At 44.8% G+C, this 72,089-nt stretch overlaps 2 protein-coding genes across 3 annotated transcripts; one reads left to right on the top strand and one right to left on the bottom strand.

Annotated features, from left to right (window-relative positions):
* Positions 1 to 12,654: 12,654 nt before the first annotated feature.
* Positions 12,655 to 54,782, bottom strand: LOC109903918 (teashirt homolog 1-like). 2 transcript variants are annotated; one of them, XM_031791993.1, is made up of 3 exons: positions 54,673 to 54,782; positions 52,326 to 52,904; positions 12,655 to 17,381 (listed from the first exon to the last, which is right to left on the bottom strand). In XM_031791993.1, the coding sequence occupies exons 2-3, from the start codon at positions 52,363 to 52,365 to the stop codon at positions 13,945 to 13,947; spliced, it is 3,477 nt and encodes a 1,158-aa protein (XP_031647853.1). In that variant the 5' UTR covers positions 52,366 to 52,904; positions 54,673 to 54,782; the 3' UTR covers positions 12,655 to 13,944. The 2 variants fall into 2 exon arrangements, with proteins under 2 accessions (XP_031647853.1, XP_031647848.1); XM_031791988.1 differs by lacking the exon at positions 54,673 to 54,782 and adding an exon at positions 53,058 to 53,558.
* On the top strand, positions 53,903 to 59,047 carry LOC109864442 (prostaglandin reductase 3). The gene is made up of 2 exons (XM_020452237.2): positions 53,903 to 54,513; positions 57,220 to 59,047. The coding sequence occupies exons 1-2, from the start codon at positions 54,230 to 54,232 to the stop codon at positions 58,145 to 58,147; spliced, it is 1,212 nt and encodes a 403-aa protein (XP_020307826.1). The 5' UTR covers positions 53,903 to 54,229; the 3' UTR covers positions 58,148 to 59,047.
* The last annotated feature ends 13,042 nt before the right edge of the window (positions 59,048 to 72,089 follow it).

Genomic DNA, 72,089 nt, shown 5'->3' with positions numbered 1-72,089 from the left:
AGAGGCATGTTTGTTCTACCTAGCATATTTCTATCTGTACGTTCCAAAACGTTGCATCCTGCTGAACGCACCTCAGGTTGTTAGCCGAGAAAGAAAAAAATGTAGCGCTGGTGTTACGGGTCACATCATTTGAATTAAGGGTTCAAATTAAGCCATTTTTTCTGAGAAAAAGAGGGAGATTTGACTACGTTGGCTACAACCTGGCTATGAAATCCATTGGGGAAAGTGGGCGGGAGAATACAAATTCAAAGACAGACTAATTTTTATACTCAAGGGAGAGAAAAACAGAGCTCGACTGTTATTTGACTATTACACTCAATGCTGTTGTTGTTTTTATTTCGTCAAGCAGCTTACGTTTCTTATCCAGGCAATGGGTAGTTCACTACTATAGAAGGCTGGTGATGACTGGTTAGCTACAGGTAAGCAAGAGAGTTGCCTGCGAGAAGGGTCGCTAACTAGAAGGCAGGCGGTGACTGGTTATCTACAGGGAAGAAAGAGAGTCCCCTGTGCAATCTGTACCATCGGAGGCTGAGCTGGAGCAGAGCCTTTCTGCACTCACTCATCTCTTGCTCCCCGAACCTCACCAGCTGATGTAGGCTGTATGTGACGGGTGTGGCGAGTCCTGCCCACTGCCGAGCACAACTGCACTGTGCATCTGTACTGCTAATATTAATTGTACTGTTATATTAATAATTTAATATAATTGTACTTTAATATGAATTGTACTCTCTACACTCTCCAAAAACTATTGTCTAGTCCATTTACTAGTCAGATTTTCGTCACAAGCAAGGTTTCCATCCAATTGGCAACAGATTTTCATGCGAATATTCTAATATTATATTCAATTCCTAACGGACTTGTTGCTGATAAAAATAATTGTGTGATGACATAGTGCACACAAAATGTACTTTTTTGCTTTGGTTTTCATGTACTGAATACAAATCTAAAGTTCAATGTGTTTCCATTGCATTTTCAACTTTGCGGATGAATACAAATGTGCCTACTCTGGTTTTGGCACGTGCGCTCTAGCCAGCAGTTCGCAGATACAGTACAGACGGGTAGTCTACATGATGAAATTATTATGGACAAGAGCCTGGCAGATACAGTACAGATGGGTAGTCTAGTCTACATGGTGAGATTATTATGGATAAGAATTGAGATTGATTGTATTTGTTAAACCGCAGTCAAGCGATGATCATCATGTCACCAGAATAAGACCCTCAATATTTGGATTGGAGCATCGATATCACCATGCACTTAAACCACCCTGTGAAGTTAAACCACCGATAGCCAAATAAACTGCATGGTTTCACACACCATATCATACCAATTCATTTTACCCACAGAAAAAGTTCCCACCGTGTTGAATGAATAAATTACAGTATCTGTCGGCATTTATAAAATTGTACGGAAGCTACCTGTTTCCATCACAGCTGTCATTATTTAATATTTGTATATAGGGTATGACTTCACTCATAAAGAGTGTGGATGGAAACGTGGTTCGTGAGATCATTTTGTCTCTTCTCGTTTTAGTCAACTGAAATTAAAAATCATTTTAGTTAATTTATAGGTTTTTTGGGGGGGTCTATTATTTAGTCAGTTAAGGCTCCTCAATTGTTTGCTGAATATTTGAGTCACTATTTTTGTTAATGAAATTAACACTGCATCTCTGCATTTCTGCAAAAGTCTAACAATTAGACAGTCCCCATTGCCTAGATATTTCCATATATTGTACATGGCAGGACCCTAGTGGAGGCATCTCAGAAAAGTCATCCTGCTCATTGAATTTCTGAAAAATAAAAATAGTTAAACATGAAAAAGTTATCCTTTTTAGATAAAACTATACTAAATGTATTCACGTCATCAAATAATTGATTGAAACACACTGTTTTTCAAAGGTCTACAGTAGTCTCAACAGCTCTATGTAGGGTAGCACCATGGTGTAGCCGGAGGATGGGTACATTGACTTCAATACAAAACCTAGGAGGCTCGTGGTTCTCACCCCCTTCCACAGACTTACACAGTAATTATGATAACTTCCAGAGGACATCCTCCAAGCTTTCAGAGCTCTTGCAGCATGAACTGACATATTGCCCAGCTAATCAAAGGATTAGGGAATGAATCTAGTACTGAAAGCCTGAGATAAGGCTATCTAGCAGTGCATAACATGTGATGAGTAGTTGACTCAAAGAGAAAGTTTTGAAAACAAACATTTATTTAAAAAGGAAGGAGAAGCGAGAGAGAGAGATTTTGTTGTATTTTTGTTTCCACTTTCACTTTCACTTTCACTTACTTAGCTAGCGAATGCAGCTAGCTAGTTTAGCCTACTCAAACACCAGGGTAAAACAGAAAGGGATGCTACGTTAGCTAGCTGGCTATGGCTAGCCAACACTTGAACTCTTCCAAGTCAAGGTAAGCTTTTGGTTTTATTAATTTATTGCCACCAGGGCCCGCCAGTGTAACGGCTAAACTGCTTATTGGATGTGGTGCATGATTGTAGCAGGTTTACTAATGCGTTGGTTCTAGTAGCTATGTTGACTAAGATGCTAGCTAATATGGTGACAACGATGTAGGCTGTGTGTAGCGGTTAGCGGTTATGATATGGTTTGGCTTGGAAAGTTTTTTTTGCCCGGTCACAGAATGCTGATGCACTGTGCACTGAAGTCCACAAGCGAAGGGAAAAGGTAAGAGGAGGAGAGCGTGAAAATGCAATAATTAATTATTCAATGGTCAAAGGGATCACGCTGTTTGTATGTGGTTGCTATGAAAGGGAACTGTTTTTGCGTGTGGGGTGTATTGCGTGTGGGGTGTATATCAGGGGTGTATTCCTTCCTCTGATTCTGTTGAAAAAGATTTCTTAAAACGGAAGCAAACGGAACGAAACATACAATACACGACCAAAAGTCATCGAACATCTCATTCCAAAACCGTGGGCATTAATATGGAGTTGGTCCCCTGTTTTCTGCTATAACAGCCTCCACTTTTCTGGGAAGGCTTTTCACTAGATGTCGGAACATTGCTGCGGGTACTTGCTTCCATTCAGCCACAAAAGCATTAGTGAGGTCTGGCACTGATGTTGGGCGATTAGTTGTTTGTAGGGGTTGAGGTCAGGGCTCTGTGCCGGCCAGTCAAGTTCTTCCACACCGATCTCGACAAACCATTTCTGTATGGACCTCACTTTGTGCACGGGGGCATTGTCATACTGAAACAGGAAAGGGCCTTCCAGAAACTGTTGCCACAAAGTTGGAAGCACAGAATTGTCTAGAATGTCATTGTATGCTGTAGCGTTAATATTTCTATTCACTGGAACTAAGGGGCCTAGACCGAACCCTGAAAAACAGCCCCAGACCATTATTCCTCCTCCACCAAACTTTACAGTTGGCACTATGCATTAGGGCAAGAAAGCATTTCCCTGGCATCCGTCAAACCCAGAATCGTCCGTTGAACTGCCAGATGGTGAAGCATGATTCATCACTCCAGAGAACGCGTTTCCACTACTCCAGAGTCCAATGGCAGCGAGCTTTACACCCCTCCAGCCGACACTTGGCATTGCGCATGGTGATCTTAGGCTTGTGTGTGGCTGCTCGGCCATGGCAACCCATTTCATGAAGCTCCCGACGAACAGTTCTTGTGCTGATGTTGCTTCCAGAGGCAGTTAGGAACTCCGTAGTGAGTGTTGCAACAGAGAACAGAAGTTTTTTACGTGCTACACTCTTCAGCACTTGCCGGTCTTATTCTGTGAGCTTCTGTGGTCTACCACTTCGCGGCGGAGCCACGATTTTCTACATCAACAGAGATTTTCTACTTCAACAGCACTTACAGTTGACCGGGGAAACTCTAGCAGGGCAGAAATGTAACCAAATTACTTGTTGGAAAGGTGGCATCCTATGACAGTGCCATATTGAAAGTCACTGAGCTCTTCAGTAAGGCCATTCTACGTTCAATGTTTGTCTATGGAGATTGCCTGGCTGTGTGCTCAATTTTCAAAACCTGTCAGCAACGGGTGTGGTGAAATAGCTGAATCCACTAATTTTAAGGGGTGTACACATACTTTTGTACCAGTCAAAGGTTTGGACACACCTTCTCATTCAAGGGTTTTCCTTTATTTTTACTATTTCCACATTGTAGAATAATAGTGAAAACGTCAAAACTATGAAATAACACATATGGAATCCTGTAGTAACCAAAAAAGTGTTATACAAATCTAAATATATTTTATATTTGCGATTTTTCAAAGTAGCCACCCTTTGCCTTGATGACAGCTTTGCACACTCTTGGCATTCTCTCAACTAGCTTTATGAGGTAGCCACCTGGAATGCATTTCAATTAACAGGTGTGCCTTGTTAAAAATGTATTTGTCTAATTTCTTTCCTCCTTAATGCATTTGTGTCATGTGTGCTCTCTCCGGCCTCTAGGTCACCAGGCTGGTTGTTCATGGCACACACCTGTCACCAGCATAACACGCATTTGCACATAATGCCACTCACCTGGACTCCATCACCTCCTTGATTACCTGCCCTTTATATGTCACTCCCTTTGGTTTCTTCCCCAGTCGTCATTGTTTCTGTTTCATGTCGGTGTGCTGTTTGTGTTTCTTGTTTTGTTCATTTATTAAATGTATTCACTCCCTGAACTAGCTTTCTGACTCTCAGCGTACATCATTACAATTTGAGCCAATCAGTTGTGTTGTGACAAGGTAGGGGTGGTACACAGAAGATAGCCCTATTTGGTAAAAGACTAAGTCCATATTATGGCAAAAACAGCTCAAATAAGGAAAGAGAAACCACAGTCCTTTTTTACTTTAAGACATGAAGGTCAGCCAATTCGGAAGATTTTCATAACTTTGAAAGTTTCTTCAAGTGCAGTCAGAAAAACTATATAGCGCTATGATGAAATTGTCTCTTACGAGGACCCCCACAGGAAAGGTAAATCCAGTGTTACCTCTGCTGAGGAGTTCATCAGAGTTACCAGCCTCAGTGCAGCCCTAATTAATGCGTCACAGAGTTCAAGTAACAGACACATCTCAACATCAACTGTTCAGATGAGACAGCGTGAATCAGACTTTCATGGTCAAATTGCTACAAAGAAACCACTACTAAAGGATACCAATAATAAGAAGAGACTTGCTTGGGCCAAGAAACATGAGCAATGGACATTAGACCGGTGGAAATCTGTCCTTTGGTCTGATGAGTCCAAATTTGAGATTTTTGGTTCCAACTGCCATGTCTTTGTGAGACACAGATTAGATGAACGGATGATCTCCGCATTTGTGTTTCCTACCGTGAAGCATGGAGGAGGAGGTGTGATGGTGTGGGGGTGCTTTGCTAGTGACACTGTCTGTGATTTATTTAGAATTCAAGGCACAGTTAACCAGCATGGCTACCACAGCATTCTGTGGAGATACGCCATCCCATCTGGTTTACGCTTAGTGGGCCTATCTGTTCTTCTACAGAATGACCCAACCCACCTCCAGGCTGTGTAAGGGCTATTTGACCAAGAATAAGAGTGATGGAGTGCTGCATCAGATGACCTGGCCTCCACAATCACCTGACCTCAACCAAATTGAGATGGCTTGGGATAAGTTGGACCCCAGAGTGAAGGAAAAGCAGGCAACAAGTGCTCAGCATATGTGGGAACTCCTTCAAGATTGTTGGAAAAGCATTCCAGGCAAAGCTGGTTGAGAGAATGCCAAGAGTGTGCAAAGCTGTCATCAAGGCAAATGGTGGCTAATTTGAAGAATCATTGAACTGGGTTACATTGAGCTGGATGAATGGAATGTGCAAGTCAGTCATTCAATATGCTGTACTAGAAATAAGTTAATGCTCATTAAAAACATGTTGTTCTCCCTTATCTTAATAAATGGCACCGACCACCACTGTATGACACTGATGGGGTGATTTAGAATTTTGTGCAGTAGTGTTTACTGATTGACGGAAAAAGTTAACACAATTGTGCACATTTCTCTTTGAAACAATGTGCAAATATTTTGTGAAACAAACACGTAACAGTGAATTTTGTATTCGCTGACGACATGTGTGTTCAAAGGGTTGCAAAAGGTGGTTTAAGGCAAGAAAATAGATCAGATGTATTTGAGCATTTGATCATTTACTGTTCTGCTATAGATACACTGTACGTTTCAACATAAAAAAAAATAGCTTTCCTCGATTGAGAAAAAAAACAACACAACAACCTCCCTTCTTTGGAGAAAGTAACCTGCAGTCGGGCAGTATGGAGAGATTTTAGAGGGGGGGAGGGTGTTCAATAAAACCACATCCCTCATCCCGAAGATGGAGAAGCATTTCATCTTCAGCATTTTGTCTGGGCATGTGATGGATGAAGGGGCTTGGCGGTATACACCTGCAGTCCTCATCCAGGCAGCCTAAGAGATCATAACTAAAGACGTGGCAGACAAAGATTATCTACAACATCCGTTATAGCCGCATGTGTCAGCCACCATCATTCTGCCAAGACAACTTTGTCACATCTCCCTCCTACGCCAACATAACCTTGCTTTGATAAAAAGGGCCCCTGGCCGGCCATCTAAAACAACTGCACTATTTCTGACACTAATATGGCATTTTACAAGGGCGCCTCAGTGGCAACCAGCAGATATCAATTACATCCAGCTGAAGGAAGCAGTGTGACTGCAACATGATGGACTCCATTGAGTTACAACACCATGAAACACCAGGGAGAGTGTTCAGGGTGAATCAATGATACAGCGGACTGATCAGCAGCATAGAAAACCTGGAAACTTAACTAGAGAGTGAAATTTCATATCCTAATCTCGAGCAAACTATTTCTGTGGAGCGCTGTATTCTAACTGAAGCAAATATCAGGTCAACATGAAAGTTGACAATGGAATGAGAAAAGGAAACAGCGTTGTTGAGCCACCTTTCACGTAACACAAACACACGTCGATAACCTCCAACGTTGACAATAGCTACTCATATCAGGAGACAAACAGATTCTCCCTGTGTTCGTTTCAGTTATGGTACAAAGTTGCCCTTTGTCTGCGTTGGTTTTGTTGTGCTGATACTGTCAGGCATTGTTTTGCTGGGAGCGTGTGGTATTTTGAGGGGGTATTAAAGCGTACGTTGGCGCGCACAGAGTTCAAGGCTTTAAGCGCCCAGTGGTGGTATCCTCTGCTGCCGCTTGTCTTTGTTTAAGGGGGAGTAACTCTGATCTATCTGCCTGCCGGTAACCACGACATATTTACAAGTAAGACAGTCCAGACACATGGACCTAAAAGGTACTTGAGGTGTGTGTGTGTGTGTGCACGCAATGTACAGAATACAAACCCAGAGGCAGAGCTTAGTTTTATAATACACCTTGAAGGGGATTTAATGCTCCTGTGAGGGATCAGATGCAAAGTCATAAAGGAAATGAAAACATGGCAACACACACACTTCCTCGAGCATTTGAACGATTGAGATCTGATCGAGCTTAGGAGTGGCTAATGTTACATACACCTTTCCATTTAGGGGACATTTCTCTATTATTTGTAGCAATTGTTGTTCTTTCATATTTTGTTACAGTAAGAGCGGCAGAGAAGTTGATATGTTCACCCCCACATACTGTTACAAGCCCAGGTAATATTTAGTTATTCTGTCTGTGGCCCTTCTCGACACCCACCTCTGTCTGCTGCTCCTGTACATAATGGTCCGATCCCTGGGAGGAAGTCGGCATTTACTAATACAAAAACCTCGAGGAAATCCCCACGAATCCTCAAGGCGCATGTATCTGCGCGCCCAAAACACAAAAGCTATGCAAATCTGCCCAGACTGTGTTTATCTACCCTCGGTTTCCGTTTGCACCACGGGAACCAGCATTGTGTCCTGCTTTGCGATTATCGCATGTAATTTACATAGAATACGCACAGGAATACGCACAGGAAACAGTGTGCTGATCTCTAACAAAGCAGGGAGAGAGTCTCTATCTGCTCAAAAGACAGCGATCTGACAGCAGAGCAAAATTACAGGTTTAACCGTAGGGTATTAAACCAACAAATCTACAAGGTTTTTTCCTTTTTTAAACGTATTGTGTACATTGAACAGTATCTCCTCAAAGTGTTCCTTGTTTATCTCCTCTGTTTGTTTTTTTTAACCCAACTCCCTAACACCCTTCCAGGAAAACTGCCTCCTCATTCCAGGTTAATCTTCACTCTCTCTGTGTTTCCTTTGTCACCGAATCCATGTAGCACATGCTAAGGTGCAGCTGGATCAAAAAAGGTCTGTCATTTTTCCCCACAAAGACTCTACTTACTAATGTGTGTGTGTGTGTGTGACAGTGATAGGCACAGCGCACTCTGCCAATACAACACGTTTTGAGAATGAGGACTGCAAGTCATTACACTGTTGTGCTCCTTTGCTGACACAAAGTCTAGTTAGTACCCAGTCTGAAATCTGAGACCTGAGGGAGAGATGAGCGATCCAGATTCTGGATGGTGCCATTTCTCTACAGCTGCTCGAGGAATGTATCTTATGTGAGACTGTTAAACTACAGCAAAGGTCAAACAAAGCTCACTTCCCACTGGGCACATTTCATTGAAATTACATGGAAACAATGTTGATTCAACCAGTGTCTGCCCGGTGGGTTAATACTAGGATTCATCTTTCTGTCCCTGATCTAATGCATTAACTCTTGTAAGAGTTGGCTGTGTGACATTATTAAGAGAAACTCATATTATAGTATTGTCTCAGGCCAAAATATTCATCTTAATTGTGTTATTTATTGAGTTGCTCAGTGACGACAGTCAGCAGTCTGTGTCAAATGGAACAGACACCCATCGGACTCGTTTCCAGGAAGACAGGCACAAGCACATTCATTCCCATCATGAAGACAACACTGATTCTTTCAGCGCAGAAAACTCCAAAGGCCAGTCACAAGCCTAGCATGGGGCTCACAGCACAATAAACACCCTTACAGCTTATCGTCACCCTCATCATCATCATTATATGATGATTCTCAGTCATTAGTCTGCTGTATGACACTAGGTTTTTTTATAGACATTCTTTTTTTAAATCAATGATGAAGGAAAGCTAATGTTCTTTTGTGTGCGCCCTACTACACGTAATATATCATTTTATGTAATTTGTTCTAATATAATGTTGCACCTTATATCGCAGAATGTAAACACAGAATGTTGTGCAAGGCAAGTATTTTGTTACAATATTTCATCTGAGCAACTATAAGAGTGTTATTTATTTTCTTAACCATAAAATAGTAACCAGGGAATTATCGAAGTTAGCCCCAGTCTTTTCACTGTGTCTACAGTTGAAGTCGGAAGTTTACATACACCTTAGGGAAATACATTTAAACTCAGTTTCACAATTCCTGACATTTAATCCTTGTAAAAAAAGTTACTGTTTTAGGTCAATTATGATCACCAATTTATTTGAAGAATGTGAAATGTAAGAATAATAGTAGAGAGAATAATTTATTTCAGCTTTTATTTCTTTCATCACATTCCCAGTGGGTCAGAAGTTTACATACATTCAATTAGTATTTGGTAGCATTGCCTTTAAATTGTTTAACTTGGGTCAAACGTTTCAGGTAGCCTTCCACAAGCTTCCCACAATAAGTTGGGTGAATTTTGGCCCATTCCTCCTGAGAGAGCTGGTGTAACTGAGTCAAGTTTGTAGGCCTCCTTGCTCACACACACCTTTTCAGTTTTGCCAACAAATTTTCAATGGGATTGAGGTCAGGGCTTTGTGATGGCCACTCCAATACCTTGACTTTGTTGTCCTCAAGCCATTTTGCCACAACTTTGGAAGTACAGTGGGGAGAACAAGTATTTGATACCCTGCCGATTTTGCAGGTTTTCCTACTTACAAAGCATGTAGAGGTCTGTAATACTTATCATAGGTTCACTTCAACTGTGAGAGACGGAATCTAAAACAAAAATCCAGAAAATCACATTGTATGATTTTTAAGTAATTAATTAGCATTTTATTGCATGACATACAGTGGGGCAAAAAAGTATTTAGTCAGCCACTTGTTATCATAGTTGAAGTGTATCTATGATGAAAATTACAGGCCTCTCTCATATTTTTAAGTGGGAGAACTTGCACAATTGGTGGCTGACTAAATACATTTTTTGCCCCACTGTAAGTATTTGATACATCAGAAAAGCAGAATTTAATATTTGGTACAGAAACCTTTGTTTGCAATTACTGAGATCATGTGTTTCCTGTCATTCTGGACCAGGTTTGCACACATTGCAGCAGAGATTTTGGCCCACTCCTCCATACAGACCTTCTCCAGATCCTTCAGGTTTCGGGGCTGTCGCTGGGCAATACAGACTTTCAGCTCCCTCCAAAGATTTTCTATTGGGTTCAGGTCTGGAGACTGGCTAGGCCACTCCAGGACCTTGAGATGCTTCTTACGGAGCCACTCCTTAATTTCCCTGGATGTGTGTTTCGGGTTGTTGTCATGCTGGAAGACCCAGCCACAACCCATTTTCAATGATCTTACTGAGGGAAGGAGGTTGTTGGCCAAGATCTCGCGATACATGGCCCCATCCATCCTCCCCTCAATACGGTGCAGTCATCCTGTCCCCTTTTCAGAAAAGCATCCCCAACGAATGATGTTTCCACCTCCATGCTTCATGGTTGGGATGGTGTTCTTGGGGTTGTACTCATCCTTCTTCTTCCTCCAAACACAGCGAGTGGAGTTTAGACTAAAAAGCTCTATTTTTGTCTCATCAGACCACATGACCTTCTCCCATTCCTCCTCTGGATCATCCAGATGGTCATTGGCAAACTTCAGACGGGCCTGGACATGCGCTGACTTGAGCAGGGGGACCTTGCATGCGCTGCAGGATTTTAATCCATGACGGCGTAGTGTGTTACTAATGGTTTTCTTTGAGACTGTGGTCCCAGCTCTCTTCAGGTCATTGACCAGGTCCTGCCGTGTAGTTCTGGGCTGATCCCTCACCTTCCTCATGGTCATTGATGCCCCACGAGGTGAGATCTTGCATGGCGCCCCAGACCGAGGGTGATTGACCGCCATCTTGAACTTCTTCCATTTTCTAATAATTGCGCCAACAGTTTGTTGCCTTCTCAACAAGCTGCTTGCCTATTGTCCTGTAGCCCATCCCAGCCTTGTGCAGGTCTACAATTTTATCCCTGATGTCCTTACACAGCTCTCTGGTCTTGGCCATTGTGGAGAAGTTGGAGTCTGTTTGATTGAGTGTGTGGACAGGTGTCTTTTATACAGGTAACGAGTTCAAACAGGTGCAGTTAATACAGGTAATGAGTGGAGAACAGGGGGGCTTCTTAAAGAAAAACTAACAGGTCTGTGAGAGACGGAATTCTTACTAGTTGGTAGGTGATCAAATACTTATGTCATGCAATAAAATGCTAATTAATTACTTAAAAATCATACAATGTGATTTTCTGGATTTTTGTTTTACATGCTTTGTAAGTAGGAAACACTGCCGATTTTGCAGGTTATCAAATACTCGTTCTCCCCACTGTATGCTTGAGGTCATTGTCCATTTGGAAGACCCATTTGCGACCAAGCTTTAACTTCCTGACTGACATCTTGAGACGTTGCTTCAATATATCCACATAATTTTCCAGCCTCATGATGCCATCTATTTTGTGAAGTGCACCAGTCCCTCCTGCAGCAAAGCACCCCCACAACATGATTCTGCCACCCCTGTGCTTCACAGTTGGGATGGTATTCTTCAGCTTGCAAGCCTCCCCCTTTTTCCTCCAAACATAACAATGGTCATTATGGCCAAACAGTTCTATTTTTGTTTCATCAGACCAGAGGACATGTCTTCAAAAAGTACAATCTTTGTCCCCATGTGCAGTTGCAAACCGTAGTCTGGCTTTTTATGGCGGTTTTGAAGCAGTGGCTTCTTCCTTGCTGAGTGGCCTTTCGATTATGTTGATATAGGACTCGTTTTACTGTGGATATAGATACTTTTGTACCTGGTTACTCCAGCATCTTCACAAGGTCCTTTGCTGTTGTTCTGGGATTGATTTGCACTTTTCGCACCAAAGTACATGAATCTCTAGGAGACAGAACGCGTCTCCTTCCTGGGCGGTAGGACGGCTGTGTGGTCCCATGGTGTTTATACTTGCATACTATTGTTTGTACAGATGAACGTACCTTCATGCGTTTGGAAATTGTCCGCAAGGATGAACCAGACTTGTGGAAGTCTACAATTTGTTTTCTGAGGTCTTGGCTGATTAATTTTATTTTCTTCCCATGATGTCAAGCAAAGAGGCAGCGAGTTTGAAGGTAGGTCTTGAAATACATCCACAGGTACACCTCCAATTGACTCAAAAGATGTCAGTTAGCCTATCAGAAGCTTCTAAAGCCATGACATCATTTTCTGGAATTTTCCAAGCTGTTTTAAAGGCACAGTCAACTTAGTGTATGTAAACTTCTGACCCACTGGAATTGTGATACAGTGAATTATAAGTGAAATAATCTGTCTGTAAACAATTGTTGGAAAAATTACTTGTGTCATGCACAAAGTAGATGTCCTAACCGACTTGCCAAAACTATAGTTTGTTAAAAAGAAATTTGTGGAGTGGTTGAAAAACAAGTTTTAATGACGCCAACCTAAGGGTACGTAAACTTCTGACTTCAACTGTATGTACTTCCATGCAAAATTAACACACAATCACAAATGCATGACTGTTAACAAGAACTGCTTTGAAATTTATTTTACAATTGAGAAAAAACAAAAATGAAACAAACTAATTGGTGCTAGAAATATTTTTTTTTTACAATATCATTGATAAAACATTGAAATGTATAGTCATTGTGCATCGCTTAATTCTTTTTCACACCATATCATGCATCAAACTGGATGCAAGTATAATTCAAATCATTTCTGTAAACCAAGCCAAAGAAGCTAAATTCTTATTTCTTAAAAAATGACATTTTTGTGGATCTACAGTATATATCTATATACACAATTTTTTAAAACATTTTTTTATTATTTTTTATTATATAAAATGATGATATAAAAGTTAAAGAATGCACACACCTTTAAGAACAAAGAATGTTGAGCTATTGCAAATGGCAAGATATGTCTTATGGAGTATGACATTTCACTGCGAGTCATTTACATGTAAAGGACTGCTCTTTTTATGGTTGAATTCAAAGCAGCAAAATTTTTAAGAGGAGTTGGTAACAAACCATACAATTGGAAAATTACTGTAAGTGATACTTCACATAAAAATGTTTTTTTTTAGCAAACTTGCATACTGTACGGCCATTCATTTTCACTGACTGATATGTAACCGAAAGCAGCATTTCAATTAATGTTTACATTATCTGTTTAGTTTTGTCATACACTGACGGATTTCGGAGCAGGCCATTCATTATCAAAGATGTTGCAGAGTGACAAGAACCGAGAGAAGAAAATAATTTATCTTTCAAATTAAAACATTTTGACAAATGCAGAATATCTTAAAACATGTTCTCTTTACAAATAAAATCTTAAAAATGTCTATAAGGTGCTACTTCAGCTTTTGAAGGGGTTCTTCCATTCTTTTGGTGTGTACAATGATTTTTCACCTTCTTCATATCAAGTATTGTACAGTTGTCTTTTCCCCTTAATTCGTTTTCACCACTTTAGTCACCATTGAAACAGTAGTTGTTTTTTTTTGTCATGAAAAGATACAAAAAAAACATGTGTTTAACCTTGGTTCACTAAAATACATGCACAGATCAGACAAATAGCATATAAATACATTACAAAATAAGTGTTAAAAAAGCTTGGCAAAAAAAATCTAATAAGACATGGTCCAGTCAGGCAGTATCACAACAAAAAAATAAGACTGATTCTGGCAGCTCAGTTTGGCCCAGTGCAGTAACTGTGAACAATGTTATCTTAGTGCAATGAAATTCTGGTCAGTTACACAGCCGTCTTTCTGTCTGTTTATCTGTCTCTTCCCTCAGCTCCAGACCCCTCTACTACTTCTCCAGTTTCTCAAGAGCAGTGACGAACACCAGGTGATCTTCTGGTGACTTGCCATGGGTCTTGCTGAGGTGCAGTTTGACCGCGTGCTTGCTGACGAATGTCCGATTGCAAAGCCTGCACTGGTAAACTGAGCCAGTGTCGTCGTCTGGTAAGGTCAGGGATGCCAGGGTGCTGCCAAAAGTCATTTTGTCTGTGATCACTTTGGAGGCAGCCTGCTGCTCCCGTAGGTGCTCATTGGACAGCTTGGACAGGTCCTTCAAGCTGAAGCCCAGGTGAGACTCCAGGTGGCCGATGTAGGCGGACGCAGTCCTGAACTGCGAGGCACAGTCACCGCAGAGGAACACAGGCTGGCAGGAGTCCATGTTCTTCAGGAACTTGGTCCCTCCAGTCCGCCGGAGCTGGTACTTGACGTTGGCCAGCCAGTGAGAGATGGTGGTCATGGAGAGGCCTGTGAACTTACAGATGTGAACCCGCTCTTGGGGGCCAAGGTCCGTCATGGCGTAGCGGCCCTCCGGGGTCTCCCGCAGGCTAGAGCAGAACTGAGCCTGGAGGATGAGGAGGTGCTGAGGGTTCCAGTTGGACTGCCGCCCTTTCCTCTTCTGGACCGGGGAGAGGTCATCCAGAGCATCCTCGAACGCACTGCCGTCTGCGTCCGACTTCTCGGAGATGGATGACGGGGCGGAGGACTTGGGTGTCAGCCTGCCTGTAAGGTTCTTCACCATGTCTGAGATGTCCATCAAAGCATTCTCTCTCAGAGGAGAAGAAATGTCAGACAGAGACAGGCTTGACATTATGGGTTTGTTACCATTTATGCTGCTGTTGCTGACAGTGCTGCTGTTGTTGTTGTTGCTGTTTTTGGACTTCCTCAGGTCCATAGGCTGGTCGTTGCTCTCATATTGATAGTAGCAGTTGATGGGCTCGGGTTGCTTGGCTTGAGTCTGGTTGAAGGCCGGTTTCTCCATCACGCTGTTGCTGATCTTGTAGAGCATGGCTAGCGGGTCGCCCGCGGGGCTGACGGGCTTGGAGGCCTTGCCCAGGTGGTTGTTCATGATTGACTGAAGTGCGCTGAGGGGGTTGATGAAAGGCCTCTCTGGTGAGTGATCGGTGATGATGCCCAAGCTGTTGGTGCCGTTGGTGATGGGTGACTGGCGAGTCTCTGGGCCGTTCTTTGAATGGCTGTGGTGGTTGTCTACCAGGCTCTCTTTGGGCTCCTTTTTGCAGACCAGCTCTGACTCTACATTTCCAGGGCTGCTGTTCCTCACGAGGGGCTTCCCGATGGTGAAGTCATTGGGTGCTGAGTGGTGGTCCCTCTGCTCTTTCAGTACAGGAGACGGCGACTTGAGGGAGGATGGATGACTGTGGCGGTCCAAGCTGACCATCTTCTCCTCTTTCTTCACAGCAGCAGCAACAGCTTTCCTTGTGACCTTCTCCACCAGCTCTTCCATGGCAGTAACATTGCTCCTGCGAGAGGGCGGAGATGCAGGGCTCCTGGGGGAGTGGATCACTGAGCTGGAGTCCTGGGTCACTAGCCCGCGGAGCCCGCTGTTGAACACCGGCTGGATCTGCACACTCTGGACCGAGGAGTGCAGTGCTGCATGCTTCATGTGGCCCTGGAGCTGGTAAGCAGCGTGGATGCTGGGGTAGCCACCACCCCACTGAGGCGTGCCCGTCTGGGCCTTGCTGATGGCACTGGACACAGTGTTCTCCAGGGACTTGAGGATGTCCAAACCTCCTTTAGGAGCCTCCTCCAGGTCCTCCTCTGTCAGATACTTATACGACCCAGCGTTCACCTCAATCTTCTCACCTGGCTCTTCCATCTCCTCTTTGATCTTTTTCTCCCCTGGTTCGCTCGCCTCCATCCTCTCGTCTTCCGGTTCTCTCTTTTCGTCAGAGCCGCAGGAGAGTGCAGGGGAGACAGGCTGAGATTTGACACTGGGGACGGGAAGCCTGTTGGTGGTGGGTGGCAGAGGGATGGATTGGATCTTCTCCTCCACCACTGGGTCAAACACTAGCTGCTTGCCCTTTTTTGAGGCAGAGTTGGTGACCTTGAGGAAGTGACCCGTGACCATCATGTGGGCAGTCAGCTGCTGCAGTGTATCGTGGGAGCTCCCGCACTCCATGCACTTAAGGATCTGTGCCTTGCGAGCCTCGAACTGCCAAGTGTAGCTGGCACCATTCTGATAGCCGTAGCGGTTGTTGGGTGTGACATAGGGGTTTGTCGTGGACTTGGGGTCTTTCCCAATGTCCCCTTGGGGCATGTGGCCACCGCTACCATGTACAGAGTCTGGGGAGCATGGGGATACCAGGGCGTCCTGGAGGGCTCTTTTTTTGGCAGAGGGCATCAGTTTAGTGGCCATGGCTGGCACCGGTTCTTTGAGAGGCACTTTCTGATAATGCTTGGTCTTGATCATGTGGACGCTCAGGTCCTGCAGAGACTCGAAGGAGTGGCCGCAGTACATGCACTTGAGCACCTTCTGAGCATCCTCTTTGCCCTCCATCTCCATCAGGGAGCGCTTGCGGGGCTTGGACCAGCGCTTGCCCCGCTCTTCCTCCTTGTCCTTGTTGTCGTCACGGTAGTGGCCCGACTCGTTCATGTGGACCGTGAGCCCCACCAGCGTGTCGTAGGCGCCGCTGCAGTCTTTGCAGCGGAACTTGCTGGCGCCGGTGAAGACTGAGCCGTAGAGCTTGTTGTTCTGGCGGTAGAGCTGCACCGTGCTGAACAGGCTGGGCTCAGGCAGCAGTTGGTAAGGGGTATGCTGGAGGGTCTTAGCCAAGGCTGCCTGGTGCCAGTCATAGGCCACAGCCCCACCGTTACTAGCACCGCCACCACCACTGCTGGTGCCACTGTTGCTACTGATGGAGTTAACCGCGGTGCCGTTAGAGCTGCCACTGCTTCTGTGGTGGTAGGCGGTGGCGGTACTTCTTCTCCCATTGTGGTGGTGGCTGCTAGCATTGCTGTTCTCACTGTGGTTGTTGTTGTGTGTGGTGGTAGCGGTGGGGCTGGTGGCAGTGGGGATGGCCCCAGCAGTAGCCGGTGTGGCTTTCATGATGTCCATGGCAATGCTGGACCAGGAAGCATCTGAGATGAGGTTTGCATAGACAGCTTTCATCTGAGCCAGGCTATCCCTCAGGGAAAGGCCATTGTTCAGTCCAGAGGGGAGGGGGGCTTCCTCCCTCTCATGGCCATCCCTGGAGGAGGTGCTCTTGAAGTCCGTGAGCCGGTCGCTGGCATCGCTGAGCGGGGAGCCGTAACCAGCGTCTGGGTTGGTGCCGTTGCTGAGTGGAGAGGCCCGGTAGCTGGGCGGCTGGCCTCCATCCTCTCCCTCGTTGCAAAGGTACGCAGTGTCCTCCCCGTTCAGTGACAGCCCGTCATCCTGCAGGTGTTCCTCGTCGACTGCTCCTGCCTTAAACTCATCCTCTGGCGAGTAAGCTGGAAGAGAGAGCGATAGAGAAAAGGGAAAACGGAGGTCAACAAAGTGAAATAAAAGATTTACAATGCACTAACACGACCACTGACAAACCCTAGTGATGAATAATCTGTTGCAGGAAATATGGGCTTTTATCTGTGTGTGTGTGTGTGTGTGTGTGTGTGTGCGTGTGCGCATGCGTATGTCTGAGTGTCCGTGGTGAAGAAATCTAGTTTTATAGAGAAGACAGACACTAAAGTGTTGACATTTTCTTTCTTTACTCCCTATTTCATTGCCCATGCCTCCTGTTCCCTAGGATATCGCTAAGTGTGTAGCCTTGTCAGCCAGCTACTTGACTCTCCTCCTTTCCTTCTCCCTCATGCCTTATCTCTACACCCAATCATACACACACACACACACACACACACACACACACACACAGTGGGGGAAAAAAGTATTTAGTTAGCCACCAATTGTGCAAGTTCTCCCACTTAAAAAGATGAGAGAGGCCTGTAATTTTTATCATAGGTACACTTCAACTATGACAGACAAAATGAGAAGAAAGAAAATCCAGAAAATCACATTGTAGGATTTTTAAGGAATCTATTTGCAAATTATGGTGGAAAATAAGTATTTGGTCACCTACAAACAAGCAAGATTTCTGGCTCTCACAGACCTGTAACTTCTTCTTTAAGAGGCTCCTCTGTCCTCCACTCGTTACCTGTATTAATGGCACCTGTTTGAACATGTTATCAGTATAAAAGACACCTGTCCACAAGCTCAAACAGTCACACTCCAAACTCCACTATGGCCAAGACCAAAGAGCTGTCAAAGGACACCAGAAACACAATTGTAGACCTGCACTAGGCTGGGAAGACTGAATCTGCAATAGGTAAGCAGCATTGTGTTTGGAGGACAAAGAATGCTGAGTTGCATCCAAAGAAGACCATTCCTACTGAGAAGCATGGGGGTGGAAACATGCATTGGGGCTGTTTTTCTGCAAAGGGACCAGGACGACTGATCCGTGTAAAGGAAAGAATGAATGGGGCCATGTATCGTGAGATTTTGAGTGAAAACCTCCTTCCATCAGCAAGGTCATTGAAGATGAAACGTGGCTGGGTCTTTCAGCATGACAATGATCCCAAACACACCGCCCGGGAAACGAAGGAGTGGCTTCGTAAGAAGCATTTCAAGGTCCTGGAGTGGCCTAGCCAGTCTCCAGATCTCAACCCCATAGAAAATCTTTGGAGGGAGTTGAAAGTCCGTGTTGCCCAGCAACAGCCCCAAAACATCACTGCTCTAGAGGAGATCTGCATGGAGGAATGGGCCAAAATACCAGCAACAGTGTGTGAAAACCTTGTGAAGACTTACAGAATACGTTTGACCTCTGTCATTGCCAACAAAGGGTATATAACAAAGTATTGAGAAACTTTTGTTATTGACCAAATACTTATTTTCCACCATAATTTGCTAATAAATTCATTAAAAATCCTACGATGTGATTTCCTGGATTTTTTTTCTCATTTTGTCTATCATCGTTGTAGTGTACCTATGATGAAAATTACAGGCCTCTCTCATCTTTTTAAGTGGGAGAACTTGCACAATTGGTGGCTGACTAAATACTTTTTTGCAGCACTGTACACACCACACACACACACACACACACACACACACACACAGTGAACTTCACTTTATTTAGTCATTCACATGGTGAGCTTACGCAACCAATCAGGAGGGAGGGAAACAAAACACTCATTCTGGGATGTTGCTGCATCTCCTTCAGGCCACTCTCACGGAGTTAACAAATACAATGATATTAAATACCAGGCAGCACTGTCAAGTCGTCTCTACAATGTCAAATAGGGGAGTGACACTCCTTGACTGTCTCTGTTATGTTTGAGAGGTAGACGTGGGTATGGGTCATACTATACATGGCGTTCTGTATTATTTTCCCTGACACATACAGCGTGTAAACAACTTATCATCAAAAAACACAGGGGATGAAACTACAACATAACAGGTACGAGAGAGAGAGAATAAGGGAAAATATTGTGAGGGTGTCTGCGAGCAAGTAGAACGTCAGGGAGGGGGGGGGGACAGAGTAAAAAGAGGTGGAGAGAGAGAGCAAGAGACGGAGCAAGGGAGGGAGACAGGAAAGACGGCCCCCTCAGTTCTCCCTTTATCTCCTTCCTCCGTGGTGAGATGTGTGTCCCAGATGCCAGCATCAGTCTCTCCTGATGAAACAGATGTGCTGTCAGCTTCAAACAGCACGCTAACCTGTCATATCATAATCTAAGTGGACATAATACCTGATATATGTACACTGGCACCATTTACTGCTGCCTGAGAGGAGATGGGAGGGAAAAAAGGCGAGCAGCTGCATATGGAAGTGTGTGTGAGTGAGTGTGTGTGTGTGTGTGTGTGTACACGTTTGTGTGTGTGTGTATGCCTGCATTGGTGTGTGCCATTCGCATGTTCTCATACGTGTAGATTTTAACACGGTAGCTTTCGAACATAAAAGGCCCTAACGTTGTCTATAGGTTTGTATTTTCTGTCTATGACTGATAGGCCCTTCTCTCCAAACGAGCCACATACTGCATTCTCCTCATTCTCTTGATTCCTGACAGGATTTGGAGGGAAACGAGCGCAGCACAGGAGAACCTGGCTGTGTTTCAATCCCACTGACAGACAGAAGCTGAGACAGTTCCCTACAACTCTGAAAATCCCTAACACAGCAGATTAGCATGAGCTGTATACTGTACAAGCTCGAACTGTAAAACATGTCCCAGTTATTATGCCAGCCTTCCCCTCGCCAACGGCCAACCTGCGCTTGAAAAGAAAGAGGACTATGAAATACAGTAAAATGGCTATTCAGTCGTCACTAGCCTCTGATCAGTTCCAGTGAACTCATGTGAATTACCCATGTGAATAACTATGTCCACATCATCGGTGCCAAAAAAACGGCATTTTGGCAGCCCCACAAATCTACGGAATGAAAGGGTGAAATGGAACGGGGAGAAAAATGTCTGAGTGAATGACAAAATACAGACAGGGAGGGGAGGGGGCAGGGAATGGGGAACGACAGGACGTGAAGGAAACCCTTTGACGATAGCTGTCAATCAATGCTTATCCCCTCATGTTGTCATGGAAACAACAAAGAGAGCCTGCAGACAAAAGAACGACCTAAAACATCTGTAAAAATCACAGGTTGGAAAGTGGAAGGCTTCAGAAACCATGAATATGGGATCTTATGATGAAACACATCAAAAAATTAAGCCTAGGTAGAGAATTGTGAAACATAAAATCTATATATTTTGACACTGTGATTAAATTGCAAGCAGATGACAATGTCCCCCCCCCAAAAAAAATCTAATGAACAGAAATAGGACAGCTTTATCAGTTCAGCCATTCATGAAACCCAATCGAACACAACGACTCAAAATCAGACTGGTGACCGAATCCCGCCTCCTCAATGTGTCCTAGACCTAGATGCACTTATGAGGAGAGACGGGAGCGAGGGGAGGGGTTTGGCGTGCCGTCCCCGGTGGTTTAGCTTGCCGAGCGGGTGATGGCTGTGAGCGGGGCCATCTGCACGGGCGTAAAGGCGCCTGTCACTTCTGCTCCGGGACGCCTCGACGTCAAGGGGACAGGTGGTGGCGCGGCCAGGATGTGTCCGAGGCCTGTGCTGTCACAAACGGCCCGGATCGAGCCACGCCATGTCACCGCAACGCACACACACACTAAACGTCACGCCATTTCTCGGGCACCGCACACACGTACACATAATAAACATCATCAACCCCACGGAAGATCTGCATTGTTCTGAAAAAAGTGGTTAGTGGACAGTCCATCTATATTATGTGCATCAAACTACACTATCAGTAACAGGCCGACTGCACGTCTGTGGACATGTAACAGGGAAGCCTTGACTGTTACCAAACAAAGTAAACCATAGCTTCGGCTCACGTCAGGGGGTTTCCAGATGTGTGTCGTCTTGTAGGAGAGGAGACCGACAGACAGAGAGACAGAGACAGAGAGACACGGGTTTAGACGGTGTTATGATTAATGAGGATGACTGTGTTCCTTTTCACTCTGTACTGTCTCAACACAATGTTAGGGCTGGAGGTGACACACACACACACACACACACACACACACACACACACACACACACACTAGTCTGTTTCATTTGACTTGGGGAATGATAACAAATTAAATGTAATCACATGCACATCAGCGTTTTAGCAGAGAGTAGCTCGGCGTCATATCACTTCTTCTCAAACTTTGGCATCTCGGTCTGGCCCTTCCATTTTGTGTTTTTGTTGTCTTTCCGAATTCTGCTAGTTGTTAAATCAATAAATCTCTGTCAGGCTGGCGGTGCCTCGCCATTTGGCCACAGTCAAACCCAAACAAAACAGATAAGAAAAGCAGAAAGGCGATGAAACGAGAGAGAGAGAGAGAGGGAGGGAGAGAACGGGGGATGAGACCAGTCAGTTACTCCCCCATTTCCTGTCCCCAACACCCCTCCTATTTCCTTACACACATCTCTCTATTTATCTGATGTGATTTTGGGAAGAGGGGTGCAATCACCGCAGTCATTTGCGCCACTAATGTCCAATCCCGGCCCCCTTCACTCATGTGATTTAGGCTGGTGTTGGAGTGGGCTAGTGGGGGTATGGGGAGCTGGGAGGGAGGTGGGGGCCAGGGGCCATTTATCCCACGCTCTAATGGGAAACTGGCAGTCTTATTCCTTCCCCTACATTCTGTTTGTCACCCTGCTCCTCCATTACAGTCCTCTCAGCCCTGATGGCTTTGGACAGGAGCTGATCAAAAAGCCATCGCTTGACCTACGCGCCGTGGCAGCCCGACGAGAACGACTCGCGCCAGCCAGAGAGAGAGAGGGATGAGATAGAGAGGAGGAGGGGGAGGTGGGTAGGATGAGTGTATGTGAAGGGGATGAGGAGGACGGGTGGGGGGGGGGGTGATAGCTCCTCGGACCAGGACAAGAGGGGAGGGTGTTGTAAATAAAATGACATTATTACTTATTCTGTCCCGTCATGTAGAAAACCCAATTATGGTAATGTCTGCTGCCGGACCCGCCGTGTCAGAGAGAGGGAGAGCAGACAGAGAGCATGCTGGGTTGTGGATTCCTCTGGAGCGGCTAACGTGAGAGAGCAGTGGGCTGCCTGCAGGTCGGTCTGCCCACCGAGGCCCTCCTCTCCCTCCCCTGACGGTACACACTTCGAAAAAGGGTTCCAAATGGGTTCTGTGGCTGTCCCCATTTTTGGTTCAAGGTAGAACTATTTTGGGCTCCATGTAGAATTTTCTGGGGAAAGGGTTCTATATGGAACCCAATATTTTTATTTCACCTTTATTTAACCAGGTAGGCTAGTTGAGAACAAGTTCTCATTTACAACTGCGACTTCGCCAAGAAAAAGCAAAGCAGTGTGACACAAACATCAACACAGATGGAATAAACAAACATACAGTCAATAACACAATATATATATATATATATATATATTAAAGTCTATATACAGTGTGTGCAAATGAGGTAAGATAAGGGAGGTAAGGCAATAAATAGGCCATAGTGGCGAAATAATGGCATTGAAGCTCATCTCGTGTCCAAAGAAGGGCCAGAAGTATACAGAATGGTGTCGTCTGCATCAGAGAATCAGAGAATCACCAACAGCAAGAGCGACATCGTTGATGTATACAGAGAAAAGAGTCGGCCCGAGAATTTATCCCTGTGGCACCCCCATAGAGACTAACAGAGGTCCGGACAACAGGCCCTCCGATTTGACACACTGAACTCTATCTGAGAAGTAGTTGGTGAGCCAGGTGAGGCAGTCATTTGAGAAACCAAGGCTGTTGAGTCTGCCGATAAGAATATGGTGATTGACAGAGTCGAAAGCCTTGGCCAGGTTGATGAATACAGCTGCACAGTACTGTCTTTTATCAATGGTGGTTATGATGTCGTTTAGGACCTTGAGCGTGGCTGAGGTGCACCCATGACCAGCTCGGAAACCAGATTGCATAGCGGAGAAGGTACGGTGGGATTCGAAATGGTCGGTGATCTGTTTTTTAACTTGGCTTTCAAAGACCTTAGAAAGGCAGGGTAGGATAGATATAGGTCTGTAGCAGTTTGGGTCTAGAGTGACTCCCCCTTTGAAGAGGAGGATGACCGCGGCAGCTTTCCAATCTTTGGGGATCTCAGACGATACAAAAGTGAGGTTGAACAGGCTAGTAATAGGGGTTGCAACTATTTCGGCTGATCATTTTAGAAAGAGAGGGTCCAGATTGTCTAACCCTGCTGATTTGTAGGAGTCCAGATTTTGCAGATCTTTCAGAGCATCAGCTATCTGGATTTGGGTGAAGTAGAAATGGGGGAGGCTTGGGCAAGTTGCTGTGGGGGGTGCAGGGCTGTTGACCAGGGTAGGGGTGGGCCAGGTGGAAAGCATGGACAGCTGTAGAAAAATGCTTTTGAAATTCTCAATTATTGTGGATTTATCGGTGGTGACAGCATTTCCTATCCCCAGTGCAGTGGGCAGCTGGGAGGAGGTGCTCTTATTCTCCATGGACTTTACAGTGTCCCAGAACGGTTTGGAGTTTGTGCTGCAGAATGAACATTCTGTTTGAAAAAGCTAGCCTTAGCTTTCCTAACTGCCTGTGTGTATTGGTTCCTAACTTCCCTAAAAAGTTGCAAATCGCGGGGGCTATTCGATGCGAATGCCGTTCGCCACATGATGTTTTTGTGCTGGTCAAGGGCAGTCAGATCTGGAGTGAACCACGGGCTATATCTGTTCCTGGTTCTACATTTTTTGAATGGGGCATGCTTATTTAAGATTGTGAGGAAATCGCTTTTAAATAACGACCAGTCATCTTCTACTGACGGAATGAGGTCAATATCCTCCCAGGATACCCGGGCCAGGTCGATTAGAAAGGCCTACTCGCTGAAGTTTTTTGGGAGCGTTTGACAGTGATAGGGTTCTAGGGTTCTACATGGAACCAAAAGGGTTCTTCCTGGAAACCTTCTTCAAAGGGTTCTCCTATGGGGACGGCCGAATAACCGTTTTAGGTTCTAGGATAGCACCTTTTTTTCTAAGATTGTAGGCACAACAGCGGGCCAGCATTTGGGCCTGGCACCATCAACTCTGGGCCTGGCACCTTCCACTCCCCACCCCCCATGATACAGTTGGTTGCATACAGGACCGTATAGAGTAGGCTACATGTAGATGTGTAAGAAAGAACTAGAGGTCGACCGATTAATCCCAATTAATTAGGGCTGATTTCAAGTTTTCATTACAATCGATTTTGGACACCGATTAGGCCGTTTTTTTTTTTTTTAACACCTTTACTAAATCTTTATTTAACTAGGCAAGTCAGTTAAGAACACATTCTTATTTTCAATGACGGCCTAGGAGCGGTGGGTTAACTGCCTCATTCAGGGGCAGAACGACAGAGTTTCACCTTGTCAGCTCGGGGGACCCAATCTTGCAACCTTATAGTTAACTCGTCCAATGCTATAACCACCTGCCTCTTGTTGCACTCCACAAGGAGACTGACTGCCTGTTACGTGAATGCAGTAAGCCAAGGTAAGTTGCTAGCTAGCATTAAGCTAGCATTAAACTTATCTTATAAAAAACAATCAATCATAATCACTAGTTAATTACACATGGTTGATGATATTACTAGTTTATCTAGCGTGTCCTGCGTTGCATATAATCTGACTGAGCATACAAGCATACAAGTATCTGACTGAGCAGTGGTAGGCAGAAGCAGGCTCGTAAGCATTCATTCAAACAGCACTTTCGCGCGTTTTGCCAGCAGCTCTTAGTTGTGCCTCAAGCATTGCGCTGTTTATGACTTCAAGTCTATCATCTCCCGAGATGAGGCTGGTGTAACCGATGTGAAATGGCTAGCTAGTTAGCGGGGTGCGCGCTAATAGCGTTTCAAACGTCACTTGCTCTGAGACTTGGAGTTGTTGTTTCCCTTGCTCTGCATGGGTAACGCTGCTTCGAGGGTGGCTGTTGTCATTGTGTTCCTGGTTCGAGCCCAGGGAAGAACGAGGAGAGGGACGGAAGCTATACTGTTACACTGGCAATACTAAAGTGCCTATAAGAACATCCAATAGTCAAAGGTTAATGAAATACAAATGGTATAGAGGGAAATAGTCCTACAATTCTTATAATAACTACAACCTAAAACTTCTTACCTGGGAATATTGAAGACTCATGTTAAAAGGAACCACCAGCTTTCATATGTTCTCATGTTCTGAGCAAGGAACTTAAACGTTAGCTTTCTTACATGGCAAATATTGCACTTTTACTTTCTTCTCCAACACTTTTTTTTGCATTATTTAAACCAAATTGAACATGTTTCATTATTTATTTGAGGCTAAATTGATTTTATTGATGTATTATATTAAAATAAGTGTTCATTCAGTATTGTTGTAACTGTCATTATTGCAAATTGTAAAAAAAGAAAAGAAAAAAGGCCGATTAATCGGTATCGGCTTTTTTTGGTCCTCCAATAATTGGCATCGGTATCGGCGTTGAAAAATCATAATCGGTCGACCTCTAGAAAGAACGAATGGATATCTACTGTAAGTGTCTGGAGTTTAGCACCACTGGAGGGACCATCTTACCTAACAAGGTAAAAAGTATTTGTAAAATACAGGGAAATCAAAAGATAAGATAATTTTCCATTTCTGCAATACGTTATTTGTTTCCCTTGCATCGTCTTCCTAAGTCCTAATATCGAGTCGGGAGATGTGCGTGATATAGGTTCTCCAGAAATAATTCCCCTCCACTGCCACCCACACCTCTTTCCACCTCCACGTCCTCATTTCCATCCTCCCCTGCTTTTCTCTCTCTTGTCCTCCACATTGGTCCAACCACCGGACGTCAGCCCCTCCCGAGTAGAAGAATAGAGCATATGGCGAAGCACCTACAGAGCCTTAAATAACTGCTGCGCCATTCCACCTCATCGTACCGATTCATCTACACTCATTTGAGAAAACTGCCAGCCGGAGCAGAGTGGAGCGCGCGTGTGTGTGTGTGTGTAGACATGTTTAACAATACTTGTGGGGACCAGAAGAACAGTAAACAAACCAACATTTGACCAACTGGGGACATTTTGCCAGTCCCCACAAGGAAAAAGGCTATTTCTAAGGGATTTAGGGTTGGGTTAGAATTAAGTGTTGGGGTTAGGGAAAGGTGATACCTAGTCAGTTGTACAAATGAAAGCGTTCAACCGAAATGTGTCTTCTGCATTTAATCCAACCCCTCTGAATCAGAGAGGTGCGGAGAGCAGTTGTTCGAATTAGGCTGAGGGGTTAAAGGTTAGGTTTAAGGTTAAGGTTAGGGGTTAATGAAAATAGGATTTTGAATGGGTATCAATTGTGTGTCCCCACAAGGTTGAGGGTTGAAAGCTGATGTATACACAACTCGCGAGGCATAGTTACAGTTGCTGTAATGTGGCCTCATAACCTTGAATATTTTTGTCAGCTTAAGTGTTAGCCAAGGGGTGAAGAGTGAGACGATGAAGTCATGTCAACAGAATTCCTTCCAGATTGCTCTATTCCCTTATTCCCTTCTGGGTTCATACAGTAGTACCACAGCTTAGTGATGGCACAAAACACCATTATTATTTGTGAGATTCAAATGTGAGATTATGATGGGAAACACACACACATACTGAACACTGCAGTGTTGTGTGGTAACAGCTCTTACATGACACATCTCGAGGGCATAGAGAGGAAAACTCCTGCCTGGCAGACAGGTAGCACTGTTCTGTGTGTAGGTTTAGACATATTGAATGAGAGGGAGGGGAGGTGTGAGATGTACATGTACAGCATGTGTGTGTAGATACAAGAGGTATGGTGTGTGTGTGTGCATTAATAGACCTGGCTCTAAAAATAAAACAGAAGCACCGCACGCACCATACCTCTTGTATCTACACACACACACACACACACACACAATTTCTGCACCATGTATTCTTGTACACTATCCCACACACCCACATATATATTTAGCAACATGATTGTTGGTTCTCCTGTCTGATTGTAAAGAGGGGGATGTAAAAACGAGTGGCTGTTTTCAGAGGGTGTTGAATGAGTACAGCTGGGTTGAATGTGCTGTGTGATCAATAGAGTCGACCAGCAGGGATCGATCGCAATTCATCTCACTTTTTTTATTTTCATTCTCACCCACACACGCACGTTACTAGCTTGTTAGGGGAGGGGCAAAATACGTGTTCACGCACGTATAGGCGTGCATGTGAACACACACACACACACACACATGCAAACACACACAGACACATTCAAACACACGCACACAAACAGTCAGAGGTTCAATAAAACAATATGCAATGTATTTATTGGGCATATCAGCTCACCCCCGTCGTCTCCTCTGCATAACAAGCCCTGTATAATTAAACCATCAATTTCAACACGTCCGTTTAATTACCAGAGACAATGTCGGGAGGCAGGAGAGTAAACAAGTGCCTTTGAAGTGAGGAGTTAAAAACCGCTCCAACACAGATGCTGTTCATTTAGGTGGGATGTTGTTTTATATGAAGATGTAATGTTAAAAAGAATGTGTATGTGTGTGTGTGTGCGTGTGTGTGCGCGCGTGTGTGTTTTGTCGTTTTTTGGTACTTCTTCTCCAGGAATGCTTGGAAAGTAGTAGGCTGGTGAGGTAGTGGGTACAGGTACTAGGGGAGTGGGTGTGTGTGCATGTGTGTCCGTACATGCCCGGTGTGTGTGTGTGTGTGTGTGTGTGTGTGTGTGTGTGTGTGTGTGTGTGTGTGTGTGTGTATATATATAACACAGCAGTTTATGCATTATGTGTGTGTGTTCCCTGAACAAACATAACGGGCTGAGGGTATAATAATTGATTGAAGGCCACCTCCTTGTCCAGGGTGACCGTGACAGCAGACACGACAGTGGCTGGGACGGTCGAGTGGACGCTTCAGGTCAATGTCAACACACACTCGTCGCTTCCAGCAGCTTAGCTAATTACACAACGGCCCTTAAGGCCACTTACAACAGGTTAGCTAATTAACAAACAGCTGATTACACATTAACAGAGAGGTGTTCTTAATCTCCCACCCAAACAACGTGATGACAAACACTAACCGCTTGTAATTAGTTCTGGGTAAAGGGAGGGGTGGAGAGGGCAGGTGTGTGTGTGTGTGTGTGTGTGTGTGTGTGTGTGTTGTTTTGGTAAAGGGACCGCATCTATGTGTCAGACTAACAACGGCACTGTCATAATGAAGTTGCCACTTCGTGAAAAGTTCACCGGTCCAGCCACAGTTAACCCAGTCTACGTACCTTCCTATTAGCATAGTGAGAGTCATCAAAATAATATAGAGGTTGAGGGCTAACAACTCACAGGCCCAGATGGCCATAAGGCTCCGAGTCGCACCTGCCGACAGTTAAAAAAATCCTTTCTCTCTCCTTCCACCCTAATTTTCACGGCCTCTAAAACATCGGCTCTCTCGAAAGGCACCAAACGTCCATCTGCCCATATAAATCCCTTTTTAAAACGTACCCCACCACCAGAAAAACACACACACACACCTGTGCCTTTTAAGCTGCCGCCCCCCGGTCCCTCCCTCCCCCCAAACACTTCCTTTGATTTCCACCTGCCCCATTTCAACATCCATACCCCTTCCTCTCTCCTTCCTTCCCCCTCTCTCGCTATAAAGGCACCTGTGACTTTAAATCTCTGTGTCAGGCCCTGTGCAGGCCCAACAATCCAGCAAGCCCAACTTCACCTGAGCACCCCCACCCACCTCGACAAGACAACAGTGCAGCCTAGAAAACGGCCCGGCCAGCCGCAGCTGTCTCCATCGCCTAGCAACCGCGAGCCTGATAGATGACCCCAACGATGGATAATTACCGTAAATCACAAGAGCTCAGACACTAAGGGGGAGAGCAGGGGAGAGAGAGAAAGAAAAATACAAAAGATAGAGAGAGCTAAAGAGGGTGAGAGAGAGAGAGAGAGCAAAATAGAGGGTGAGAGAGAGCGAGATCAAAAATAAAGGAGGGGTGGAACTGGTCATGCATGCACTAATGCACCTTGATGAGCTCAGACCCCCTCCCCTCCTCCACCCTTGACTCAAACACACACACACAAAAACACAGGAGCACACAAAAACACAGGAGCACACAAAAACACAGGAGCACACAAAAACACAGGAGCACACAAAAACACAGGAGCACACAAAAACACAGGAGCACACAAAAACACAGGAACACACAAAAACACAGGAACACAGATGCAGCAGCCTTGTCGCTGTAATCCGACACCCCATTCCCCGCCTCACTGCAGAGGCGCTTGTCTGTCAGAGATACACCTCTTTCCACAGAGGCGCCAATCAAAGGCCAGACAGAGCAGCCCAAAACATTGAGAAGGCAGGGGAGAGCAGACCGGTCCAAAAGCCAGAGGGGGGGGGGTGCACTGCACTGTACAGCATACCAGTATAAAACAAAGACACACTTGGATTGAGGAGGAATGGTGACAAAAAGTCCAAAACAAGTTTAAATAACCTAAGGATCTCATGTAGAACTGTCCAAAGCAGTTTACTCACTCGCAAAGGTTCAAACTTTTTTTACTAGTCTTACAAACTGTCCCTTCTCTCTGCCTCCTACTTCACTCCTCCCTCCCTCCCTCTCACTGCCTACACACCTCCCCCCCCCCCCCTTCCCGTTCCAGATGTTTGATCTGGTTCTGCGTGTGATAGATTGACAGGTAATGGGGGAAGTTGAAGGGGCGATGGAGGCAGGAGCAGGTGTTCAGCACAGTCTTTCTGGCCGGCGTGAAGCTGCCTTGTCCTTCAATACATCTACACCGCCTGTCTACTTCCTTTCTCGCTCTCTTTCTCTCTCCCCCATGGCTCAATCTCTCTCTCTCTCTCTCTCTCTCTCTCTCTCTCTCTCTCTCTCCCCCCATGGCTCAATCTCTCTCTCTCTCCCCCCTCTCTTTTGGTCTCTGTTTGAGAGATGTAATCCGTCAGTATAGTGAAAGGGTTGGACATGTAGGCCTACTGTCGTTCATGGGGAAACACATGTGCAGTGTGTGTGTGTGTGGGGGGAGGGGAATAACATAAGAGCCCAGAGTCCAAGCCACAAAACTACAGTGTAATTGTGTCACACTGAGCAAAAGAGGTTATTACTGAGTAACTCGCTCAACTTCATGTCACGTCTACATCGCAAACTCCATTATTACAGGAGGAGGGGGAGAGAAGAGAGTGAAGACCAAAGGGAAAGAAAAATGAAGAGGAGTGTGATGAGTAGGGAGAGAGAGAGAGACAGAGAGAGAGAGACAGAGAGAGAGAGACACAGAGAGAGACACACAGAGAGAGACACACAGAGAGAGACACACAGAGAGAGACACCGAGAGAGAGACACAGAGAGAGAGACACAGAGAGAGAGACACAGAGAGAGAGACACAGAGAGAGAGAGAGACCACAGAGAGAGAGAGAGAGACACAGAGAGAGAGAGAGACACAGAGAGAGAGAGAGAGCGGAGACAGAAGAGACAGAGACAGGACAAGGGTGGGGGAGGGAGGGAGGAGGAGAGAGACAGAGACGAAGAGAAGGAGAGAGACAGAGAGAATGGGGGGAGTTGGGGAGCAGAGGAAGATGAGCGACAGAGAGAAGCGAGGGCAGCGAGAGAGAGAGAGAGAGGAGAGAACGAGGGACAGCCGACAGAGCGAGACAGAGAGATGACAATCACGAGACAGAGCCGAGGAAGAGAGCGCCGAGAGAGCGAGAGCGAGCGAGAGGAGCGCGAGAGCGGAGAGAGAGCGAGGAGAGAGCAGAGAGAGCTGAGAGAGCGCGAGAGAGACAGAAGTGGGATACAAGCCATTAAATCAAAGTGTGGTGACGGTAAATAACTGCAGCGAGGCTGTAACTACCTGCCATAATGTGACCCCAGGAGAGCGCGTTCAGCGCGAGGGAAACAGGGGTCTCGCTGATAAATCCCCTCCAATTTTTACTGCACTAACATTAAAGGACATGTCACCGTCGCAAATCACTCCGGCTCTGCGAAAGTAGGGAGTTCAAAACAGGCTGTATTTGCATGTTGGGGCTCCAACATTCCGGAGGAGTGGATATCGGATAAGAAAATCCCTCACTGACTGGGGTGTATTAACTTGAAAGTACAAACACTTAAAGACATGCTCCAGAATTTTGGCGAGTAGTAAATATTTTTCAAACGTAGTCCATGCAGTACATGCAGTACATGCATAATCTATGAGCAGAATTACGGTTTTACCTCAATTAGCCACGAAATCCCTAGTTTGAAAGTGACTATTCACTGACTATTCACATTTTCCCCCCCCATGTGGACCGGACCCCTAGCAATTCGAGTTCCAGCCAATGAGCTTCAGCCCCTCGCCCTTTTCAGCGACAGCTAGCAAGATGCACACACAGCAAAGTGAGAGAGCAATGACGTGCGGCACATATCTGCACATACACTAGGTGACATAGTAGACAACTTTTTTTTGGGGGGGGGGCTCGTGAGCGTTTGAATCCCACTGTGACTGCATTGCAAACATTCAAATTCAGCACTTGTTCACAAAGCATCAGCTTGAAGCCGACGGACCTGAAACAGGGAGGGACCACCTTGACCTTTCCAATAAGGACGGCTCATTTTCACTTTATGTAGCAAAACAATGTCTGTTGAGTGCTCTGCTGAACAGGGCCCGGCTAATGCAAATGCAGCACCGGCTCTCTCTTCCAGTTCTTACCTTGTCCAAGTCTGTGTCCCAAATGCCCTACATAGTGCACTGCTTTATAGGGAATAGGGTGCCCTTTCGCCTGAACTGACTCACAGGAAAACTTGATAAACAACATCGGTCTGTATTTATTTCCTTATTGCCCATCATATAAGACTTACACAAGTTAACAATATCACCAGGAGAAAGATACAGAGGTTCAAACTGGTCACTCCTTGGCAGTTATCTAGAGACAAACAATCACTTTGAAACACACATGCTTTCTGTCATTTGATAACTCGCTCTTTCCCTCGCACACACACACACACACACACACACACACACACACACACACACACTTTGCAAGCAGTGTGCCGGGCATCTGCTGTCACACGACCGGTCTCAGTGAACTAAGCAGAGACAGACACTGTCAACTTAAGAGTGCCTCAAATGCCCACCTACGAACAGGCGAGGCAGGAACCAAGGCCGTCTCCCTGTATAATTTGAGCTTAATCCACAATAGGAGATAGTCAAGTTTATGGCATATCTGGCTAACAGCGTCAGTCACCGGCAGCTTTTAATCTCATATTTGGACCCGTTTCCATCACGCGCCGACGACAAAAGCAGCCGCACAAAGTGTGATTACCTCGCCTATTTTTACATTTCTGCATGACTTCTGATAATGGCGAGGATTTGAAACAGGAGAAAGAATACACTTAAATTCTCTTCTTAGTGAAGGAAAGCAGGTAAGTTATGGCAGGCGGCTGGCTATAGGAGAGGAGTGAAAAAGGAATGTTTTAAATGTGAGCCATACACTGAGTGGACAAAACATTAGGAACACCTTCCTAATATTGAGCTGCCACCCCTTTTGCCCTCAGAACAAACTCAATTCGTTGGGGGCGTGGATTCTACAAGGTGTTGAAAGCATTCCATGGAGATGCTGGCCCATGTTGACTCCAACGCTTCCCACAGTTGTGTTAAGTTGGCTGAATGTCATTTGGGTGGTGGACCATTCTTGATACACACGGGAAACTATTGAGTGTGAAAAAAAACCAGCAGTGTCGCAGTTTTTGATACACACAAACCGGTGCGCCTTGCACCTCCTACCATACCCTGTTCAAAAGCACTTAAAAGTGTTTGTCTTGCCCATTCACCCTCTGAATGGCACACATACAGTCCATGTCTCAAGGGTTTAAAAATACATCATTAACTTCTTTGGGGTAGGGAGCAGTAATTTTCACGTCCGGATGAAAAGCATGCCCAGAGTAAATGGCCTGCTACAAAGCCATAAAAGCTAGAATATGCATATTATTAGTAGATTTCTAAAACTGTTTGAATGATGTCTGAGTATAGCAGAACTCATATGGCAGGCAAAAACCTGAGAAAAAATTAAACCAGGAAGTGGGAAATCTGAGTTTGGCCACTCCTATTGAAGATACAGTGGGATATTGGTAATGTTGCACTCCCTAAGGCTTCCACTAGATGTCAACAGTCTTTAGAACTTTGTCTGATGCTTCTACTGTTAGGTGGGGCCGAAGGAGAAGGGAATGAGTAAGGTCTGCCATGAGCTGACCATGCTCGTTCACATGAGGGAGCTCTGTTCCATCGCACATCTGAAAACAATGGAATTCTCCGGTTGGAATATTATTGAAGATTTATGTTCAAAACATCCTAAAGATTGATTCAATATATCATTTGACATGTTTCTGACTGTTACGGAAGTTTTTGACATTTCATCTGCTTTTAGTGAACGCGCTTCGTGACTTTGGATTTGTTTTACCAAACGCGCTAACAAAAGTAACTATTTGGACATAAATGATGGACATTACCGAACAAAACAAACATTTATTGTGGAAGTGGGAGTCCTGGGAGTGCATTCCGACGAAGATCAGCAAAGGTAAGTGAAGATTTATAATGCTATTTATGACTTTTGTTGACTGCATAATATGGCGGATATATTTGTGTCTTGATTGGGCTCTGAGCGCCAACTAAGATTATTGCATGGTTTGCTTTTTCCGTAAAGCTTTTTTGAAATCTGACACAGCGGTTGCATTAGGAGAAGTGGATCTAAAATTCCATGCATAACAGTTATATCTTTTAGCAATGTTTATTATGAGTATTTCTGTAAATTGATGTGGCTCTCTGCAAAATCACTGGATGTTTTGGAACTACGTTCGTAACGCGACAATGTAAACTCTGATTTTTGGATATAAATATGAACTTTACCGAACAAAACATACATGTATTGTGTAACATGAAGTCCTATGAGTGTCATCTGATGAAGATCATCAAAGGTTAGTGATTCATTTGATCTATATTTCTGCTTTTTGTGAATCCTCTCTTTGGCTGGAAAAATGGCTGTGTTATTCTGTGAATAGGCACTCACCTAACATAATCGTTTGGTTTGCTTTTGTCGTAAAGCCTTTTTGAAATCGGACACTGTGGCTGGATTTACAACAAGTGTATCTTTAAAATGGTGTAAAATACATGTATGTTTGAGGAATTGTAATTATGGGATTTCTGTTGTTTTGAATTTGGCGCCCTGCAGTTTCACTGGCTGTTGAAGAGGTGGGACGCTACAGTCTCACATACCTTAGAGGGGTTAACTGGCTCCTCCCCTTCATCTACACTGATTGAAGTGGACTTAACAAGAGACATCAATAAGGAATCATAACTTTCACCTGGTTCGCCTGGTTCACTATTTCATGGAAAGAGCAGGTGTTCCCATTGTTTTGTACTCAAAAAGTGGAGATTAACACACACAAATACACACACACACGCACAAGAGCAAACAAACACACTCGTACACATGCACACACCCACTTCCTTTTCAGTGCCAAGGTTTACACCCTGTGGTGTTTGTCCTGCACTGTTGGTCACATGATCGCATGCATTTGAATGTCGGTTGGAGTGCATCCCTCCTCTTCATCCAGAGAGAAGACAAGAACCATAGAAGACGACACACACAATGAAGGCTTTTACCCGAGAGGGGCTTAGAGGGGGGTGCTGAGGTGCAACTCTGGCAGGGTAGGTACTTTCAGGGCACAAGGCAGAAAACCACGAGAGAACCAACCTATGCACAACAAGAAAACACCTCCCAATTTGGGAGTGGGGTAAAGTTAACTCCGTAAAAAGAGTGGAGGTGCTTGATTTAGTTGACGAGTCCCTTTCTCCCGGTCTCCCCCACAGAGAGTGGTTTTGGTTTGGCTCTTCCATAGAGGAGTGACCTGGGAGAGAGGAAACAGACAAAGGGAAAAGGGGAGACAGCACACGGATCCTAATGAAGCCATAAATCAAACGTCCGGTGAGAAAAGACTCCGAAGGAGGATCACATCGCCGGGGATCAATGGAGACACATCTAAAGGAGGAGACAACAACAGCCGGCAAACACACACACACACACACACACACACACACACACAGCTAGGACACAAACAAGCGCACGGATATACACACAGGCTGAACAACAGCCTCATAAACACACACATATACACCCTTGAACATACACACACACACATACTCTCTCACAAAGGCGCAGAGTAACTGAGACACATGCTTGTCTTCAATCTATTAAACTTCCTCGTACATTGTCCCCCCTACCACCCAGGAGGGCTCTGAGTTACACCTCCACGCTCAATCCCTCTCGTCTAAATAATATCGGCCGTGATAAATGGCGCCATAACTCTGATATCCACAATCAATCTCTGCTTTAAAGACACATCCATCTTCAGTAATTCTGATGGGGGGGGGGGGGGGGTCCAGGGGAGTGTGAGAGGTGGGGAGGGGAGGGGGGAGCCGAGGGAAGACGTGACTGTTTTCCTGACCTCCTGGAGGGGGACTAGGGTGGGGGACAGGGGGGACCCGGTGGAGGCGGGCCACTGAGTGATGTCTGTCAGCTCACATCTGGCTGGGAAAATAAACTAGGCTTTATGAAGACAAATGAAAAGGGCTGTTCCTGCCGCCACCGCCGAGACACGGCGAGAGTGAGAGAGCGGGAGAGAGAGAGCGAGAGCAAGAGCGAGAGAGGAGACAAAGAGGCAGAGAGAGAGAGACTGAATAAAAAAGGGAGCGAGGGGGAGAGAAGCAAAGCAGCCATTAACGTAGTCACGCTGCAAAGACGCAGGGCTCACTTAGTCAAAACCTTGTCTTTCTCTCTTCTCTCTCTCTTTTTGTCCTCTCTTGTTATCAGTCGTTGAGTGGCACGCCAGGAACATTCTAGCTGGCAATATGGCCGCAGTATGAGGAAGACCAAAGACAAGACACTGTCTCCTTCCTTTATCCTCAGTGGTTGTGCTTTGTACACATAGGGTGGGGGGTGGGGGGGTTCTGAAGATGCATTGGGGGGAGGAGTGGGGGGTGGAGTGAACTAGGGCTGGGAATTGCCAGGGACCTCGCGGTACAATATTATCACGATACCTAGGTGCCAATATGATACAGTTGAAGTCAGGTTGGCGTCATTAAAACTCGTTTTTCAACCACTCCATACATTTCTTCTCAACAAACTACAGTTTTGGCAAGTCGGGTAGGACATCTACTTTGTGCATGACACAAGTAATGTTTCCAACAATTGTTTACAGACAGAATATTTCACTGTATCACAATTCCAGTGGGTCAGAAGTTTACATACACTAAGTTGACTGTGCCTTTAAACAGCTTGGAAAATTCCAGAAAATGATGTCATGGCTTTAAAAGCTTCTGATAGGCTAATTGACATCATTTGAGTCAATTGGAGGTGTACCTGTGGATGTATTTCAAAGCCTACCTTCAAACTCAGTACCTCTTTGCTTGACGTCATGGGAAAATCAAAAGAAAAAAAGATATAGAACTGTTTGGCCATAATGACCATCGTTATGTTTGGAGGAAAAAGGGTGAGGCAAGGAGCAAGGAGGCCTACAAACCTGACTCAGTTACACCAGCTCAGTCAGGAGGACTGGGCCAAAATTCACCCAAATTATTGTGGGAAGCGTGTGGAAGGCTACCCGAAACGTTTGACCCAAGTTAAACTATTTAAAGGCAATGCTACCAAATACTAATTGAGTGTATGTAAACTTCTGACCCACTGGGAATGTGATGAAAGAAATAAAAGCTGAAATTAATCATTCTTTCTACTATCTGACATCTTAAAATAAAGTATAAAGGGAATTTTTACTAGGATTAAATGTCAGGTATTGTGAAAAACTGAGTTTAAATGCATTTGGCTAAGGTGTATGTAAACTTCGACTTCAACTGTATGTATCGCGATTCTCACAGTTCTATATGTATTGCGATTCGATAATTAGATTTCATTGCAATTGGATGTTCCAAACATATTGCTGACATATGTCTGCTGCAGAGGAACAAGAGAGTGCCATGAGAAAGTTCTGATCAGTCATGGAAATGAAAGATGAGGGAAAAAATGATGGCGTTTTGGTGCAGGTACAGCCAACTATGCAAAAATAATATTGCGATATTGTCAAAACGATAAGCTACGATATATTGTAAAAAATAATATACACTGCTCAAAAAAATAAAGGGAACACTTAAACAACACAATGTAACACCAAGTCAATCACACTTCTGTGAAATCAAACTGTCCACTTAGGAAGCAACACTTGATTGACAAATTTCACATGCTGTTGTGCAAATGGAATAGACACCAGGTGGAAATTATAGGCAATTAGCAAGACACCCCCAATAAAGGAGTGGTTCTGCAGGTGATAACCACAGACCACTTCTCAGTTCCTATGCTTCCTGGCTGATGTTTTGTTCACTTTTGAATGCTGGCGGTGCTTTCACTCTAGTGGTAGCATGAGACGGAGTCTACAACCCACACAAGTGGCTCAGGTAGTGCAGCTCATCCAGGATGGCACATCAATGCGAGCTGTGACAAGAAGGTTTGCTGTGTCTGTCAGCGTAGTGTCCAGAGCATGGAGGCGCTACCAGGAGACAGGCCAGTACATCAGGAGATGTGGAGGAGGCCGTAGGAGGGCAACAACCCAGCAGCAGGACCGCTACCTCCGCCTTTGTGCAAGGAGGAGCAGGAGGAGCACTGCCAGAGCCCTGCAAAATGACCCCCAGCAGGCCAAAAATGTGCATGTGTCTGCTCAAACGGTCAGAAACCGACTCCATGAGGGTGGTATGAGGGCCCGACGTCCACAGGTGGGGGTTGAGCTTATAGCCCAACACCGTGCAGGACGTTTGGCATTTGCCAGAGAACACCAAGAATGGCAAATTCGCCACTGGTGCCCTGTGCTCTTCACAGATGAAAGCAGGTTCACACTGAGCACATGTGACAGACGTGACAGTCTGGAGACGCCGTGGAGAACGTTCTGCTGCCTGCAACATCCTCCAGCATGACCGGTTTGGCGGTGGGTCAGTCATGGTGTGGGGTGGCATTTCTTTGGGGGGGGGAGCACAGCCCTCCATGTGCTCCGTCTGGCCCTGTCTGTACTCAGATCTGTACGCACATCTGGGACACCATGTCTCACTCCATCCACCAACGCCACGTTGCACCACAGACTGTCCAGGAGTTGGCGGATGCTTTAGTTCAGGTCTGGGAGGAGATCCCTCAGGAGACCATCCGCCATCTAATCAGGAGCATGCCCAGGCGTTGTAGGGAGGTCATACAGGCACGTGGATGCCACACACACTACTGAGCCTCATTTTGACTTGTTTTAAGGACATTACATCAAAGTTGGATCAGCCTATAGTGTGGTTTTCCACTTTAATTTTGAGTGTGACTCCAAATCCAGAGCTCCATGGGTTGATCAATTTGATTTCCATTGATAATTTTTGTGTGATTTTGTTGTCAGCACATTCAACTATGTAAAGAAAAAAGTATTTAATAACAATATTTCATCCATTCAGATCTAGGATGTGTTATTTTAGTGTTCCCTTTATTTTTTGGAGCAGTGTATATAACTATATTGATCCCCCCCCCCCATCACGAGAGTGAACTCTCTCTGACCTGTCGGAGGTGTCGTCACTCAGCCATGTTCCCCCTCAATGATGAACCACGTCTTTTATCAGACGGACAAAAGCAAAGGAAAACAAACACCTCACAGCATCTCTTGCTTTTCTTCTCTCCCCTCCCACCTTTTCTTCTCTCCCCTCCCACCTTTTCTTCTCTCCCCTCCCACCTTTTCTTCTCTCCCCTCCCACCTTTTCTTCTCTCCCCTCCCACCTTTTCTTCTCTCCCCTCCCACCTTTTCTTCTCTCCCCTCCCACCTTTTCTTCTCTCCCCTCCCACCTTTTCTTCTCTCCCCTCCCACCTTTTCTTCTCTCCCCTCCCACCTTTTCTTCTCTCCCCTCCCACCATTTCTTCTTCGTTCTATCTAGCTGACCCCCCCCCCCTCTCTCTATTATTTTTTCTCTCTCTCTTTTTAAAAATGTTCTCTCTCTCTCTCTCTCTCTCTCTCTGTCTGTCTTGTCTGTTAGCCACCTAATGCTGCCCTGGGTCTGAACTTAATTATTAAAACAGAGATGTCCACACAGCCTTTTTAGCTCCCCCTTCCTCCTACAGCACCAGATAATATTATGCATCCACCACCCAGCCGCTGGTTCTGCTCCAGTCAAAATATCTTCCACTTTCTCTCCCCCCCCCCCCCCCCCCCCAAACAAATTAAAAGGTACACAAGTTACATTTACTCAAAGTTATAAGGTGCGCGACCTGAGGTTTTTAACCGAGCTTGGCCGTGGTGTGAGAGAAAACACTTCAATAAATACTGAACTAGGCTTTTGGGTTATTTGGCAGGGTTTACAGATTAGAAAAGGGCACTATCAAAGCTCTGAAATTTACACCAAACGAATGTGAGAACTTGGAAGATGTGGAACAGTGGCCGGTTTAAAGGCATTTCTACGTTCCGTTTAGGCGATGTCCAAGAGTTTGTCACATAATTGGACTAGCATGTGCTTCCTGTCGCCATACACGTCTATGGCATCACTCACAACAGAGGGTAGTGACTCAACAAGGTCAGATGTAGTACTAGCCCTACTGTAAACACTATCTGCTGTAGCTTAAGTTGCACTAACAAAGCATCAGAGAGAACCTAAGTAACGCTGTGATGTAGTGCAGCGTTTTGACAGGGGCCCTCCCACACACCCCAATCTGTCTCTACGATAGAGGAAATGAGAGAGAGAGGGAGAGAGAAAGAGGAGAGAGGGAAAGAGGAGAGGGAAAGAGGAGAGGGAAAGAGGAGAGAGGGAGAGGGAAAGAGGAGAGAGAGAGGGAGAGGGAAAGAGGAGAGAGAGAGAGAAAGAGAGAAAGAGGAGAGAGGGAAAGAGGAGAGGGGGAGAGGGAAAGAGGAGAGGGGGAGAGGGAAAGAGGAGAGGGGGAGAGGGAAAGAGGAGAGGGAGAGAGGGAAAGAGGAGAGGGAGAGAGGGAAAGAGGAGAGGGAGAGAGGGAAAGAGGAGGGGGAGAGAGGGAAAGAGGAGAGGGAGAGGGAAAGAGGAGAGGGAGAGGGAAAGAGGAGAGGGAGAGGGAAAGAGGAGAGGGAAAGAGGAGAGAGGGAGAGGGAAAGAGAAGAGGGAGAGGGAAAGAGGAGAGAGGGAGAGGGAAAGAGAGAGGAGAGAGAGAAAGAGAGAGAAAGAGAGAGGGAAAGAGGAGAGAGGGAAAGAGGAGAGAGAGAGAGGGAAAGAGAAAGAAAGAGAGAGAGAGAGGAGAGAGAGAAAGAAAGAGAGAGAAAGAGGAGAGCAGACACCTAAGCCTTGTCTGCTGCTCCGTGTCCCTGCTTCCCGGCCACGTCAAGGTGAGTTTGTTTATTGATTCTGGAGGCGTCTGGTGATGTGATGTTCTAACCGTTGGCGTGGCAGGTAGGGGTAGAGGGGGGTAGGGGTGAGGTGTTTGGTAGTGCTGCTAACCCCAAGGACCTCACTGGGCGATAGGAGCCTGGGTAGGAGATAATCACTCTGTCAAACAACTCCGGTAACAGCAGGTAACGAGTGATGCACACAAACACACACACAGACGTACACACACAGACACACACACACAAACGTAAACACACACACACACGGACATAAACAAACACACGCACAGGCGCACACACAAACCCTTACCAAAACGAGATACTGGGAGACGCGTTGTAGACCATAGCGAGAGACAAAAAACACGAAAGTAACATAAGTAGCTACTAGTATGTTAGTGACTACAGTGAAGAATGACGTGGGAGGAAGGGGGGCAGGCAGGGCCAAACCATGCTTAGCACTAGGCACTAGTAACAGTTCCCAGGAGGAGCTACAGTGAGCCACACACAAACACACCACAGCTGAGTACAGACAGGGCCCCTGTGTGTGTGTGTGTGCGTGCGAGTAGTGCAGCGTTGGTGTTGGGAAGACAGAAAACATTACAGGGCCTGTTTTTGGCACCAGGCGAAGCGAGGAGAGCGAAGGGGTGAGGAAAGAGAGAGAACGGTGGGGGCGGAGTGGAGACATGGGGGGGTTGAGCGTTGGACTGAACTCTCTCAGGCTTTGTGGTGCACGTTTCCCAAGGCCCCGGCCTGGCCCCTTTGATAAATGACACATGTCATTCTGTCAGCCCGTGACACTGCAGCTGGGAGGCCCTGTGATGTATAGCTCTGCTGAAAAAGGGAAATCAACTTTTTTCCCCCCTCCTCTCTCTCTCTCTCTACCTCTCTGTTGTCCTGGGCAGAGTGCATGTTCTTTTTTTATGAGGATTTAGGTTTTCTTTAGCCCAGTAAGCCCCCCCTCCCCCCTCCCTCGCTCTTCTCCCTTCTCTCTTTCCCTGACACAGGCATGCTCAGAGACAGCTAGGCTGTGGCCTGGTTTGGTTCTCACTCACACAATGACACAGCTTCTAATGACGTACTAACCTAGTAACTCGAGGAAGGACACTGCAACGTCTGAGGTGAATCGAAGATTTATCACAGTAAGGAAGTAAACAAGGTATGAACATAGCGGGGCCTTAGCACATTCCGGTTATTCAGGATGACTGTCTCCCTACTGGGTCATCTGTCATCCATCTGTCTATGAAAAGGACAATGCAGTAATAAACATGATCCCGCGGAATGAATATACACGAATAGCTCTGTATATCTGTTTGACTATCAGACTCCAAAATAGTTTGGCGGAACAAATGAGAGAGAAAGCGAGCATAGCCAATAAAGAGCTCCGTGAGACACGGCCGACCCTCCCTTCCTGCCAGATTAGCCTATCACAGCTCCCCACTGACCCTTCGACTGCGCACGCCGCCCACACAGCAGCATGTGAGGCAAACTCTCTCTCTCTCCCCCTCCCTCCCTCTGTCTCGCTCTCTCTAACGGCTGACCTGTTATCAGTTCTCTGGAGATTTGACAGCCAACAAACCCCATAGTGTGAATCAGCTGAGACAGAGGAAATGTTTGAGTGTCACCTCTCAATCGTCATGCGACCAAAAGCCAGTCCAGAAAATCAGAGAGGCCTTCAACAAAGCGGGTGGGAATAAGGATCAGTAGTTCAGTACATATCATCCAACCATGTGGTCGGCTGAAAGAAAGACAGCCAGATACTGCAGAGTGATCACTTGATATCATTCCTGAATGATGAGGGAGAGTGAGAAGCGACTGATACGAGATCAGTTCGGGTTCCGTCAGAAATGTCAGGAATGAGGAATAGGAGAGGGCCAGATACAGGCACCAACACAGGGTATTCATCAACACGGATTCCACACATTATTGGTCCACTGAACCACTACAACATTAAAAGAGTTCACAATGTGTTGCTATGGGGACCAGCTACTTTGACTGAGGGAGGGAGGGAGAGAGACAAGAGATAGTTAAAGCACATACAGAGAGAGAGAGACAGAGAGACAGAGAGAAAACAAAAACAAGAGTCGTCTAGTGAGAGAGCCCGGGCAGCCACCTGGGGGTCGTGACCCACGAACGACCCCGTCAGATGTGCACTCTGGCTGGGTGCTAGCAGGGAGAGGGGCGGGAAAACAAGGCATCATTAGGGCTGAGTGATGAGCCCCTTGCCATGTTTGACCTCCTCCTTCAGTGACTACAGGGCTGCAATGCTCCACCACATGACCGACACTGCATTTATAAATGCCAGAGGGCCTTCACACACACACACACACACACAGGCTCGTGGACACACACAGAGAGCGAGAGAAAGAGACACACACACACAGAGGGAGAGAGAGAAACAAACTACCTAAGCACACACACAAAGACACAATTCCTGAGGAACCCGCTACTGAGACTGACCCCACACACCCGTAGCAGCCCTGCGAACAGCATAGCATGCCTGTGTGACCCGCTGCATATTGGCTGTTTTTCACGAGGCGTCACCACTGACCGACCCAACAAGCGATGTTGCCTTTAGCTAGCAGAACGTCATTCATATACCCGGTGTGTTGTGCTTACAAACACACTGAGGCCATTGTTTACATTTCGGGGGGGGGGGGGGGGGGGGGTTCACATTTAATCACAGAAGAGGAAGTGGTGGGGAAAGGAAATAGGGGACAAAATGAAACAAAAAGGCCAGTGTATGGTAGTCGCACAGTTCAGAGTGCGTATATAAGCGACCGTACGGGGGCAGGTCGCTAAACGACACAGTCCACAGTGTTGGACTCTATGGTTGATCATGGGAGGCTAAACAGAACCCTAAATTCACATAATTGGCCCAGTGATGCTGAAAGTCCTGGGCATCGAAACATACGGATGTGAGTCAAAGTGCCTTAGTTTTGAGGGGCTTCATCCCGTCTAGTAATTCTATTTCTGCGGTTCCCGGTACCTCTGCTCCCTGAGCCTCGGTACACTGTGTGTTTGCCTCAATGAATCATCCCAGTGGTTATACTGTGGTAATAAGAAAACAATCTCCATGATCACACACACACACACACACAAACAACATTTCAAATTGCTATCATCCATCTCACCTACCCCTTTAAGAGCAGGGGGGTAACACCCCCCCCCCTTTGGAAAAGATGATGGTGGGGGGGGGGGGGGAATGTGCCGCGGCTGCCAAATGCATAAAGGCGCCGGGATCAATGCATTGCGGACCGCCGCGACGGGAGCTGCTATGTAAAACACTGCCTTAAGTCAGCGCACATCCGGTTAATATTTAATCCCTCCGTCCATCTCGGCGCGAAGCGCTGCTTCCCCTTTAGCTCTGCCGTTTACTTTGATTACACACAAACGTTTGGGGGGAGAAGGTGATAAGAGAAAGCACATCCGATTTGCATGGGGATGGAATATGGAATACGATGGAATAAAAAAAAACGCAAGTTTGATAATAGCTTGGAGCAGTCTGGGGCCAGTCTGAGACATTGAGGGAGAGATAGAAAGAGGGAGAGGGGAGAGAGAGAGAGAGTCCTGAGTAGGAAAAGGTGAATCAGAGGCTCTAAAAAGCTAGCATTTCACTTATTTAGAACAACAAGATATGCAAATACAACGGAATGGAAAAGTAACACAGATAGTATTGTCTCATTCCCAGTAAATGTTGTGTGGCAAATGATTTCTAGGGAGGAATTTCCAAAGAAACAATTCCCACGTGAGCATGTAAATCTCCATAACTGAATATTCCCAGAGTTCTCAGCTCTCCTCGGCTACTTCACTTCTGTTACAGATTCCATGAAGGCTGTTGATAAATGGTTTCAGAATATTCATATTCTATATCCCATACTAGGTGTTTAACTGGTTTGATAATACCTTGTAATATGGATGTGATACGTACTCACTCTCTCAACAACAGCGTACGAGACTGTGGTGTCATTAAATATATTATCTTTGGAAAAACAATCATTCAGAATGTAGAAGACGTGGTACAATACAAAATGATATTCGCACACCTACAGTCATAGTGCTCACACACACACACACCTCCAGCGAAGCTATCCCAAATGACAAAACCAACACACTTCTCTGCACCCCCTACTACAAGAGCTGAGCATAGTCAGTGAAAACAGCATTTTACCAGTCATGCCAATGACATCATTTCCTACAACTCCCAGCAGCGCCCTCTTCCCCAGTTCCCTGCTCGGGAGGACGCTGTTCCTCAGTAATGATGAGGTGGAAGCAGCATGGGCCTCAGAATGACTTCCTCCCTCCCTGTATTTCAAACATCCAACTGCACTCACACTCAACTAAACCCCTGCCAACAGTTGGGGAAAATCTGTTTCTTTGACTTTCTTGTACGTTCTATATACACACACACACACACACACACACACACACACACACACACACACACACGCCGACCATAGTGAAATGGATTGGTGACAAGCAGTGGTGTGTGTGTTAGATGTGAGTTAAAGTAACACTTAGGGAGGAAATAAGCCTTCAGGACTGCCAATGACAAGTGTTCATTTTCTCACTCACTGAACAGAGCTAGCCACTTTACAATGTGTGCGACCGTGAGATTAGCCTGTCCTGAAATAGAGAGAGGGGTTAGAGTGGGAGAGTGGGTCAGTGAAATAGATGGCGAGGAGATTTGGTCTCTCTGCCAGGGGGAAGGTTTGCCAGCCTGACTTTGGTCTCACAGGTACTCCACACAGGATAGAGTCCACCCGGCCCGACACACATCCCTCAACACACCCCTCTCCCAACTACCTCAGCGAGGCCTGGTGAAGAGGAGGATCATGGGAAGTCCTTATCTCTGGCTAGCAACACCCATCGGACGCCACAGCACTCCCCGGACCCGAAGGGCGCAATAATTACTAATACAGCACTTTATCGATTGGCACTCTCGCCGGCGCCCCTTCTTTTCGGGGGCCGATGGCTAGGGGGGGCTAACCAAAGTGACACGAGTAAAGTGTTATTTCTTTCACACGCCGACAGCTGGGTGAGAGAGGAGGAGTCGCCCTGGCTCACTCCACCCGGCAGTAATTCTTAATTGACACCTGTCAGGATAATGGCGGCAGTCACAGCTGCTGCAGGAGAATTTGTCCATCGCCCCGTTCCTCTGTCAGCTTTAATACCCGTCCTGTGGAACTGCCCCCCTCCAGCCCTGTTGCTGCCTGCCTAGCTAGTAGCTACCCCTTCTCACCCCCTTTTATTTTGCTCGCCTGCATTTTGCCGCCAATCTACATACTTGCTTTGTTTGAAAAAGTTTTTTTAAAAACAAAATGGCTATCCGCTGGTTACGGAGAGCTTGACCTAATCTCTGCAATGTTGGGAAAAGAGTAGAAGATACAATGAGAGGTCTTTGCACTAGTAAGAGAGGAGGGAGTGTGAGGGATACATGTTAGAAAGAGGGAAGGGGCAACAAAGATAGGGGGAGAGATGAGTTGGACGTGAGAAAAACAGAGAGAGAGAGGGAAAGGAGGACGATGAGTGCGAGGGTGTCCCTGGGTAGGGCTCGACTCCCCTGTAGTAGGCCCACCTCGTTTGTCTGTTTGTTTGTTGGCATCAAAGCGCTTGCCTCCCGTTCTCCGTGCTCATCCCCTGCTAACTGATGTAATGAGTGGGTAAGCTACATGTTTTTCTGTGCCGAGGAATTCAAATACTTATTAGACAAAATATTCTAATTGCTCATCTTTTATTGATGGCAGAAACATGTTCAATTTGGCTGGTACAGGCTTCCCATAGCACTGCCAAGCCTCTCGAGGAGGAACACTGCCGCTGATCAAGAGGACAAAACTAACTCTCTGCAAATAGAACACTTTAACTTAACATCATTTTGGAGATCTTAAAAAAAACATGTTCCCGTTACTGGACTCAAATTATGAACCAAATAAAGCGGCAAACAATTTGACAATAATTTGCTGTTAAACCACCTAGACCCTCTGCAACTATTATATGGCAAAGCAATAAGCCTACTCAGCATTCAATGCCATCTACGGAATAACATACGAAACAAAAAACAGGACTTTAACAACAAACAAACCCACATTTATTTAAATACATGTCACAGTTATTGTATTGCATTTACTCTTGTTCTCAATCTAATTCAAATTCCATACAAATAACATTACTAAAATACTTTCACTTAAAAAAATATTTTTTATTTATTTTTTTAATCACTTTAAAAAAAAAGTAAAAACTATAATAACGGTGACAAAGCAAACAGAGAGGACAGGGCTAGTGAATCCAATCCCACAGGGCTAGTGAATCCAATCCCACAGGGCTAGTGAATCCAATCCCACAGGGCTAGTGAATCCAATCCCACAGGGCTAGTGAATCCAATCCCACAGGGCTAGTGAATCCAATCCCACAGGGCTAGTGAATCCAATCCCACAGGGCTAGTGAATCCAATCCCACAGGGCTAGTGAATCCAATCCCACAGGGCTAGTGAATCCAATCCCACAGGGCTAGTGAATCCAATCCCACAGGGCTAGTGAATCCAATCCCACAGGGCTAGTGAATCCAATCCCACAGGGCTAGTGAATCCAATCCCACAGGGCTAGTGAATCCAATCCCACAGGGCGAGTGAATCCAATCCCACAGGGCGAGTGAATCCAATCCCACAGGGCTAGTGAATCCAATCCCACAGGGCTAGTGAATCCAATCCCACAGGGCTAGTGAATCCAATCCCACAGGGTTGCCTTCTATATGTTCGGCGTTGTTTTCTTTTCTGCCCCACTCAGAGATACATTTTTCTCCCGAGCAACAAAGCACATCTGGCTGCTTTAATGATATGATTTCCCATCATACTAAGCCACCCCCATTATGACCTCCCACTGTGCCTGTGTGTGTGTGTGTGTGTGTGTGTGTGTGTGTGTGTGTGTGTGTGTGTGTGTGTGTGTGTGTGTATGTGTGTGTGTGTGTTTGTGTCTACAGTGCAGAGAGGGCGACACTCTTCTGATGGTAGCTTCGTGCCCTGAGGGCAGCTTAGTGAAAGAATGAGAAAGATAAAGACAAGATGAGCTTAAACATGATATGAAATGTATCCTTAGCTTCACACATACAGTCCTGAATGCATAAAAAATATATATGTATGGTTGTATGGCTTAAACACTTACAAAAAATATTCCCAATGTCTACTACTCTCATGCCTTATATCTGGAATATGTGTCACTACTAAACACACACAACTCCAGCTAAGGCAGTAGAGGTTGGGCGACTGACTGGCTCAATTCCCAGATGCAAATTTAACTATTAGTCTCAGAGGGTGGCAGAAGAGCAAAACTGGCTATCGACGAAAGAAATCGATGCCACCTGCTAACGACACAGGCGCTCCAATTAAAGTAACCTCTAGTGAAGCAGAGAGAAGAGAGCCTGACCGCCAAACACACACTCAGGGAACTGTTACACACACACACACAGCACAGAAAAACACCCTACGGTATATCACTGTACATTAGTGATCCGTGTGTGACGCTTGTGTCCTAGTTAGCTTGGAGTCCTTGTGTTACTAATATGGTAAACAGAGTGTCAATGTACTGCCCTCTCACATACTAAGAGACGCAGGGCCCAACAGAAAGGAGACACTAGAGTGCTACAACGACTACTCTTGGTATCAGCATTTATTCCATCAAAACACACACACACACACACACACACACGTTCCTATCCAGAGGCCCATCTTTGCACTCACAAATGTCATATTCACATTTCCTTAGAATTGTTAGATGTACACAAAAACACACAACTCTAACGGTGACAAGCGTTGCTGTCTCAGTCGACGTCAGAGAGAGCGTGTGAAACATTTATCGCTTAACATTCCCTTGACCTTGACTAAATTGCCCACTACATTTGCACACACCTCCAAAAACAAATCTTTACGTTCTCCGGCTTCCAGATTATAATTTTTTCCCGGTGCTAATATCATTTTTCAGATTACTCCCCAAGATATTTTAGGCAGACGACTACAGGGATATAAAATGGGGGGGGGGGGGGAATACACCTTGTGGAAGATGGTCCTCCTCAGGCCGTTGATCTAAGAGTGGGCCACATAAATCTCGGCATTGCTGATTCTTTCGAGCGTAGAATATCATGTAACAGCATCGTCTAGTTAGAGCACAAAGGTCGCTGTGTAATCTTAGCTACCCCGGGCATGCTAAACCATTAATCCCAGGGCACTGGACTTCTTAACTCACTAGAAATACACTGGGAGATTTTTTTATACCAGGTTTCTAGAATGCCCCCTAAAAACACAAGAGGGGGAGAGATACATTTTCCCCACATTGAGACTAGGGCTATACGTGGTTAAGACGTGAAAAGGTGTGTGTGTGTGTGTGTGTGTTTGTCTCCCTCAATGTGCTGCTTCAAAACGTTGACAAAATGTACCATCAAATGAAAACGCCTAGCAAATAAAAGCTGTACTTTGTATGCTAGAATTATGTTGCATAAACATATCAACATATTATTATTATTTCATATTACACTGACCAGAATGTTGTGAGAAAAAGAAATAGGCCCGCCCCCCACAAAAAAAAATTATAATCTGGAAAAAGCAGCTACAACTCCCGCATTAAAAACATTTACAAAACCTCAAAGCTAGTTTGAGGTGTACAATTGTCTTCTTACGCACAGTAACGATTAAGAAAGACAATTGTGGTTATTATAATATATAAAAGGGAAATATAAACATTGCACATGCAGGAGTGTTACGACGCAGCTGATCGTGGTTCGGTGTGTCTGGCCTTTTATTATGTCGTTAAAGTCGAAGGATTAGGGAGGTCATTAAAGAGGCATCGTCTCCTCCGACATGATTAGTCAGGTAGCAAAGTCCATTTGTCACCTGCACGAGCAAATTGAGTCGACACTGCACTAGGGGCTACGGGGACTGTATAATATCAACTTGATTACATCAAGGCAGCTGCGGACTTGACACCTTACTGAATTTGTCAGCATTAATCGTCAGGGCCCGTCACAAATCCATCAGGTTTACAGATAATTAGGGGCTTTCTCTAATGAAGCCCAGAGAAGCAACCTTACCTTTTCTCTCGGATAATGAAGAAGCCTCTATCCCTGGGAAAGAGATGGTTTTTTTTCTCCCCAGACTACTAGGTCTGACTGGCTGAGACACACAGCCCCCAATTTAATGAAAGACAACGTCGCCCTTCTCTTTTCTTTTGTTTTTGTTTTTACATCGCTCCTGTCCTCATCACCCTCGACTGAAACTGATATTCAAGGACAAAATGAGGCCTGAAATGAAGCAACACACAGTGATGTGTAACACACACACACACTCTTACCAACTGCCTTAAATACAGTGCAGGAGATGAACCGTAGCTCGTCTTAACCGTAAATGACAGGATATCTGTAAGAAGAGGAGTAGGTATCATGGCTTTCCCATGACACTACGTATACTGTATATATGGGAAAGTCCTTTTGTATGGTTATGGCCCCATTATAACCGTTAAAATGTTCACACACACACAAACAAACAAGACACACACACACACACACACACAAACAACACGCACACACACAGAAAGTAAAAAGGCCCTATATTAAATGTTGCTCTATTCTACCTCCCTAAAACTAGTGAAAAATAAGGGTACCCAGCTCCAGTCCTGTACCCCTGGGGTTCCACATGTGTTTTGGTTGAACCTGGTTTACCCTCTCAGTGAAAATATAACTCACAACAACCTCTTTTCCCGATGGTCGCTCGAGTACTCATTCTCTAAACCTCTATTACCATGGCGATTTCCCCCTCGACTCTCCCTCTCTATTTCATCATAGGCTTCAGAGTACCAGGCATGGTTCAGTAGCTACTAGCTAGCATTGAAACACTGGACCATCATGCTTTAGCTGAGTGTGTGTCTGTATTTGTGTTAAAGGGGAGGGTTGGAGGGTGATGTTACTTCCAACAAACTGTCACGATCATGACAGAATGGTAACACTCCCGTCTGCCAAGTTGTGATTGACCATTAAAAAGGCCATGATGTATAAGCTGGTCAATGACAGTCAAGCGGATCGATAGGACCTTGTGGAGGGGTCAAGATGATGGCATGTTTTCATGTAAGATCTGCTCGGAACCATCCTATAGCCTGATACCCAGCTACTTTTTTTTTTGATGTGATACAACACAAGAGACGAATCAGACGCGACTCAAACAGTGAGTATAAAGCATAAGACGGCTATTCAACACTGTGCGTCAGAAGCGTATGAGCTGTCGAGAGAAGTACTAGTTGAATACTATTCACAGTCAATCCACACTGACTCCCCATCACTTGGCGCCTATTTAAAATGATAAACCTGCCGAGTTCAAAGTCTTCGCTGCCTGGCCCTCCTGTTCGGTCCGCTTTACACCTCATATTTCAGAATCTCTTTAAAATTCCATGACTGTCTTTTGTTCACTCCACTTGTTAATGCCTAACTTCAAAGGCTGCGCCTCATTAGCACAGAGGTAGAAATCCCTGTCACTCATTTACATTTGTTTTAAAAGTCGGCTTGAAAAAGAGAAGAGAGTCAAAAATCCAAACCACTAGACCTCCACCTCGACATGTGGTTTATCAGTGGTTGTCAGATAGTAAACACTACGGTCCTGTGGATGGTAGACATGGGCTGCATTGGTAAAGTGCTCTGTAGGAAGAGAGGAGAAGGTGTGTATTTGGATAAGAAGTGCAAATCTCTGGGTCTTTAACGGAGACCTAGGGGGCTACTGGTGGTAGGCTGGTTCAGGTGCCCGAATTAATTAGGATTTAGCCCTTTCTGTGATCCTCAAAACACTTCTACCTCCTCCCTCTTTCATTCTTCCCTCTAGTATTTTCTCTAGAAAATATTAAAGAAAGAAGGATTCCCCTCCTTTTAAAGACTTTTTTTTGTCTTTTTTATTTTTTTTAGACAACAGGGTTAGGGTTGTCCTTTGAGTGGCTAAATCCGGTAAGGAGCATGCGTGTCTCCATGGAGAGATATATTGATGTTTATCAGGGATGAATAGATCAAAGGCTGCCACATGACAGGCGATCAATCACGCATCAAATCAATGACGGCAATCCTCAAATAAAACCGAAAAGAAACAAAACCGGCTCTGGACAGTTTTTTTCTCTCCCTCTCTTCCGAAGTCAATTATTCATTATTACTCGCTCTTTAACACTGCAATGAACCCCACATGGAAACTCTCTCTAACGTTTCGTTTATCTAGTTCCCCAAGTAGTCGACTTTTCTGGCAAGTTAATAACAAATCAGGCCTATCGTTGACAGAAATCATATGGCAAAATAGAAAACAATAATGGTCAACAAACGAAGATGTGTTGAAAGTCAAACTTATTTTTAGGCTATTGCGTATGTATAACACGAGAAATGGAAAATGGAAATAAATAAAACGTTTTGTGAATTAAAATGAGAAGGGAAAAAAAAGTCCGACATTGTATCTCCATTTAGTAAGAGACGGTGAAAATGAACTTCTGTGTGCGCTGGTGCTTACCTGCTGATCGCCTGGGCTCTTGCTGCTTTCTCCTCGGCATAGTGACCGTCACGGTCCACGGTACTTTTCATGCAGGGATCAAAACAATAAGTCTGTCAGTGGAGAAAAACCATCCCGTCGCTTTTTTTTTCGGGAAATAACCGTAAACAGTTTTTTTCTTATTAGAATGGTTTGTTTCTTTTGTAATTGTGGGCTTATGCCAGACAACCTGAAACGGCCACAATGTAATTAAATATGTCCTTAAGGCCTAGGAATAGAAACAAATGACAGGAGATAAAAGGACAAACGGGGAAAAAAGGGTTTCTGTGATATCAAAACGACGCACGAATTTCGCCAGCTCATAACATGTCTATCAAATACCATCTTCCCTCATCTCTGTGTGTCAGAAAAAAAGAGGCAGACATCGAAGCCAAGTTTCAGTCACTCCCCTGCTGCCATATGGGGCTATATGGCGGTGTTGGGGCTACTTTGTATCGTCTTCACTCCAAAATAAATAAACTCTGATGGTAAACGAATAAGTCCAGTGTGAGCGAACACAATGTATTTCCGTGGGAAGGCTGCGCTTCTTCAAGCTCAGATCTGAAACAAAACAGAATTGAGAGAAAATAGACAGGCATTAGATGGTTAATGTCAGTCCGTCACCACGCCACCTATTCCGACCAAAGCCTCGCCGTCAGCGGATACTTTTCTCCCCTCTCTAGCTTGAGTCGGGGTGGTAGGGCTTCTACTTACATTTCTAGTCGTTAAAATGACTATTATCAGCCGCCGATCAAGGAATATGCAGGTGGTTGATGTGGTGGAGAGCCTGCGACTAAAGAGAAACAAACAAGATGCAGGCATCCACCCTCGCCGGAGAGAATGTTCCTTCTGTAAACTCCAGGGGAGTGAACCGAGGTCTCGTCTGCTCCTCCGGAGAAAAAAAATGAAACGCAGGGAATCTCGACGCGTTTCAGACAGTCTCAACTGATAGACAGACGCATCGAGTGGCTTTTCCTGCTTCATTTTCACTCCTCCCCTCGCGCTACAAGCGTCACCCTGACAGTAGAGCCCACCTGTCAATCTTTTTAATTGTCTTGTTTTTTCCTCCGCTTCAAATTGAAATGACTGACAAAGGAAAGCTTGCATCAATAGGCTAAATATCAAATTGTTGCTTTGAAATATTGGTCCATAAACTTCCTGCATAATGTTATTATGGCAATTAGTCAATTACCACAAAGCTATTCCTAGGTTAGGCTATATTACTATAACTAGGCTAATCATGAGTCATCATCATCCTCATGTGACAAACTCACACTAACTTTATTGTGCCTGACATGTGCGATCTTATGTCAAACCCAACGTGGCAATGTTTTGGACTTATTTGTTGGAAACATTCGGCCTGAAGTTTGCTAGTGCGAGAGCGCCAACATTTACGCATGCTTGGGGAGAAACTATATGTCTGCAGGTAATAGCCTACTAACTGTGCTTGTTAATACCTGAATGGTGGTGGTCGGCACTGGCTGTGTTGGCAACTCTTTGGCTTTTTGTGTACAATCGTTGAGGATATGTTTGAGACTCCGATTGATATGTTTCACCTTACGAGGAAGTGTGTCATGTCCCGGAAGGGGAGGGACTCAAAAGGAGACACGCCGCTACAGTAGGAGTTTGGCTGCCGCTACAAGGTTGCGCCGTGCTATAGCCTAGTGATCATCAAAGCAAACATTGCAAAAGCACGTTATTGCGTGTCGATCTTATGCGACAACAAAAAAAAAAAAACGCGCGGCTAATATTGTTTTAATCGCATTGCATCGGCGTGGCCTACCCTGCTACGTGAAGAAAGCCTAGCATAGGCTAACGATAAACATATTGATATCAACGCACAGCCAGTGCCCGTGAACTTTGTCACATAGTCCCTCCCTGGTGCAATGTCCACCTCTTTCTTGTTGAGAAACGGTAAGAGGGTGTTTTCGATAATCGGCGGGGTGTGCAGAGGAACCGATGCACTTTCCAGAGTTCATTTTATATCGCGCCGCTTCATTGTAGATTTGTCATACTCCACGCACTTCATGGATTTTAAAGGTTCTTCGATACCGAGCTCCATGAAAAAGCTGGTCGTAACGAAGCTCAGCCAGAATTTCAGAGACGCCGTTGCCTTACAAACTGTTCCAGTCCCGACACCTGGCGACGGGGACTTGCTTGTCAGAAATCGGTAAGTTTTGGTTAGAAATTGGACAGGAACTGGACCATTTTCCGCGTATGCGTAGCCTATAGCCTATGTATAGACCATTCCAATATGGGGCACATTTTGGAGCCAATATCTTTGATAAACTATTTGGTATTGTTTTCAAGTTGTGAAAGGGTCTCTTACCTCGGTTAGAATCGCCAATCCATCCCCATCGATTATAGTAGCCCACACGCGACCATTTCAGGAGCGAGCAAAATAGGTGAGGAATATTTCCAAGTTCCGCCCCTACATTTGTCTATCAATCCATCTCGGCATCTCGCTCTGTCCTGTCTCCTTACGTCACGAACCTGCAAACAGAAAGTCATGGGTGGGTGGGTGGGGGGTGGGGGGGTGTAAAGACTCTCACGAATAGATGAGGAGATGGAGAAACAGCTTTGCATGGCATTGGGGCTGCGGCAGGATCATCATTTTCCGCTGCATAAAACCAATGCATAAGACTCAATATGTGTCTGTCCGGTTCAAAGCAAGATATTTACAAATGTTGATTACATTCGGGGTACTGTAACAGAGCAGGAATGTAGGCTACTTAATCTAACCGGTTATTTACTACAATACAAGTCGAAGAGATATTAAAATGCGGGTCAATGCTGGTGTAGCCTATTAGAGCGCAATTGATCAGTGAAATGAAGGGAGGGTCTTGCATTATGGTTTAGAGACCAAGGACATAGTAGCATTATCTAAAGATCAAATAGCTTTTAACATTTACAGAAATTGTCATATGTAGCCTAAACCTTTTTCACAGGATTTGTTTTGTGTGCTTAATTGTGTATGCGTAATTTAGGGAATTAAAAAAATATATCGCATTTATAACTTGAAAATGTGGAATTTTGAATTATAAATACAATTTGCCATGGAGAGGTAGCCTATCTCTCATTTTGGGAAAAGGAAAGAACTATTGATGCGCAGTGGTGGGTTATTCTCCCCCACCGGAAACCTTGAATTGTAGATTGAAATAGATTGAAAAGTATGGCATCACGTATTGTTCTATAATTTAATGTAGGCCTATGCCCTTGTACTCCCTTTTTTTAGCAATTCTTTGTGTGTTGTCTGTAATGAATCCCCATCATATGAGTTGGCCTGGAAAATTACAACATTTAGCTATTAGCTAACAACTAGGCTTCACAGGCACCTTCAACTGAAGAGAAAAAACCAAGTTAAAGGGACAAATTATCAAGGCATATTTCTTGATCTGGGTTATTATTTATTTGTTAATAACTACATCAGAAAGGCCAATTCTATGGTCTCAATGCAGAGCTCGGAATTAGCAGATATATCTGTGATGTCGCATTTAGGCCTTGTATAAAGTCTGCTTGGTTAAATTATCTGGGGTGGGAAGACAGTTGCGCAACACAGCCTACTGTAGTCCACGGTCATTTAATTGCACATATTGCCTATGATCATTTCCTTAGGCTATTGATGACCCTTGACCTTTTGAACTGTGATTTACCCATGAATTAGGCTGGACTTTAGGAATTAGATAGCGTAGGCTATAATATAAAATGCACACAGCTGCAAACCACAGGTGAAACAAGCTTTGTTTAGAAAATTGAGTGGGTCAGCGCCACTGCTAAGGTAATTGCACAAAAGACGAACCATTAGTGATAGTGAAATGCAATATCAGATGATGTATTGGTGTAGATAAAGGTTTTAGAACGTTATTGTAGTTGTGTGGCATGTCTACGGACAGGACATGGCTGGACCACTTGTTGGCCTCTGCAATGCTTTTGTTCACAATGCAATGTGTATCAGGAAAATGTTTCTCTTTTTTCTTTTATGCATTATTAACCCGAATTTGACACATGTTGAGTTTAAATTGAGACATGCATTGATATGTTTCAGTGGCCGAGATGATTGTGCATTCAAATGTGCACATTTTTAAAATCCAGCATCTTTAAGAATATCAGGCCCAATCCTGACTAGAGATCCCAGTTCTTTAGTTTAAACTTTTGAACTGGCTCTTCTTTAATGCATGGTGTTTCAGTTCTGTTGGTCCATTATGAGAGATTCAGGTTCAAATATTTACTGGTATGGAAAAAATTCAGAAAGGCTGCAAAGAAAAAGTGATTTGGAAAGTATAGTCAAACTAGATGTTGTCCTATATTTAATTGGAGCCATTTATTTGTAACTAAACTGGGCTGGTACATTTTAAGTGCTAAAAATGCAAATGTGACATGCACAATGATGAGTCGCAACAAGGGTTCTTCTGGAGGATAGAAAATTATTTATTTATACATTTATTTCACACAAGGATTTTTTTCTCTCTCCATGTCATCAACTGAGATGAAAACAGTTATTTTTTCATGTCTAGGTAAAGAAATATACACGATTTAAAAGTGCAGTTTGTTCTTGTGTGTCTCTCAAGACAATGACTCATGACATCATGCAATGTGTTTCGGGTGGGTGTTTTTTCAAGACAAATGGAATCATTGCCAAAACAAACCAATGTTTCCTTCCCGAACGGTGTCGCAGAGGTTTTCTAGCGAATAGAAGTGAAATCTTGACCTTCGCAGACATTACTGTAGGCATTCTGAAGTGCACCTCTTTATTTTATTATAACAAACCATTATCATGTTATTATCAAAATCTTCTACCGACATTAATTGATTTGAATGCTAGGTAACAATTGTTAATCATTCACTTGTATTTTGTTCTCTTTTCCATTCCATGCAGATTTGTTGGAATCAATGCCTCGGACATCAACTACTCAGCAGGCCGCTACGACCCTACCGTGAAGCCACCATTTGATGCCGGGTTCGAGGGCATTGGCGAGGTGGTCGGACTCGGCCTGAGTGCCAGCGCCCGCTACACCGTTGGCGACACCGTGGCCTACTTTGCTGATGGGGCCTTTGCAGAGTACACGGTGATACCCATGATGAAGACCGTACCCGTACCCGCGGTGAAGCCAGAGTTCCTCACCCTGCTGTTAAGTGGTGCCACGGCTTATATCGCCATGAAGCGGCTTGGCAACCTGGTGAAGGGCGAGACAGTGCTGGTGACGGCCGCTGCCGGTGGCACGGGCCAGTTCGCCGTGCAGTTTGCCAAACAGGCCGGCTGCCATGTTGTGGGCACCTGCTCCTCCAATGAGAAGGCAGGCTTCTTAAAGACCATTGGCTGCGACAGGCCCATCAACTACACGTCCGAGGATCTGAGCGCCACGCTGCGCAGAGAGTACCCACAAGGCCTGGACGTAGTCTACGAGTCCATAGGCGGCAGAATCTTTGACATGGCGGTCAACAATCTGGCCAATAAGGGCAGGCTGATCGTGATCGGGTTCATCTCAGGGTACCAAACGGCATCAGGGGTCCCAACTGTTAAAGGAGGGACTCTGCCCGTGAAGCTGCTCCAGAAGTCAGCCAGCGTGAGGGGGTTCTTCCTACCTCACTTCCTGTCAGACTACAAGGAGGCGATGGGAAGCATGATGCAGATGTTTGCTAAAGGGAAGCTGGTGTGTGAAGTGGACTGTGGGGACATGGCCCCCGAGGGCCGTTTTGTGGGGCTGGAGTCCGTCTTTAGGGCTGTGGACTACATGTATGCTGGGAAAAATGTTGGAAAGGTGGTGGTTGAGGTGACTCCACCCTCACTGGAGAGCAAACTGTGATTTGCCTTAATGTGAATGCACTGGAATCCTCAAACAAATCATATGTATGTATAATGAAATGAACTATGCAAGTACATATGTTGAAGGCAAATGACCCAAACTGTGACAATCTACAGTACTCTTGAGTTGAATATATTTTTTGAACAGTTGATTTCACCTGAATCTATTTTGATATTACTAAAATGTTGTTCTGTTCGAGACAGTTCCTTTATGTTTTGATGATTGTATTGAATAAAGCAAAGCCAACGTCCCAATGAACTGGGATCATACTTGTAGAGTGAAGATTGCTGGTGTAACAGAAGGTTATCTCAAGAAAATAATACTGTACCCCTCTAGATCAAATGCCTCCCTCATTCTCATGCTATCACACACACACACACACACACACACTTGTTTAATTGCTCTGTGCTCAAGACTAGAGCTAACTAAAATGTAATCCTATTAAAATGTGTATTTACAGTAACTAGACCAGTGGCTGCATTGACTGTCCACAGTTTATGCATGATTACTGCACTTCAGACAATGTACCAGCATATCAGCTGAACTTGTCCCTCTGTTTAACAGGAAACAAAGTAGCTGAGGACAATATTGCATAATGATCTCATTTAGTGTTACCAGTTTAAACCTCTGTCATACTTTTGGAATATATGCCTAAACATGCCCAGAGCAATTGACCCATTTAGTCCCTCACACACACACACACACACACACACACACTACAGATTACACATTCATATAATTAATACATTAACTTAAATCAACAGAAATACAATGTATTGTAGATGTACAGTAGGTTTTAAAATAGCAAATTTTGAGAATATTTGCAATGTATGATGTGTAATTAACATTCAAATATCTAGAATACTGTATCTTACATTCTTGATTAAAAAATGAAATGTGTTTTGTTGTAGTAAAGTCTGTATATATATATACTTTTCAGAACTGAATGCAGCATCAGGTGTGCTTGGTATTTTATAGCATGTTTGTGGCTGACAGAAACCTCTTTCCATTCACATGCCCCTAGCTGCACATAATAAAAAAATTAGTCCAGCTAACCAGAACTTGGGGTTGAAAATACCATTAGTTTGTCCCTCAACAAGCAGAAACCACTTATATTGAATGTATTGTGGAATGCCTTCTGAGGTAGGCCTACGGTTTTCTTTTCTTGTTACCGTGAGGATAAGGTTCCACTTGACGTTTTGGATTCTCTTAAGCCAATACACTCATTTATTTTCTCTCATTTGAATATAGAACCCTTTTAAGCTAAGTATCATGTTATCTACCCTCACATTAGAGGATACAATTGTCATGGAGAAATGCCTTATCTTACATATTAATTCTAAAACTATTTACAAGTTAAGGTGGGTGTTACTCTGTGGCCTTTTTTTAATTCTTTTTTTTTTTTTGAAGTGAGAAAAGGTCATCAAAAAACACTTCTAAGGCAACACGTTATGTATCAAGCCTAGGAACACAAAACAAACACCTGTTTCCACCGGGGAGAGACGTCTGTGTGTTCATGCACTGTGGACATGCAATATCCTCCTCCAGGTGGCCACTCAAAAAAGATCTCAGTGTGAAACACGTTACAGGTGTGACCCCAGCATGCAAAGCTGCTACCTTCGCCAGGCAGGCAGCTCAGGAAATCAGAAACATACCCACCAGCCTGAAGCCATTTGAACCTGCACCAGTGTGTCTCACACACACACATACACACACCCATATGTGTTCCAATAGAATAGTGGTCTGTGTAATGCATGCAGTGTATTTCTGTAGATTGGTTCTTACTATCTTTGGTATTTTTTTTACATTTGAGGTCCTCTTTGATTTCTACTCCTGTGTGAAATATAGAAATGAAGTGATCCATCTCTGCGCCCATCCTTGTAAGTGTTTGATAACAGCGTCACTGTACAGCATGGATGAAGGTGAGCAACCCGAAAGCTATTGTTAAAGGCAGATGCACTTACCGCTCATAAAACGGATTGTTCACTCAGTCATTCCAATGCAAGAGCACACTCTCACACGCTAGTCACAGAAAGGTGAAAGAGGTGACACAAATTAATGTTCACTTGAATTTACCGTGCTCGAGTACAATAGCGCGCATACTCTGGCTAGACGTACGGACTGTCAATGTGTATCTGTCTTCAATTACCAGCCGAGGCCTCACTCTGGTCCTCCGGGGCCCACCTGTAGCAGCCATGATTAGTGCACATTCACAGTCCAATTAAAGCACAAGACAAACTGGAGAAAACAACACATTTTATTTAATTGGCTTGTAGCTGTTAGCAGGCTCTTAACAAATCATATAGACACATACCTGTTGTAGTCACCTTCTGAGGTACATGACAAATGTTGGTGGAGTGACAAACATGTTTTGGAAAAGTGTAGCGTTTCTCAACGTAGCTTGAAAATATTAGTTATTGTTAAAAAAAAAATGTATTGCTTAGACTATCGTTAGGGGTTTTGAGATCCAGTATATTGCATCCACCTTTAACCCTGGGTATATCCCTGAAACTCTAAACATAAAATTGAAAAGTTTATAATATGGCAAACGTGAAACAACCACAACAATTTATGTGAGAAAAGTTCAAATCTAAAATAAATGTCCAAAAGTGCATGTCATGAATAGGTGTGATACTTGGTTTGCCAGAGGTCTGTGCTTTGTGCATACACGCCCAGAATGGGATCTGTGACCTTTTTACAGCTTTGCTTTCAATTCAATTGAACCATATATTTGTTGATTATAAGAATACGTGGAAAATACTGTCAACAGTTTAGTGAATTGTTGTAATACATCAAATCAATTTGATCAGCTGGGTATTCAATTAACCGTGTTACTTTAGACTCTGCCGTCCCTGTTCCCATACTAGAACACCTAACATAGACATCATTCGGTGTGGTCTGGTATAACCTGGTGCCTTAGTGGCTAAGTCTGTCATGGCTCAGGTCCACTTTCAGTCACAAAGAGTCACTCAGATCCCTCAATCACCATCACTCCTCCCCTTGTTACAAAACCCCACTGAACTAATTAGTCAATGCACACACTGTAAGTTAAGGTAAAAACAGGTGACTTTCCAATACTTTTTACCTGGTGGTTTTATTTAACAAAATATATCATATGTTACTTTTGCTCATTTTGTATTGCATAGAAATATGAACACAAGGTTTCTCTTGCGAGCGTTTTCCATAATGTCATTATTTTGCATTTCTCCATTTTTTTATGGTTCACTTTTAGAAAATAGGGGAACTCTTTTGGGTTCCATGAAGAGCCCAATAGGAGCCCAATAGGGTTCTACCTGGAACCAAAAAGGGTTCTTCAAAGGGTTCTCCTATTGGGACAGCCAAAGAAACCTTTTAGGTTCTAGATAGCACCTTGTTTTCGAAGAGTGTAGGGTAGCAGTGTGTGGGTGTGCATGTATCAGTACTGCTGGCAATCTGTCGGTCTGTCAGGGTCACAAGGACTCAGTGGGACATAAATTAGAATATGCAGCCGGGCCACTGAAGTCTCACTGAGGAGGAGGAATTCCTTTCTTAATCAAGTTCCCCTGATTAATTGTAATAAAGGTGTCATCCATAAATGTGTCCTCCTGATTGAGTAATTTGAGGCTGAAGACAGTAAGCACATCCCTGGTGATTGGGGTTTTACAGTGGGCTGGGGGGGGGGGGGGGTAACAGGGAGACACGGCGACGACACAAGTAGCTCTTCAGTGCGCTGGCAGTCACCCTCCCTCCACGGACAGCTTTCGCACAGCTGACGGAAATACAATTATCAGTGTGATCTGCTTAAGAACTCATCAGCGGCTCCACTGCCCAGTGAAGACATTCACAGAGTTGGAGAGAAAAAGAGAGCCGAGAGAGAGGAGGGGATGGTGCCGAGAGAGAGGAGGGGATGGTGCCGAGAGAGAGGAGGGGATGGTGCCGAGAGAGAGGAGGGGATGGTGCCGAAAGGGAGGCCTGACTGATTGAATGCGGTTCTATTTTTGTACAGGCCGAATGTTCCTTTAATATTATACTATAAATTCATGTATTGATTCAACCCGCATGTCATTTTACATGTTCCAAATCAATGTCTTTATTCCAATGAATGAAAAACATCCAGGTGCCTGTAAACGTACTATATGTGTATTAAATACGCTTTCAGATTGCATTTCAATACCACACACCAGTCAAATACATATTGGTCATACGATATGAGTGGTAGAGAAAACAAAACGTATCCAAATGTATCTGATGTTGGTGGCAATATACAAAGTAGTGAACCTGAGCCACGTAACAACGCAGTGCAACCTGTACAGTCAGGAAAGGCTAGCCTACGATCATTGAGTCGGATGTCACGTGTGCAGGCGAATGTCAAGGGCAGTAAGTATTCATACAGTGGATGGATGATATTATCAGCACACCGTGCAGGACGACAGCATCCCAGTTTCATCGGTCGGTGTCTCTCCACTGCAGACGTAAAGGTCGAAACACCCAGTCCATCCCACCCCATGCGAATGACGGACAGGTCCTCAGTTAGCCCAAACACCAAGTCCCCCTGTCCCCATTCTTTACCCGCCAAATGGCACTACAGCCAAGGACGCCGGGGTGTCAGCAGCGAGGCATCTGGGCGACATCGTTCATCAGGGCGCATCGGTAATGGGAACCTCCCGGTGACAGTGGTCGTCAGGACACAAAAGCAAAAGGGACCATAAACATGGTATGACAGATGGCCAATGGGGGACAGGCTCCGACAGGGAGGGAGGTAGTGAGAAAGAGAGAGAGAGCGAGATAAACATGAGATAGCGAGAAGGACAGAGAGGAAGAGAGATTTCATGCTAAAGTGTTTGGTGTTATGAAAAACAAATCCTCAAACCCCCGGATGATAACTATATGTTCAATGTCAATGATGAAGAGGTGGACTGGAAAGCACAAGATAAGTACTGCCTTGCCTGTATATAACAAAAAAATGCAATGGAACCCCTTCTGTCGGGTCCCATCAAAGATGAGGGTAAAGAAGTAGTTCTGTCTCTCCCCTCCTCAATGAACAAGATAGGCTAGCTACATTTAGAAAAGAAGAACGTTCAAAGCAGAAAATAGTTTTTTTCTCTCTTAACATCTCTTCCTTTTTTTCTCCTTCTCCTCTGATCAGTCTAATGAGCTTTGCGTTTGTTTCAGTTTGTTTACCATCGTGTCAGCGTTGACATCGGCCAATTAGCGAAGTGAAACCGTTTAACTGTAGCTACGGTATGTCGGGGAGTGAAGGCACGGCGAGAGGAAGGAAAGAGATGTTGATTTAAAGGACACGTGGACAACCACCAGGTTTTATGACAAAAACTGGGACCAACAGGCATGGTAGCTACTGCAGGAGCTAAAGCTGCTAGCATCATACGCTAGCTCAGAAGTTCTTCAGATATTGCCTCCCTGATCCTTTGAAAACACATGAGGAACCAATGGGAGGGGGACAGAATTGATCTAGAAGTTTTTGGTTTAATTCAACTACTGGAAATAGGACCTTAAGACTTTGCCTGAAGAGGGTGGTGTTTTGTGGAAAATCTTGGTGAAAGAAGTTTGAAGTGAAGTAAAAACAAAGGGATAATTATGGAGGTGATAGCAATGACAGAATGTGAGAAACAAACAGGTTGCGTGAAAATGAGGTGAGGCAGGGATGCTGAGGGTTGTCAAGAAATGACTACTTGTTGTAGATCCCCAGAAGAGAGAAGACATCCTTGTGCTAACATCTACATCACCTCGGGACTCACATGTTGTCTCAACTTTCTCATATGAGGTATTAAAGAAAGTAGCATGCACAGCACAGCTACAGCCAATACAAAAAGTACTCTGCAGGCTGCCAGCTGTCTTCTTCTTGTTATTGTTCTTGTTCTTCTTCTTTATTTTGTCGTTCTTCTTCGTCTTCTTCGCCGTACACGGAGCCAAGCTGTGCGGACAAAGATGTGAGCTTATTGTTTGGCGGAAACAGTCTCGTCCATTAATCGTCACCCATCCATCCCTTGCACCTGTATATAACACAGAGATTACAATATCCATCACTCCACCGTGCCGTCACTTTGATTGATGGATTACTCCCAGAGTCCCTCTGTTTACACCAGCAGTGTGTCGTTCTGGTGTGAGAAGTGAACAACAACTCCGCCTATGATCAGATTTAGAGTGCATGTTCCATCCAACAGTGTATTTGGCTCAGTGATACACAATCACCCACGGGGCGGCCAAGCAAAATGCTTATGGAAATCTAATCCCATTAGGCGTTACGGTTTGTCGTGTCTGCTATTCATTTAGTGGGCCATTGACATACTCAGGCTATAGCGTAACACAATGTAACACGACAGAATCTCATTCGGTGGGAGTTCTTCAAGACTGTCAAGGAGTGGTGTCACTGTCATGGATGTTGAGCAATATCAGAGCAAACACTTGGTAGAACCAGAGGTATGCTTAAATACCAGACAATCTCCCTCAGAAAGGAATCCTTTGATTAATACTATGAGAGCATAATCATCTCTCAGAGGTTTTGAATAACAGATTTGAGCGAGCATGGCGCGCCAGCCTTGCCTCTAGAGAGATTCACACAGAGCGTGAGACAAAAGAGACACAAATATGGACTCTATTACAGCAAACAATTGAACTAGCACTGCAGCGAAGGCCCGCCTTTCCTCCCCTTCCCAAGGACTTCCTCGTCATTGTAACCCAAGGCAAATGAATTCATCATTATTGTTTTTTCCGTCCCATCCCTAATTTGTGTAGCTCTAAGTGTCTGCAGCACCTGAGCAGGGACGTGTGTGTGTGTGTGTGTATGTGTGTGTGCGAGTGCTGAAAGAGGCTTTGACGCGGCAACGACAGGAGACCTAACGCTGCAGGATGGAGAAAGGTGAGCAGGAAACAGAAGGCGCCTATGGAGGAGGTATATGACATCTGTCAGAATCCAGGGTGGTTGGGGGGACAAAGCCCCCCCCTCTCCGGCCAGGGGTCACATCTCACACTGCAGTTGCTGAAGTTGTCACGACACCGCTGACACTTCTTTGGCAATGGTGGCTGGGGACCTGGACAGGCACGGGCGTTCAAGGCACACTTATTTCTGAGTAAATGTATCTGAGGGCATTTGTTTCCTGTTTTTTTTCTCAAGGACCAACAGAAACGTCAGGGTTTTCTTTTTTGTCGGTTGTGGATGCAGGAAGGTCACCTGACATGGCAAGGTCGACAAACAAACAAACAAATAAAAGGAATTAAAATGGAGAAAAACACAACAGGCGAAACAAGGGGGAAAAGGATGAAATGTTTATTTTGAACCTGATGGCATGTAACAGGCATTACTCTCTGTGCTGTCCTCTGCCCCCCATTGGCTACGACACCACCTCCTGGGCTAACACAAGGGTCGTCCAAGCGTCCAATCACGTCAAAACCAGCGGTCCAACTTCAACTAGAGAACAGATTCATTATTAAAAATCACGAATACATTTCAATCATTACTTTTGTTTGTGTACCTGCAATTGTTTGAGTAGAACATCACATATTTCACTTCTGACAAAGTATGACTGCAATGATGGCCTGAGAAAGAGAGAGAGAAAGAGAAAAGAAAAAAGGAAGTGCATAGAATCATTTTAAACCCTCGATAATCGGTCTCCATTCGTTTGACATTTATTTAACTAGGCAAGTCAGTTAAGAACAAATTTTAATTTACAATGACGGCCTACCCCGGCCAAACCCTAATGACGCTGGGCCAATTGTGCGCCGCCGTATGGGACTCCCAATCACGGCGGTTGTGATACAGCCTGGAATCAAACCAGTGTTTAAGACCGCTGCGCCACTCGGGAGCCCCATTGACAAAGGCTACATTGAGAAATCTGGGCCATGCACTGGAGCAGTGGGTTTGTATTGGGTATGCCTTGGGTATGCATTGGGTATGCATTGGGTATGCATTGGGTATGCATTGGGTTAGAGCTGATGATATAAAATATAGGCCTTCTACAAGAGCCGATCCATTACAGATCTGTATGCAGGGTGCCGTCTTAAAAAGGCATGTTTCCTTTGTTTATTCTTTGCGTTGTCTTTTCCTTTCTCTGGAGTTTTGACATTGGATATGACAGGTGTCTGTGGGGAGGAGAGAGAGGGAGGGAAAGGGGGAGAGAGGAAAGTGGGAAGCGCTGGTAAGAAAGAAAACAATCTTTGACTGCCTGTGGGTGAACGTGGGTTCCTCTAGGCAAGGCGGCCTTCAGCGTTTAGCTGGGGGCGCCGTATCCGAATCACAGCCACTGCTGTACCCCTAAGGCGTTAATCTCAACCAGTTACCGTCAAGTGTTGCTCTTCTTTATATTATCCTCCATTTCCCTCCGTTCCTTACTATCTCTCCATCTCCATCTTCTTTGTTATTTTGCCCAATTCACAGAGGTGAGAGAAGAATGACAGCTTGAATAGATACGAGGGAAGACTTCTAGCATCCTAAGGCAAGCCTTGTTTAGCTTTATTAGCAAAAGAAACCATGTAAAATATTCCAAACAGAGGGTTTCTTTCATGAAGTGTGTCGGATATGTTGTTTGACAAGTTTCGCTTCGTTCCCGACTGAAATGTGCATAACAAGACATCAGCAAATGTCGACGAGACCTCGCCGTCACCCGGAAGGCTTGATTGAAAATGTTTTGTTGTTTGATCTGCCGAGAATTATTAATTCAATAAGTGTTGACTATGGAGACAGTGAGGGGGAAAAAAAGGGAAACGTAGGTGGGGGGAAAAAAACGAAGATTAACTGATGACATGTTCGACTGTGCGCATAATAAAAGGCTTAGTTAAAAACACACATGCTTTTTTGTCAATTATAAAAATAAAAATAAACTGGAAATTAGATCCAGATAATCTCCTGAAGTGTAAATAACAGTATTTCTCATGGCAGCTTAATTGAATAAATTTGACTCCGTTTAGAAATAACAGAATGACATTCTCTTTCAAACATCCCCTATGCCGTTTGTAAAAAGGTGAAAAGGAAACATAAATAAACTGATTCTTTGTCAATTAAACAAAGATAGTGATCACAATGAATCTGAATTCATCTAAATTGAATTGACTATGATTTAAACTATACTAGTTCCCTCCAAAACGTTCATCCCACTCTCTTGAAAGGATAGTTTACCCAAATAACACATTGGTTTCTTTAACCTGTAAGCAGTCTATGGACAAGGTATGACAGTAATTCATGCTTTGGCACTGGTTTTCAAATGCTAACATTTTCGCATTTGTGGCACAAATCCCATTCAAGTCCTGGTACTGATACTACTGTAGCATTTTTCATGCATCATGTTCAAATAATCCAAAAGTATCTAAAATTGATAGTGAAGCTCAAAAGATTCATATATAGATGATTTGAACATGATGCGCTTAAAATGCTAATATCGGTACCAGGATTTGTATGTGATTTCTGCCATAAATCCTAAAATGTTAGCATTTGGAAACTGCTAGGAAAGTGCCACTGAAACTAAACCAATGCTTGGATTGCTGTCATACCTTGTCCATAGACTACTTACGGGGTAAATAAAACAATATGTAATTTTGTAATTTCGGGGGAACTCTCTCTTTAAGGCCATATTATCACCAAATTTTAAAAAATTATAATAATTTACAAATAGGAATATTGCTTACAAAGTGGTACCCTGAATGAGGCTGATTCCCTACATAGGTTATTCACACAGCGACAGACAAGACAGAAATACAGACGGACAGACAGACACACACACACACACACACACAGACACAAGACCCATGACACTTGGGGAGGGGGGATGTGTGTGTTTATGTGGTTTATGTGAGTGACTGAGGGGAGGGAGGGAGACAGAGAAGGAAAAAGGAAAATGGAAGGATTAGATAAAGGCTGTGAGTGCGTGTCATCATCTCTGACATTCTGTAGGGCTTGACCTTAACAGAACAGATCATGTCAGAGAGAGACGGTCTCATCATGGCCGAGGAACACAGACAACCCTTCAGAAATCACTACTGACAACAGGAGCACTCAAGACACACACGCACACAAACACACAGAACTGCCCACCCACACACACTGGCGGCACACACGCACACACGTACTCAAACACACATGCAAACACATACACACATGCAGAAAACACATGCAGGATGCATGAGCACACACACATGCACAATTAAACACACACACACACACAGTCTTACACACGCACACACACAAATGCACCTATTTCCTTTGGAAATGTAAGTCACATATTCTACCCTATTCATGGGTTCCACGCTTCGTCACAATAGTGTTTTGCCCATCTGAGCATTCTAATCAATGCCGTCTCAATAGGTGCTGATGAAGATTAAAGTGCATTACTGTGGCTTGGAAACACGATGACATTTCAAAAGGAGGCAAATCATTAGTAGGACAAGCTTTCGTCATCATTGTGATGCAAAATAACTTTAGTTCGCTAGATAAGATTGAGGGGAGACCACCAACATTTGAGCTAGGTAACGTTAGCATTGCTAGCTATTTCTGACCAACTCAGGGCAACATTGCAGTCTTTCTAAAGTAACTTGACGACGTCATCCCGACGGAAAATTGGTTTTCTACTCATTTATTTTCGACTTTAAGCAATGTCATTGTATTTCCAGGCCACTATGGTGCAATGTTGACGGAACAGTCATTAGCTCCCGCTCAGAAAGATACGCTGTCAATACGCTGCAGCGTCTGTGGAACGCTGATAACAATGGCGACGACGCGGCCGAGTGACGGAGGTGCAGCCCGTGAATATTAGTGTGCAATACCGTATTATAAACTTGATCTTCTCCATCTCTCATCTTCCCCCTTCTTCATGGCCAGATTTAGAGTTAGCCATTGGGCTGCTATTATAAAAATATGGCTTGACCTTTGAGGACCAGAGGTAGTTTAGATCAGAGGTGGTCTTTCACACAGCTGTTTGGACAGCCTGCTCTTCTCCCTGATATGAACATATGCCAGTCTCCCTAAATGTTCATAGTCACTCTATTAAAAATCTTAAGTACAACAGTATAATTTTTATTATGCTCATAAAGGAAGCGCTAGCTGACATCATTTTTTTCATGAACAGTGAACTTTCGAAGCGAACTGCAATGGGTTACATAATTAATTGATGCTTTCTGTTAACCCACAGCTATATATTCCAGTCTGTTTCTCTCTTACTCTTCATTTTAACACTGGCTTTTTGGCATGTCTTTGATGAGACATTGGAGAAAGCTTACAAAATGGTACCCGCCCCTCCGCCCGTCCGTCCGTCTCTGTGAATGCAGTGAGTGTAGCTGTTTCTGACCCATTGCTTGTCTCTACTTTAATGATGCCGAGGCCTCCATCAAAGTGGGGACCCCTATGGCTTCTGGAGGCCCCTGGGCTGAACAGAGCGTCGTTCCTTCAGTTTTCCCCTCACTGCTAAAGGCTTGTCTGAGAAATGAGAAAATGAATTTAAAACAAAATGAACACAAATACTCCATTCCAGAACGGCAGGCACATACTCTGTGTTCAGCTCGGAGTATCAAAAACAAAGATTTGTTTAAAAAGAGGATTTCAAAAAGACTGGGCTCCTTTTATTTTTTATGCCGTTTTCTCGCTCTCAGCACAGAGAAGGGGATTACGCTGAAATGTGTGTGCACGTATGGATTGATATGTTACAGCCTACTGGACCGATGCGATGTGGGGAAAAGTCCATAGATTTCTTGCCAATACGGGAGCTCAAGGTGACGTTCGTTTCAGCTCGGAGTATCAAAAACAAAGATTTGTTTAAAAAGAGGATTTCAAAAAGACTGGGCTCCTTTTATTTTTTATGCCGTTTTCTCGCTCTCAGCACAGAGAAGGGGATTACGCTGAAATGTGTGTGCACGTATGGATTGATATGTTACAGCCTACTGGACCGATGCGATGTGGGGAAAAGTCCATAGATTTCTTGCCAATACGGGAGCTCAAGGTGACGTTCGTTTCTACCCCCCCCCCCCCCCCCCCCCCCCCCCCCCAAAAAAAATCTGGAGTGCCACGCTTGTTTTGCCAGTTGCCATGGCAACCGGGATCATCAGAGTCAGTGGAGGTCAGTTGCCGTAGCAGAGGGGAATCTTGGTTCAAAGAAATCAACATTACATGAATTGCCCTCCAAACCCCCTCTCTCTCTCTCGCTCTGATCCTAGTATATTTGAGAGTGCTGTACGTTGTGTGTTGGGTTAGCCCCTAACTGGACTGGAGCTCTCTTTCCTCTGTGTTGTTGTTGATGGATAGAGTTTGTTACAGCATTTCCAGAGGCACTGCCTCCACCTTTTTGGGTAGCAATACTAATACTATTCCACATCTTTTCATTGTGCACTGTAAGCTGCAGAGCTCACGAGTGGATGAGTCTAAGTGTGTGGAAAATGGTAGCAGCCCACCTCTCCTCAGGTGATAATTGGCCTCTGATGCAATACTCACCTTGTGTAATTAATCTCCCTCACTGACACCGTCTCTCCACTGCTTGCTGTGGAACCAATAAGACCTTGCAAGTATTCACCTGCTGATGTGTGATGAAATATAATGTTTACAATCCTATCAGAGACTAGGGGCTACACAGTGGGAACGAAGCATGTGACTCCACTATGCAGGGCTTGGCTCATTATATGTAAGCCTTGTTCACACCGCAGGCCTTAATGCTCAAATCAGTCATGTTTTTCAAATCCGTATTCCAAATGTATTGGAATACTGACTGTCCAAACAGCAAGTTACAAGTGACCACATCAGATTTGTGTGTTTGTAGCTGACATAGCTACGCTAGCTGTTAGTAATGGCAGTGTGTGTTGGCTGATTGGTGGTGGTGCTAGTGCCTACTGTCCCTCAGAAGTTATGTAGCAAGCTAAGGTGATAACACAACCTGCCATGGACATTCCCCAGTTGCTTTAAATGATCAAAATCCTAGTGTAAGAACACTTTTAAAGCCTCAAAGGATAAGATGTTCCAAATTTCAAAACAAGTTATTTTCGGCTAGCCACAGCAGTCCACTAGCTAGCCACAGCAGTCCACTAGCTAGCCGCAGCAGTCCACTAGCTAGCCACAGCAGTCCACTAGCTATCCACAGCAGTCAACTAGCTAGCCGCAGCAGTCAACTAGCTAGCCACAGCAGTCAACTAGCTAGCCGCAGCAGTCAACTAGCTAGCCAGCTGTTCAGCTTTCTAGCACATTCACTCATTTGTTTGAAAACAATTAACAAGCTAGTTTAGCTACCACCTGTTCTTGTCAAACTGTCAACAGAGTAGCTAGCAAGAAACAAGATAGTCTAAAATCCAGGGGAAATAAATCAGATTTGACCATTCAGACACAAGTCGCATATCTGATTTCGATCCCCCTACTAAGGTGCTATAAAATGTGGTTTGAAATATCCGATTCCATGTGCGTTTTGGCTGTTCAGACTGCAGGAAAAATAACAGATTCTAACAAGGCTTTAGAATAGTATTTTACTTGATATTATAATCATTATATTCCAGCCAGACCCTATTTTCCAAAAACCTTTTGGAGATATCGGAATTCACTGGAGATATAATTTCCGTTATTAATTTCTGTCTTAGATAAGGAATTGGAAAAATCCCTCCCAGCTGGGGACATGATAAGTAACCCAACAAACAGCGAGCCTCAAATATTGTGCTAATTTAACAACATGTCCTCCGTGTTCAATTAACACAAGACTGCTGCCTAACACCTCAACGACAGAGAGCGAGAGAGAGGGAGAAAGGAAGAGAGAGACAGACATATAGAGAGACAGAGAGAAAGAGAGATAGAGACAGAGAGACAGTGGGGTACAGAGAGGGAGAGACAAACAGATAGACAGAGAGAAATAGAAAGGGAGAGATATGGGGGCCCCACCAAGAGAGACCAGTGTCACTTTATCCTGTGTCCACCGATAAACCCCAGGTGTTTCCATCCAAACCAAGGGCCTAGTCAGCCCGGGTGGTTGTTAACTTATTTTATGTTCTATCT

The sequence above is a fragment of the Oncorhynchus kisutch genome, linkage group LG2, assembly GCF_002021735.2.
Source record: "Oncorhynchus kisutch isolate 150728-3 linkage group LG2, Okis_V2, whole genome shotgun sequence".
Lineage (NCBI taxonomy): Eukaryota > Metazoa > Chordata > Actinopteri > Salmoniformes > Salmonidae > Oncorhynchus > Oncorhynchus kisutch.
Note: the sequence above shows the minus strand (reverse complement) of the source record. Positions and strands in the feature narration are given on the sequence as shown.

Coding starts and splice junctions, on each gene's coding strand:
- LOC109903918 (XM_031791993.1), bottom strand. CDS start 52,365: ATGCCGAGGAGAAAGCAGCAAGAGCCCAGGCGATCAGCAG. Junction 17,382..52,325: donor AGAGCCCAGGCGATCAGCAG/GTAAGCACCAGC, acceptor TCTCTCTTCCAG/CTTACTCGCCAGAGGATGAG.
- LOC109864442 (XM_020452237.2), top strand. CDS start 54,230: ATGTCCACCTCTTTCTTGTTGAGAAACGGTAAGAGGGTGTTTTCGATA. Junction 54,514..57,219: donor GACTTGCTTGTCAGAAATCG/GTAAGTTTTGGT, acceptor CATTCCATGCAG/ATTTGTTGGAATCAATGCCT.